At 42.7% G+C, this 72,089-nt stretch overlaps 3 protein-coding genes across 3 annotated transcripts in view; 2 read left to right on the top strand and 1 right to left on the bottom strand.

The window, feature by feature from the left end:
• Positions 1-23,427: 23,427 nt before the first annotated feature.
• On the top strand, positions 23,428-32,639 carry LOC311091250 (olfactory receptor 51I2-like; the record flags this gene model as incomplete). The annotated part of the gene is made up of 2 exons (XM_084127069.1): positions 23,428-23,516; positions 31,937-32,639. 2 exons carry the CDS (start codon positions 23,428-23,430, stop codon positions 32,637-32,639), a joined length of 792 nt encoding a protein of 263 aa, XP_083983195.1.
• Positions 32,640-49,230: 16,591 nt separating this feature from the next.
• On the top strand, positions 49,231-50,166 carry LOC311091249 (olfactory receptor 51I2-like; the record flags this gene model as incomplete). Its single annotated transcript, XM_084127068.1, has 1 exon — positions 49,231-50,166. One exon carries the CDS (start codon positions 49,231-49,233, stop codon positions 50,164-50,166), a length of 936 nt encoding a protein of 311 aa, XP_083983194.1.
• Positions 50,167-67,034: 16,868 nt separating this feature from the next.
• The window catches only part of LOC311091038 (uncharacterized protein), a 7,187-nt gene continuing 2,132 nt past the window's right edge, over positions 67,035-72,089 (bottom strand). The window contains exon 2 of the mRNA XM_084126769.1: positions 67,035-72,089. This exon is cut by the window's right edge and continues 1,738 nt beyond it. Within this exon, the coding sequence (XP_083982895.1) occupies positions 67,625-72,089 (4,465 nt within the window). The 3' untranslated portion in view covers positions 67,035-67,624.

Genomic DNA, 72,089 nt, shown 5'->3' with positions numbered 1-72,089 from the left:
ATTCATGGAGAGAAGCAACATAACGTGTGCTCATGAGCCTCGCGCACAGGTAGACTGAGACTATTACGGATCGCACGAGGGGAAACCCCAGTAGTGTTCCACAGTATCCAGAACATGGTGCAACAAAATGTTTCCCACTCACAGGGAAGGTGCGTACAGCAGGTTGATCAGGCCCACTGCAATCACCCGCAAAAGGTGCCTTAAACACCATTAATCTCAAATGAAACTTCATCTTGGATCTGGAACAACAAATGTGCATAAAACGCACTGACTCACGGAGAATTAACCTTACAACGAAAAAAAACAACAATATTGTAATACAATGCAATATTCTAATACAATAAATTCTCATTTCAATAAAGATCTTACAACCCCACCAACTGGATTCAGTGTTCTGATAGATTGAGTCATGTTCTCTATCAATCTGTTGACAGGTTTCACCATTCTACCCACTCTGGTTCGAACTCTCATTTCTCCTTGACCAGGGGGTGGCTCAACAACTCCAGCAGGTGAAACACAACGGTCATCATGGAGAACCGCCTCAGAAAGCGAACTGCGAGAACCACAACTCAGTCCTTCATCTGGAATGACTACATTGCTAATCTCTTTGGTACAATCATCTTTTGACACCAACTGCTCCTGACCCAATGACTCAGGGACTACATCCAGTGACGCAGCACTATCAGACCTGCAGGACAACCTTTGCTGAGGATCCTCAGAAATTGTGGTTCTTTCCACCCAACTAGCAACTCGATCAGACACAGAACACATCTCAGATGCAGAACCAACGTCATCCAAGGATGCACTCCTGCTTCCAAGGACAGATTCACCACCATCCCCAGGTGATTCAGGACCTCCCAACTCGAGCGGCAAGAAGTTAGCTTGCAATAGCAAATTACGATGAACAGTTTTCTCTTGGCCCGTTTTGGTGTTACGAATGCGAAAAATATGGCACTGGGGGTTCAACGCAACTACCCTATAGGGCGTGGACTCCCACCGGTCTGCTAATTTTCTCTTCCCACGTTCACCTTTGTTGGCCAGGAGAACTTGATCGCCCATGTCAATGCTACAGCCCTTCATCTTCCTGTTGTAAAACTCGGTCTGGCGTTGCTGACTTGCATCAATGTTCCTCTGAGCGACAGTCAGAGCCTCTTTCAGGTCATCTCTCAACCTTTTCACATACTTGTCGTAATCAACAACGTCACAATCTCTCTCAACATTACCAAACATCACATCCACGGGTAGCTTCGGGATTCTACCAAACATTAGGTAGAATGGAGCATAACCCGTGGACTCGTGTGCTGTACAATTGTACGCAAAAGTCAGTGTCTGAAGCAGCTGTGACCACTTTTCCTTAGACCTTGGCGGCAGTGCTCTGACCATGTTGCCCAAGGTTCTATTGAACCGTTCAACATGGCCATTACCCATGGGATGATAAGCAGTTGTTCTGGACTTTTTTACCCCGGCAACCTGCAGCAACTCTCGGATCAGTTGGCTCTCAAAGTTAGCCCCTTGATCCGAGTGGATCCTGTCAGGGAAGCCGTACACACAGAAATATCGGTCCCACAGCTGTCGGGCTACCTGCTTTGCTGACTGGTCACGACACGGAAAGGCATGTGCCATACGGGAAAAATGATCAGTTACGACTAACACATCCACATTACGGCCTTTGGAGCTTTCTGCAGTCCAAAAATCGATACATACTAGCTCCATTGGGCTTGACGTTTTAACGCTCTCTAGCGGGGCTCTACCTTCAGGTTCGAGCGTTTTACTGACAACACAGCGCTTGCAACACTTAACGTACCTACGAATGTTGCGTTCCAATCCGACCCAGAAGAACCTTTGCCTTGCCAGATGCATAGTTCTACCTTGGCCCTGGTGCCCTGCTTCATCATGGACGCCTGTCATCACCTGCGTGATCAAAGAAGATGGAACAACGAACTGTAACCGTTTCTTTCCCGCAAGGTTATCTTTGCTTATGCGATACAGTACACCATCAAGTATCTTCAACTTGTCCCATTGCTTTAAGACTCTGGGCACCTTATACATCTCACCAGCACGCTCACGACGTGAGGCTCTCTTGCCCCTATTGAAGTAAAACAGGACCCTGGACAGACAAGGATCGCACTGTTGCCTATCTCGGAGTTCATCTAAGGAGAAGACAGGTAACGGGCACTGCCCAGGAGGCAACAAATTCTGGGTGTCTTGGGCAATCCAGGAGACTGCTCTCGATTCAACTCCCGCTTCCCAGTCACTGTGACCTTCTAACACTGCAGACACCTCGGCACTGGAAAGCGGACCACGGGTTGGCGTTACATAAGGAGGACATTCAGCACTCTGGATACCAGCACTAAGCCTGAATGCATCCTGCACTGTGTCTTTCTCACACTGTTCTGCTTCCTCAAGCAATGCAGTGTAAGGCTCATTCAACAGCCTCTGACTAACCCGGTTATGGACAAAGGGTTGACGACTTAAAGCATCGGCCATGTTCTTACTGCCTGGAATGTACTTGATGCTGAAACGATAAGTCGCCAACTTGGAAACCCATCTCTGCTCACACGCGTCAAGTTTAGACTTTGTAAGGATGTAAGTTAAAGGATTGTTGTCCGTCCAAACAACAAATTCATGGCCTTTCAGCCAATGGCTGAATTTGTCGCAAACGGACCATTTCAAAGCCAAAAACTCTAAGCGGTGAGCAGGATACTTTGCCTGAGCGCGCGAAAGGGCTTTGCTAGCGAAAGCAATCGGCCGAGCTCTAGTCTCACCCTCTGCGATCTGCGATAACACAGCGCCCACCCCATCCATGGACGCATCAGTGGACAAAATAAATGGGCGACTAAAATCAGGATGTGTCAGAACCACGGAATTTATCAGAGCGGCTTTTAGCTGCTGGAAGGCCCTACTGTGCTCCTCTTTCCAGTCACTAGAACTCAACTTCCTGAACACAGCAGCACCCTTCTCAGGAGGCTTCTTGCCCCTCGGCGCGGCTGTCAAAAAAAACAGGGGTTTCGCGATGGTAGAGCAATTTTGGATGAACCTCTGGTAATACAACACCATTCCAAGGAATGATTTAATCTTCCTTTGGGATGGTGTTACCCCATCCTCCATCATCAAATCAGCCTCCGTCACTGCTCCTATAGCACTAACCTTGTCTGGGTTGGTCGCTACTCCTGAACCGTCAATAATGTGCCCCAAGAATCGCACACACTGCCGGAGGAAATGGCATTTTTTAGGGGCTAGCTTTAACCCGTGCTCTCTGAGCCTACCGAACACCATACCGAGTCTCTTGATTGCCTCGCCCTCATCTGGCGCGTATACAAGTAGGTCATCCAGATAGCAGAGTAGTGTCAAGAAATTTTGATCGCCAAAGATATTTGTCATCAGGCGCATGAAGCTAGCGGGGCTATTGCACAACCCTTGCGGTAAGCGATTAAACTCGTAAAGACCCATCGGTGTTGTGAAGGCTGTAAGATTTTTGTCTTCCTCCGCCATTGCGATATTATAAAAACCGGAAGTGAGATCCATCGTGCTAAAGATCACGTTTCCACCCAAGGCCGCCAAGCAGTCTGCTTGGTGTGGTAAGGGGTGAGCGTCCATGATGGTCCGGGCATTAAGCCAACGGTAATCGACACAAACACGAAGATCACCGCTTTTCTTCCATACCAGGACCAGCGGAGACGCCCACTCACTACATGACTTCCGGATAATCTCTTGCTCTTCCATCTCAGAGAGCACTTTTCTCAGTTCCTGATACTGAGCCGGAGGAACGCGCCGGTATGGAAGTCTGAACGGGCGGTTATCTGATAGTTGAATCCTATGGACAAACTCTTTGGCCTTACCACAATCTAGCTTGTGTTTAGAAAACACATCTTGATGTCCCTGCATCAACTGCAAAAGCTGCTCTTTCCAGTACGGAGTTACTTCGCAAGACTCGATATCAAGGTCACCAAGACCAAGCTTCCGCATCGCACTGTGAAAATCAAAGGGAGAACTACTCGTATCCGCACTATAGGAGACAGACTGGCTCTGAACACTCACAGTCTCTCCATTACCATACCCAGGTTGCACGTCCAGGTCTTCGACCGCTAAAACAGGAGATACATCGGCTATTTTAGCATTCCGCCTCAAAGTGACCGGCTTACTAGATGGGTTGATCACCTTAACCGGCACCCATCTGTCACCAGGTAATGTGGCTATAACACGCCCGACTAAAACACCTTTCTGATGAGTTTGTGCCTTAGACGGCTCAACTAACACAGTACTGCCCACAGAAATAGTGGAACTCGCCGGGAGTCTGCCCCACACAAGGTGTTCGTGCTGAGGCAAAAGTGTAACGGCCTGAGTGAGCTTAACAGTACCGACAACGTTTTGGATACTACCACCCTCCCATCTGTTATGCCCAGACAGCATACTCAAAAAACGCTGAATCTCTGGTTCCCCTGTAGAATTTGTCTGATTCATGACACGCCAATAACTTTGAGATCGCTTAAGTTGACTGAGAACGTACTTGATCACATTAGTACCAATAATGAACTGGTCTTTTTGCCCTGGTACGACCAAGGTAGGCACAATAACCGAATGACCATACACATGCAACTTTAGCTGATGGATGCACTTGGGCTTGACCCGAACACCACCACAACCGACAAGCAAAACATCAGTGGGAGGCTGAACAGGCTCAAGGGTCCCACATGCATCCAACAACCTGCGCTCAGTTTCCTCATTAATAGTGCATGCCATAGAACCAGTGTCTAACAGGCCTTGGCAAGTGACTGTATCATTCACCAACACATCGGTATAAAACAAACTGTCAGCTTTTTCCAGCTTTGCAATGTCTTGGAACAAAATTATACTGTCACTTGACTCAACCTGACAATGGCTGCTATAGATGACCATTGGGTCGTCTTCACTGATGAGAGGCTGACCTTCAACACTCACATTGCCCCCTCCCCAATGTGAGTGATCTAGTTTCCCTGATCGTCACCAGTCTGGGCCACAGCTCGGCCAGCAACCTTGCGACACTCCCTACGTTGATGCCCAATCTCTAGGCAAGCAAGACATCTTTTTTCTCTCATACAGTGGGAGCGAGTCGAGTGAGATCTGTCTCCACAGACTTCACATGAAAGGGATCGATACCACTGTGATGTTCGGGGACGTGGTTCTGAAGCAGGTAGGGTCGTGTGCTCCAGCACCCTTTCTAACATTTTCAGCACACGCTCTAAACTACCCAATTCTGCGGCTTCACTTGTTTTAGGGTGCGGGACTGCAGTACACGATGCAGAGGTTACGCCCATACTTTCGCTTCCTACTGCTATCTGAGTGCTGACAGGTTTTTCAGCAACAACAGCCTGATTCACAGCAACTTTAGGTGCAGACGGAACCAGCCTCCAAGATTTAAAGTCTCTCTCATGCTCGTCGATAGCCTCTTGGACCTCCTCAGTTGACCATTTGCTTATGGGCTTGCACCTAAAAACACTGGAAAGGTCAGGATTGGGACAGTTCCTGATAAACATCATTGCAATCTCTGAGCTCATATTTTCCATCTTTCCACCACATCTTTGCAGGTGAGCATCTGCTAGCTCGGCTGCCTCATTCAACCTGACCCAATAATCAACAGGGTGCTCGTTAGGCTTCGGCTGTGTCGCATAAAAATCGGCTAACGGCTGGCAAGAGCCAGGGCTTTCGCTAAAATAACGCCGTAGTACCTCATAGACAACCTCAGGACAGAGTACTGCAGCCGGGCTGCTTTTCAGCTTGACCTTAACAATGCTCTTTGCCGCAGAGATGATTCAATATCTCTTCCACACTGTCGGCTTTGTCGCAACCCTTTTTGGACAAATATACCTCCATCTGCTCAATCCACTCCAGGATGGTGAACTTATCACTACCATCCCCTCTGAACACTTGTGGTTCCTTAATGTCAGCTTTGACTATGAGATTTAATTTGGACAAACCAAGATTCGGGGACAGAGGCATTGTCCTAGAGGGCTGCTGCTCAGACGACGGAGCGGAACCAGGTAATGCTGAAGTCTGGTTTGTTAGCAACCGTGTGACAATGGAGTCACCTATCTGGCTTCCAAGCTCACCAATAAGGTCACGTAGTTGCTGCGTAACATTGTCACAACCAGTATTGGCAGGAGTGGAAGACTCTGGTTTACACGGCTTGTTATTGTGAAGCACAGTTGGAACAGTCACAGAATCATAGGCCAACACACGTGGTTTACCGACTTTAGGAACGCCTACCCCAAAAAATCCTCGACCCCTGCCAATATGTGGTGTTACCAGGTCTTCATTCTATCCCCCTTCGGCCATTTTAGAAATGGAAAATGACAACAATGAAGATCATAAACAAAAATCAACTTTACAGTTATTGTACGTTTTTCCAAGCGAAGAAGAAAACAAGGAAAAAATAAAAATAAAAATTTAAACACAACAGTCCAATGAGCGCGTGCGTGGTGTGTGAAGCGAGAGTTCAGTACTATCAATGTCCAGACACTACCACCAAAACGTCAACGATGAAGATTCTTTGGTCGTCGATTTCAGAAGCGTTGTGATCCCGCGTTGTCGAACCCCAGCGATCAGCTGCAGCAGATCTGGTGCATCCGGGTCACGGCACCAAATTATGTAGCCTGTCTGGAACGGACTCTCTAACACCAAAAGACCACACGACCACTCAACAATGAGATCCAATGTTTTTTTCTTTAATCTGTAAACAAATAGAGATCATCAGTGGATCAATGGGGCTTCAGCTTCTCTCTCTCTCTTGTGTACACACATAATATTCATGGAGAGAAGCAACATTACGTGTGCTCATGAGCCTCGCGCACAGGTAGACTGAGGCTATTACCAAACTTAAACAAAAATAAATAAATAAAACACATGTAAATAAAATAATAAATCTGATTACCATACATTTATAATCTTCCTTGTGATACATCACATTAATACTCTTATTAATACATAGTATAGTACATTAATTGTATACTAGATTGCAAAACCATATGCATTAATTCAGATATTTGTATGTATTAATTCAGATATTTATATGTTATAACATGCTATGATGAAACAAATAATCAATTATAATACCATTTGTACAATCCAAAGAAAACACTCAAAGCGCATTTAACAGCATACCATGTGCAGGCCGCACCACGTGCGTCACGCACGAATCTATGAATCTGATTCGTTCCCCTTATAACACTCTTAATACAGTACATATTTATTAACAGTCAACCAGATCTCTTTTCTTTCACTAAACAAAACTAATTAAAGAACATACCTGTAAACAAATAGAGATCATCAGTGGATCAACGGGGCTTCAGCTTCTCTCTCTCTCGTGTACACACTAAGCATAAAATACTAATCAGTTAGCATCATGATGAATTTCATAAAATCGTATTGCTACACACTTCATCACGACCAACATGCTCAAATGATGAAACACACTCCAATTACACTTATTGAGCGACAATTATGCCTTTAGACAATAAACATCATCATACCATAATATTCATGGAGAGAAGCAACATTACGTGTGCTCATGAGCCTCGCGCACAGGTAGACTGAGGCTATTACGGATCGCACGAGGGGAAACCCCAGTAGTGTTCCACCGATGACGCTCCCTCCCCAAACAAAACACCCAAAGAAAAGTTCTGCTATTTTAACACTATGTTCTCTTGTGAGGTTCATTAAGAAAAAACTTAGTATAAACAAATTAAAGAAAATAATACAATGTAAAAAAAACAAATCAAAGAATAATTCACACCAGTTACACGAGCATACACAAATCGCTTTCTGCTACGGAGCCGACCAGTTGTGTCCTCTGAGTGAATGAGCGTTCGGATAGTGTTTTCCTCAAGCTCAAAGAGTCTGCTGTTTCAAGACCTCTCTGTGTTGGTGTTACGGTGCTTCACACTAAGAGAGCGTTTCTGAAAGAGCAACACGAGTGAAGATCGCGTCCTTTTCAGGATGACGTTTCACCCATGTGTTTCTGGATGTGGTCAATATCTGCCACCGGTTGATGGTCACGATCGCTGCCTCTCGTGTTTGGGCCTTGCGCACGCTGAGGCAGTTCCCACTGCGGGAACATGACCATCGCGATGTTAAGATCGAGACTGAGAACCCTCAGACGAGGGGTAGTCCCTTTGGAGATTCCCCGATCTAGTTCTTCTTCTGGTTCAGTTCAGAAGAAGGCTACTTCGGCTAATCCCATTGGTGGTCTGAGGATTACAGTGATGAATGACCCGCCGGATAAAAGACCCCCACGGGCCCCCCACTCCTCTGCATCGCTGCCATCAGAGTCTTCGCAAGGGACAGCCGGGCCATCTCGTGTGGCTCCGGTTGTTTCCTTCGGATCAGATGTCGATCGCTGCATCAGAGGAAGAGCGGTCATCTTCTGGGGATGACGACTCGGTTGCGTTGCCCCCTTCGGGTGTGGTAGCGTTGTCCGAGCCGGACCCAGAAATGAAATTGGCTATGCTTGCCTGGGTGGCCGCGAGTGTCGGGCTCGTGTGGAATCCTCCACCGTGTCCCAAACCCTTGCGGCTCGACGATTGGTATCTCGGGGCGGGCCGTGCTGGTTCTCACGAGGTGACGAGATCGTGGACGGCCCCTCTGGCGGCCCGACACAGGTCAATTCCCTCCTCCTCCCTCACCACTCTTGATTGCGGGGCAGTGAAGGGATACGAGGGCATCCCCCCAGTGGAACGGTCGGTGGCGATGCAATTGTGTCCCAAGACCGCGTCCACCTGGCGGGGTAACCCCGGGCTCCCCTCCCACGCATGTAGGTTGTCTTCCTGTCTGACTGGAAAGGCTTACAGTGCGTGTGGAGAAGCTGCTTCTGCCCTGCATGCCATGGCGCTTCTCCAGGTCCACCAGTCCAAAGCGCTCAGTGACATGCAGGAGGGTGGTACCGACCCAGGGGTGCTGCAAGAGCTGCGTACGGCGACGGAAAGTCACTGCACGTTCCCTGGACCGGGCGATGTCCACACTCGTGGTCCAGGAGCGACACCTGTGGCCCCCACCCCCGCCCATGCTCAGCCTAAGCAGCAGCCTCCACCTAGGCAGCAGGGTGCCGGCCGCAAGAGAGCTGCCCAGCCCGCTCGGAGTTTGTCTAAACCCCCTGGCAAGAGGAGAGGGAAGCGACCCTGAGACGGGCGACCCAGAGGACGTGACTGCTGCTCTTCAGGAGTGCATGTCTGCACCACTCCTTCCCCCAGAGGAGGGTCGGGGGGAGAATCTTTGGTTTCGTTTTGTTTCTGTTCCGCTGCTGGCCACCCGGTCAGCGGTACCCAAAACTTCAATAAAAGAGCAGTTTCCACTTCCCCTGGGTCACACACGGCCGAGACTGGTAGTTCAGGATGACGCTCAATTGCCTCGCCGCTCCCAGTCTCCCCCGTCCAAGAGGGCCAGAATGACAGTCTGCGCCGCCACGTTGCCTCTCCGCTCTCATTCCCCTCTCCCCAGCGCTCAGATGGCAGTGACGCTGCCCCGGCCTCGTCACTCTCATCTCCCGCTTGGCAAGGAGGATCCCGGGCTCCGCTCCTCATTTTCCCTCCTTCCTTCGCCTCTGGACGAGGAGCAGCCGAATGCCTCTGGGCCTTCACTGCCGTCTGCCCCCTCGTGGAAGCAGGTTGGTGTTGCTCTGCACACCCAGACTCCACTTCCTGCCTTCCACCATGCTGCCCCACCCCGGGTACGCCGGTGGTCCGGGTGGGCTCACTGGTACGGTTCTTCGAAGCCTGGCTAGCGCTTCCCAGGCCGTCCCGGTGGCTCACCCGTACCATCCGGCTCGGCTATGCAATTCAATTTGCCCGCCGGCCTCCCAAGTTCCGCTTCACCCATGTGCGGAGCTGCGATGCCCCTGTCCTGAGGAAAGAGATCGGCGTCCTGCTGGCGAAGGACGCGATCGAGCCGGTCCCTCCAGCTGAGATGAGGTCAGGGTTTTACAGCCCTTACTTCATTGTACCCAAGAAAGGCAGTGGGTTACGACCAATCCTGGACCTGCGAGTTTTGAATTGGGCCCTGCACAAGCTCCCGTTCAAAATGTTAACGCAGAAACACATCTTCGAGTGCATCCTTCCCCGGGATTGGTTTGCAGCGATCGACCAGAAGGACGCGTACTTTCATGTCTTCATTCTTCCTCGACACAGACCGTTTCTTCATTTTGCGTTCGAGGGTCGAGCATATCAGTACAAGGTCCTACCCTTCGGGCTGGCCCTGTCGCCCCGTGTCTTCACGAAAGTCGCTGAGGCGGCCATTGTTCCCATGAGAGAACGTGGCGTTCGCATTCTCAACTATCTCGACGACTGGCTCATATTAGCTCACTCGCGGGATCTGTTGTGCGAACACAGGGACATGGTGCTTCGGCATCTCAGTCAGCTGTCCAGTACTTATGTAGACAGAACGCAGTGTTCAGGACCTCAGACTAGCTCTTTGTCTGTTATGGTGGGAAGCTGAAGGGAAAGGCTCTCTCCAAGCAAAGGTTGTCTCACTGGTTAGTGGACACCATTGCTTGGCTACCACCAGCATGGTATGGATGACGACGAAGAAGCCGCATCTGTGGAGGATGACAGCTGCTCTCAGAGCGCGGGGCTAGCTTTCTTTACGTTACAAGAAAGCTACCCCGCCCTTGCGCCCCGTTCGCGCGTCACTCACCGGCGAAAGGAGAAAAGAGAGTGTTTTAGTCCCGCCGAGGCCAGACCAACCTCCATTTCTCACACACATTTCTCAGTCCCCTCTTAAGTTCAGGCGACTGGAAATATCAATATTGCAGCAAACGAGCCTGTTATAATACATGCACGCCTGCAAACAAACGCTGACGCAAAACATGATGATGATGAGGATCAACCTGAGGATCTCTCTTCCCGCTCTCTCTCCCTTTGCTCGTGCCGCGCAAACTGTGCCGTTCACAAGGGATGTCAGAAGCGGACGGTCACTGGGCTAGCTTTCTTTAAGTTACAAGAAAGCTACCCTGCCCTCGCGCCCCGTTCGCGTACGTCACTCACCGGCGAAAGGAGGAAAGAGAGTGTTTTTAGTCCCGCAGAGGCCGGACCAACCTCCATTTCTCACACATTTCTCAGTCCCCTCTTAAGTTCAGGCGACTGGAAATATCAGTATTGCAGTAAACGAGCCTCATCGTGGGCTTGGTCTAGTGGGATTGCCTTACAAGATATCTGTATGGCGGCAGGCTGGGCCTCCCCGTCTACATTTATAAGGTTTTATAACCTAGAGGTTCCCGCATTGCAGGCTAAGCTGCTTTCGGTCTAATAAATCAGCTTTTCTGCCCCGAGGTTTTCGGCTCATAATACTGAAACTGCTTGAGCGCCACTCGCTGATCGATTAAATTATTCTATGAGCAATATGTAAGACTCATAATATTCATCAGTTCAGGCCGGGTTTTCGCCCTGACTGTGTGGAACACTTTTGATATAATATGCTCCTTATAGGACGCTTCTTAGTATGGGAATGATGCTGTTCCAGCCCCTCTTTCCCAGACTCTCTGCGAGTCCCTGGTGATTATGCACTATATGAACCCCGGGCACCTGCCCTTGGGACTTTGGTGTTGGATCTCAGCATGCACGGCGTTTTACACTGTGTTCCCCTAGCGTAAGATATTACGCAGTATGAGAGACCTCTCGTAAGAGAACGTACTCGGTTACTAACGTAACCTCGGTTCTCTCTAGAAGAGGGAACGAGTACTGCGTATCTTTGCCGTGCCTGCGACACGCTCTGGTTCGCTTCGGCGATGAAAAAACAGATTCTATCAGCCTGTCGAGCTGTATTTTTCGGCGGGACGTGACGCAGTGGGCGCAAAGCGCCCCCATTGGATCTGACGTCATTAGGGCCTCTCTCGATAGGCTGCTGCAGTTGCCGCAGGGCAGCCAATGGGCGCGCGAGCCGTCTCGCCTATGTCTGCATGCTGCTGCAACGTGTTTTGCATTAATTCAAAATTAAGGATAATTTTTGGCTTCAATATCTAAAAAAGTTTCCCCCTAGCGTAAGATATTACGCAGTACTCGTTCCCTCTTCTAGAGAGTACCGAGGTTACGTTAGTAACCGAGTACATTTTTATTCACAATTTGTACAGTGTCCCAACTTTTTTTGATTTGGGGTTGTATATAGAATATAAGCTTCAATTAAATCTTTTAAAATGATAGACTATTAGTGTCAACAATTCTTTATAATTATATTGTTTAAAAATAAGAAGAATAAAATAATTGTCTTTTTTAAACGTGTAAAAATTTTACATTTTTTTATTCTGCATGCAAAGCATTACATTGTCAGACTGAACCTGGGTTATTTTTATAAATAACGATTTAGGAATCAGTTTTGAGAGGTTCAAACAATAGCTGTCAACATACTTTATATTGAATAATTACAAATCATGGTATTTGGTGTAGTTAATCTATTGTCAATAGAAATAATAATAATAAAAGTGATTAAATGCTAGAATACTAACACTATTCTGTGTATAACCAGCTTGCAAAGATGAAACCACTGTAAAATGTATGTTCTGTTTCTCTTCAGTTTTAGTGTTTCTGTGTGCCTCAGTTCTTCAATTAATTTGTCTCCATAATCATTAAGTTAATCAAGTGTCTTGTTTTAAAGTTAATGATTCACACTGAGTGTGAAGAAAAAATAAAAATCTACTACAATATTGTTTTTGTGAAAGCATGGGGTCTAGAAACTATTGTCACATTCTGTTGGTGTTTAGTTTCATTTTCATGGGATTTTACTATGGACACTCATGCAATCAAAACAACTGTTCGTCATTTAGTTTATTATCAATGAATATTTAAGTTCCTCTTTAGGTCTCATTTTCTGTTGTGTATTGGTTGTGTGTTACACTGTCAAGTTGCCTTCTCATCAGTGGATTACCTGTGTTGTTTTTTTTTGTGTTTTTTTTTTTTTTTTTTTTTTTTTTTTTTACAAATATTTCAGATCTTTGCCTTCGTCAGTGTCTTTGACCAAGGAAAAGATCCCTTTGCATATTATTTATCTCCTATTTGTAACAAATAAAGTATTCTTAGAGTGCAGCCCTTTTTTGCATTTTTGTAGTGGTATTATAGGTCTCAGCACCTAATTAGCTAGTAGAGTTTTTTTTGTTTTGTTTTTTTTCCACAAATAATCTTAGGGTGCTTTCACACCTGCCTCATTTAGTTCGGTTGAATCGCACTAGAGTTCGTTTTCCCCATTGGTGCGGTTCGTTTGGGCAGGTGTGAATGCGGCAATCGCACCTGGGTGCGCACCAAAAGCGGACCAAACAAGCGTACCGAGACCTGCTCGAAGAGGTGGTCTCGGTACACTTTGAAACGAACTCTGGAGCGGTTCGTTTGTGGTGAGAACGTGATCCGACCTCGAACAGAACCAACTGCCAAAGAAATGCGCATTTTTGGACTAAACCAGTTGCCGTAGTCAACTGTGCTGTGATTATGGGATGAGGAGAAATGTTTGTTGACAGTTTGCACTCGCGGACAAACTTGGAGTTGTGAGGAGGTGCGGAGCCTGATAGAAATGATTAACAGCCGCATCCTCGCTTCATTCTCAAATATTATTGTTTGTCTAAAGTGGTGTAAACTATAATAACATATGACCAAGGATACAATCAGCCCACGCAGTCGTCTCTCCATAGTAAACAGTGGCGTGTTATGCACACGTCGCCTCCTCCTGAAGTGACTCGCAGCGTGCATTGTATAAAACATTTTTTTAAGCCGCATCCTCGCTTTGGACAAACTATATAATAAACTATGATAGGGATACAATCAGCCCACGCAGTCGTCTCTCCATAGTAAAAAGTGGCGTGTTGTCTGCCGGATTTTCCTCCTCTTTGTTTAATTCCGGGAGTTCTGTTGGAATTTTCCTGCACGTTAATTCTGACAATCGAAGTGCAGTTATGAAAATACGTTCCAGACCCATCTGGCCAACGAGTGATGTGGATGTTGTCACATGACTGCATTTTGGTTCGTTTCATAAACTGATCAGGACCAGAGCGATAAGTGTGGTGTGAAAAGAAACCAAAACGCCTGAAAAATGCTACAAAGTATAATTTTTCTCCCTTGGTCCGGACCAAATGAACCGAACTACAGATGTGAAAGCACCCTTATATAGTTCTGTTTTACTTGTTTCATCGTTCTGTAAAAGCAAGTGGCAAGTGTATGAATCAAATTTTATTTTTTGTTCTCACTCTCTGTGCTATACCTGACAGAGTATAAGAGTTATACTAAAATATGTGGATATATTTTTTATACTGTACATTTTTTATTAAGATCTTTCTTAAGATTTTGTATTAAGATAATTCCCAGTTCCCATTTGAAAGGAGTGTCTACACACGACAATCTCAATGGCCCATGACGTCATTGCAGATGCGACTGTGAGTATAAGATGGCACCTGTAGTACACGTCATCAACTTTTTTGTCTGAAGGAAACGTGGGTGTGCATACCTGAGGCATGGCAACGAGACACAGTGTATCGTTCTCCTTCTCAGGGAACGAAAAGGACAAGATCCCTTTCAAATGGGAACTCGCACTGCATCTGGAAGATGATATGTGGAACAAATGCTGAGGGGAATGACTGCCACATCAGCTGTTTTGAAGCACTACCACAATGAGCAGAAACTTAATGACTCAACTGCTGGAGTCAAACAACTCTCCTAACTAAGATGCACCGGATGACTGTAAGTGACAAAAATTCCAATACCCAATATCCATTGGCCAATACCCATTCATGGTTCCGGACTCTAGCAAGGGTGTAGAGTTACATTCAAGCTATTTTAAGGTATGAAGAATTTATTTTTACAGGAAAACAAAACATTTAAATATGCCATTTTGATGATCAAAGATTAGTTTTAAGGGATGAAATTGACTACAGGGGGACTTTAATATTTGATATTTATGGATGCTAGTTGCGGGTTGGCTGGACACCAGCATGGGAAGCGGGTGTGCTGGTGGACCAGTATAAAGTATATTTTGCATGCTGGGACCTGGGACCATCACACTACAAATAATGATTGACTATTATTGGTAACAAGCAGAATCAATGAAGATAAGAGGAACAACAAGAACAGAAAAAAGAGAAGAGACAAGCAGATAGCACAACAACTACAACTGACTCACAGCCACACAGACAATAAATCAGCAAATAAAATCAATAATATCTCACCAGAAAATGCTTAACTCCAAAAAAACATTGTTTACTTATTATGAACACGTTTTGCTTTATTTATTTCATATGGTACATTTACAAAAGTTGTTGAAGTCTGTTTGTCCTTCTTCCTCACAAAAAAAAGAAGGAAGGAATGAAAAAAAAGTTATTACTGTGTTATCAGTGCTGCTGACCTCTTTTTTATCTTCCACATCTCTTTCTTGCGCATTTCTCCTGCTTGCTCTTGCTCTTAGGAAAATAAATAAATAAATCAAAGCGAGGAAAAGCCTTTAGCTAGATTAGACAGATCCCATAGATTTTTGAGCATCTAAAATGTCCTTAAGTCCAGGACGAACGTAACGTTTGTACGACAGAAGACCATCTTCCCAGAGCTTTCAATGTATGAATCGTTGTGACAGAGGCTGCTAATGAGTTGTGTATTGCTCTGGTGAGAGGCCACAGGATTGGCAGACTAAACGGAGACGAGCAGCAAACCAGGATCTGGACATGGCTTTTTTCGCCTCAGTGACGAATAGAGGTTCATCAGGATGAGCATTAGGGCGAAAACTCAGATACCGGGACATGGAATAAAAAGGGCAAACATTTGTGTTAGTACGAGCAATGACAACTGGAATACCTTTAGATTCTTTGTCAGACTTTTAATGTTTAAGGAAGATGGAAAAAAAAAAAGTTTATCAAATGATATATCAGATAATGTGAGATTGTGAGAGGGATCATAAAAAAACCATAGAGAGAAAACCATAAAAAGCACAGAGAAAAACGGCTGCTGAAAGTGAATCCACATAAGGACTGTGCCCGTCTCAGTTTACAACCAGATTTTTTACAAGATAGAAAGTAAAGGCAGGCATACACATACACAATGTCTGTGCGATTTCAGCAAGATACCTACTCACACTGAGCGAATAGATCGCATGCGATGTAAAGCCAAATCTCAGGATTTATGTGCTCACACTATACGGTCCGAACGTCGAGCTGCGACTTCACTGCTCACACTATACGTGTGAAATATGCGCGAATCAGCGCGATAAACCTTCGTGACGGGTTGCGCCTATAGACGATATCATGTATCCAGAGATATTGTCAAAACAAGCATTTAGCTATCAATATCAAGATGATTTAGCATTTCCAATTTATGTATTCACTTATTAGTATTATTGTATTATTATTATTATTATTATTATTATTATTATTATTATTGTTAGGGAAGGCCTAGGCTACTTTTATTATTAAATTGATAGCTTTTACTATTATAATTACATTGCCACGCAATAATTTCATAGCGCATCACAGCATAACCAACGCGCTGTGAGGATAATAAAATATTACATAGAAGCTTACTCCTCCTCATTGAAAATTGTCTAAAACATTTAGGTCGATTACAGTAAATTATAGGCATATAATTAATTATTAACAGTCTATAATATGTCCGAACACTGCAATAATTCATCAATGAAAATTAAAAACAGCTTTATTTCAAAAACATTGTTTAACAAATTAATAAAAGAAGCAAAGTGTACATCGCAGGTGGCTTGGAAGACGTGGGTAATCCATTTTGCAACACAAACTGGAGGTAAGCAACAGTAATTTTTAGTTAGCTTGAACTACAGAACTTGACGATCTCCCTCTTTTCTCCCAAACTTCTGTTTTTGCGCAGACGCAGTGAGGGAAAAAACACTGAGTTTAGGGCAATCGGTTCGTAGCTCTGCTTCAACTGTGCGATATAGTCATGAGGAGCGACCAACATTTCTAACATGCCAGAAATTCATCCGACCATCCGATTGCCGGTCGGGAGAGGTTAATCGCCTCTTGTTTCCCCCTGCACACTGCACGAACACAGCACGACAAAGCTTAAAATCGGCCCGACCCGAAAAAGAGTCGCACGAGTCAGAATTTGGCTCAAAATCGCACAGTGTATGCCCGCCTTAAGGCATTTGTTAACCACAGATGCCAGAAACTCCGGTTTATAACACTAAATCATTTTTCGAGACAGCTGACTCACAAACATGTGTTGATACAGTCAGACAATGTATCCGTAGTATACAACATAAATCACCAGGGGCCTATACCATGAAGCCGGTTTAGGTGGCTAGCCAGCTATGTTTCAGTTTAGTTTCCGCCAACCCAGGGTTTTAGGTACTTTTGAAAGTAGCTTGGCTTTAATCATTGTTCGTTGCCATGGTATCTTACGCTGCAACGGCTAACCTGCTCCGGGGCAGGTTATGTTCTGGATTCGAGATCTCAGACTGAAGTTTGACCAATCAGCTGTGAGCAAAGAAACATATACTAATTCCCAGTGTCTGTTGCAATGGCTTCACCTTTTCTTCCAAATCCTGTGGACATCTCAGCACAAATTGTTAGACGAGCACTTCGTAGAGAAAGAGTTTTTAGGGACAGACAAAATCCCCTTGCCTTTCCTGATATTTTCTTTCAAAAAACAAATTTCACAAATGTACTATACAATATAATACATGTTAAGAATTATTGTAAATATTTTTTTTGTTATTATTCTGTTAATCTTATGGATAGGATTCCCAAGAGTCACTGGAGCAATAGTGTTCACATGTTCACAACACATGTTCCAATCTCCACTGCTCTAGAGTCTAGGGGAACATGAGGCAGATTATGTTAATAGGAAGTCTTTTCACAGCCTTAATGTTCAGGTAGGCATACATGTGAGATGATTATTTTCTGTGAGATGAATCTTTAAATTAATAATAACATTAACAGATATAACAATGATCTACTAAACATTTCATCTGCAGATGACTTGTGATCATCAACGTATGATCACAAGTTTGGATGCCAAATGGCCTGGCTCCAGTGCATGACTCACATTTTCTGTGAGTCTGTGTTGTGTCAGCACTTTGAGGAAAGCAAGTTAAATTTGGTACAGTACAAAACACTGTTAATTTGAATTGGGACGGCAAAACCTACACAATAACCCCCTATCATGACCCTCAGACAGGGCCACAGAACCGCTTCAATGTGGCCCTCAGTAAAACCAGAGTGAAGATAGAGATGACATTTGGCATCCTAAAGGCATGTTTCAACTGTCTTCGGCGCTTAAGAGTCACCAGACCGGGCATCAGAAATAGTGGCTGCATGTGCCATTCTGCACAATATAGCCACCATTAGAAAGGAGCGAGACCCACCACAAAACCAGCTTCTCCCTGATGAAACTGACCCGATCACACTTGACCACCCAGCTGGTGCAGCTGTAAATGCAATCACCATACAATATTACACTTAATAAAAGCACATTGAAACTGCAGATAGGTCTCAAACTGTTTTATTGGTTTTGTGGGATGGGAGGGAGAAAGAGAGCAAGAGAAAGTTGCATCAATAAATATTCTTACTAAAGTGTTGGTTAAATAAGTTCACATACTGAGATCAGTTTTATCCAGCTGTTTCATCTCAAATGTATTTTTTTATTTTTTTATTTGGAGCCTCCTCAGCTCACAGTCCAGCTCCTTTAGTGTGTAGTTCGAGACTCCTTTTGTAAAGGGCCCTGACTGAATCTGTTTCCACCTGAAACATAATTCCACCACAAACATGATCATTACAAGTTTTCTGGAGGCTAATCAAATCAGAAAAAGTTCCTTGACTTCCTACAAACACTAGCCTAGAAATCTAGACGCACCCTAGCGGCAGCAAAATTTATTTTGCAGCCAAGCTAGTCTAGCAACTCTCCGTTGACTTTCGGAGCTGTAAAAACTTAAATTGGGTCAGGCCAATCACATCGTGTATAGAGTAGGCGGGGCGGGCTTAACATAATGACGACAGAGTTGTGACAGTTCCCTGCTACTTGAAAAGTCTTTCGAATCGGCTTTGGCTGCGACTCTGGAGGACTTGGAGTTAAGTTTTTCTTTAAGAAAAGAGCAAAGAATTGCACTTAAGTCATTCTTAAAAAAGGAAGATGTGTTCGTAGTTTTGCCAGCCAGATTCAAAAGTTGAATCTATCAACTAACGTTAGCTCCGCTGTTGGGAAAATGCTCTGGTTGGTTGAAGCGCTGCAGAGTGAATTTGAAAGACAGCCGTTTATCCCGCCCCTCGGATTGAGCCGTGTCTATGGTGAGTTACCAGACCTAACATCTTGATGTAGGTCTGGCTTGCCAGGCTATACAAACACAGGACTTACTGTAATTTATGTCAAGGGTTTTAAATCCTTACCTTGTTCACATTTCTTCTGAAGCCCATTGAGGTAGAGGCCTCAGTTTATGGAGCAGGTTGTGAAAAATCCTACAATAAAAAAGATGTGTAAGGGCCAGTCCCTTTTTTATACCACACATTAAAATGTTTGCCATAATAAAAAGCCCAGTGCAATCACCTCAGCAACTGTCTCAGAACACACAGATGGAGTGTCTTCATCATTTCCTCCACCCTAATAAATAAAAGTAGGCCAATATAAAGCATAACTGTTGTAAAGCAGGTTATGTTTCTGGTGTTCTGTCTGCTGCATACTGACCTCTGTGTGGGAGACTGTGTACATGTGTGCTGGCTTCAACAGGGACACTGTATTTCCCTCTACTGCAGAACATACAGTCAGCCATATTTAAAACTTAAAAAAGTAGTAATGTATTGCACACGTACCCAGTGTTACTTGCTTAGTCGAGGAGCCAACACCAGGGTCAGATTGTACAGCACCTGTAATCCCATCCATAATTGGCCGTCCCTTATTGCTACTCAGACCCAACTCCTCCGCCAGTGTATTCTGGAGGAGTGTCCCTCCACCGGTTTTCTGAATTTCACTCTTTTTTTCTGTTTGCTGCAAACAAGTGTTTGTGATAAAATGTTCACAAAAATAATAAAAGGTTGTGGTAAATACTCACCACTTTGAATTATATTTTTATATTTTGTCATTATCTGCTGCCAAGAACGTTTAGAGTTGGGGTTGCATCTAAAAATCAATGAATATTAATCTTTCTTAGTATATACATGCACATTTTTTTATATATTATAAAAATATAGGCTAGATTATACACACACATACATATATACATAATTTTACATGAATATAGAACGTATTTGTTTAACTTACGCATTAACGCAATCAGCAATCTTTCTCCAACAGTCTTCTCTTTGGCAGCAGAGAACGTATTGCTTTGAGCTTGAAATACATGTTTAAATTCATCCTAATTCTGAATGATTATCTCTTGCTCCTCCACGGAAAAATATATCACTATCCATATCGAACGCGATTGGTTGTTTGGTGCCAACGTCATACCTTTGGTATGTGCACGTGCTCGTGGAGTAATCATAGCTTAAGGATCAAAGCCTGAGTTGACAGAGAAAGTTGATGAGCTGTGTCATGGTACCAATAAAGCCTGATTGCATCGGTTTGGTTTTGTCAACTCAAAACTAATCCTGTAACCCCGAGTTTGTTCAGCTACCTTCATGGTACAGGCCCCAGGGCGGCACAAGGTTATTGAAGCTCCTTCGGGCTGCGCACAAACTTTGGTTATGGACAAACACCCATCTATTGTCTCTAAGAGCAGTACACATACCGAGGCGCATGAATCAGGTGGCAGATGTGTTGTCTCGCAGTGTACCTCTTTCAGGAGAGTGACAACGCCATCCAGAGTTAACTCAATTGATTTGAAACACGTTTGGGGCAGCAGACATGGATCTAATCGCGAACAGTCAGTCAGCGCAATGTCCGAAATGGTTCTCGCAGAGCAAAGAAACGGCCTCACTGGGGCAGGATGCGATGGCCCACAGTTGGCCGAGTGGTCTCCTATATGTGTTCCCTACATTTCCCATGATTTGGTTAATTCTCAGTCATATTCGGGTAACGAACCAGCCGTTGTTATTAAAAGCCCCATGTTGGCCGAACAGACCATGGTTTCATCTCCTTCACCATCTTTTAACGTGTCCGCCAGCCCAGTTACCGATCAGACTAGATCTCCTGACACAATTGAACGGCAAACTCTGGCACGATCATCCTCAGAAATTGTGCTTCTGGTCATTGGGAGTGACACTAGCCTTTTGGTCTGTTCGCACGGGGTCAGGGACACAGGGTTCTAAATGCTCATGCTCCATCAACTAGGGCACTGTATGAGAACAGGTGGAAACTTTTTTTCAAATTGGTGTAACGACAGTCAAATAAATCCCCATATGTGCTCTATAAGGGATATTCTGGAATTTTTGGGCTGTTGTGGGCCAATTGTTCTCTACAATAAGGGTTTATTTGGCCGCGTTATAAGCTAACAGAGGTCTCATAGACGGTTGCTCTATTGGGAAGCATAATTTGGTGGCTGTTTTTTTTTTTTTTTTTTTAAAGGCGCTAACTGCTTAAATCCTCCTTGTAGAATCACGATTCCACAATGGGACCTTAATATTGTTCTTAACAATCTTTGCGTCTTTTCATTTGACCCATTGTCATCAGAAGATATTAAATGGCTTTCTTTGAAAACTGCTTTTTGATGGCCATTTCTTCTGCAAAACGCGTTAATGAATTACATCCGCTCTCTGGGGCCCCGCAATGTTTAAAGTAGGGTCCAGAAGATTCCAAAGTGATGTTGTGGCCAAACCTGGCTTTTTTCCACAAGGTATTGTCGATGATATTATCGGCCAATCACTCAGTAGACCTTGAGATGTGTCAGCAGCTTTGTCCTGTGAGATCTCTGCATCTTTATGTGGATAGGACACTTCCTGGAGAACTACTTACCAGTTATTTGTTTGTTTTGCAGACGGTAATAAGGGTAACAGACTTGCTCATTGGATCACAGAGTTTATCACGAGCTCTTATGTCTCCTGCCTAATCCAGTGAAATACCACTCTACGCGCTCAGTAGCAACATCATGGGTGGCATTACTGGAGTTCAACTCGCAGACATTTTCGCGGCGGCAACCTGGAGCTCACAGTCAAGCGTTTTCATGCTTCTGTAGACTTAATGTGGTTTCTGCCCCAAACAATTGCTCAACAGCAGTACTGGGAAAAGTGCACCTATAAAAGGAAATCATCAACTGAGACTGAGATTTTTGAATAAAAATTTAACAATCGTATTTGTTTCTATGTTGTTCTATTTACATTGCATGTTTGAGTTGTGTTGATTTTACTTACCTTTATTGGGAGATGCATGCTGATCAAACCCTTGTGACAAATTTGATATTCGTCTTCCACTCAGTTATGCCCTCGGGCGTTCTATAGCCAAGGAAATAGAATGTTGGTTACGTATGTAACCTTGGTTCTATGACTGGCTTAAGACCGCCAGAGACTCTGGTCACTCGTGTCAACGAGAAGACTCAGAGGAAGAGATGACATGTAAAGGAGGTATTTATAGATAAACACATCATTAAGGTCACAAGGTGACAGTTTTTATATTAGGTTCTCAACTAGGAAGAGGACATGAAGATATTCCACTCAGTTATGCCATAGAACCAGGGTTACATACGTAACCAATGTTTTTTTTTTTTTTTTTTTTTTTTTTTTTGCAGAAGCATATTCTTTCTTTTGATATATTGCATGTTCAGATATTCATACCAAAATAATTTGGGGCCCAAGAATGTTTTGTGATATAGATTTTTTTTTAAAAGCCTGATGAGGAAAGAGTTAATAATTATTATTTGCAGCGGAAAGTTTGGAAAGCACTAGAGGCATAATTATGCTAAATGTATATGCTCTATTTATTTATGTTTTACATACATGCTATTAATTTATGTTTCCAGTGAAATCAAACTTGAGAGGACTCGAAAGGCCACAACAGGCCTCCTGAGACGTGTTAGATACTATAAAAACACTAGCATGCACTGGTGACTCCACAGTCCAACTAAATCAGCGTTCATTTCATTCTAAATATAGTTCATTACCTGCAATTTAAATGAAGATGCAGTGATGGTCATTTCAGAGTATATAACATAAGGTATTTCTAATAATGTTTGTAAAGTTAAAAACAACAACAACATTTTTTCTTAGACTGTGTTGAATTATTACTGTGCTAACCATTAATTTCATTGAATGATATTATATTACTGATCACACTTTGCAGTTAGGGTCACCATACATGTATAAGACACTGTGGCTAAACATTCTGAGATGAATGTTTATTTATTTATTTATGGTGTAAAAATATATGAACTTTTTGCTCACTTCCTCAGGTCAATGCAAGTTTTCCTTGTGTAAGGAAAATGGAAAATGGAACATATTTTTACTTCATGTTGTTTGAAAATCTTGGGTGCATAAGATATGCTTTCTTCACTTTGGGGGTTATTTTTTACTGTGCTGTCATATACTTTAATGTTCTTATTGTTCTTGTAATAATTATGGAGAAGACATTGCACAAGCCCATGTACATTCTGATGTCATGCTTGTCCATCAACTCTGTATATGGTACAGCTGGCTTTTTCCCAAGGTTATTGACAGACCTGCTTTATGATGCACATATAATCTCCTTTGAAGCATGTCTCATACAGAGTTTTGTCATTTACTCATATGCATCTTTTGAACTTACAATACTGATGTTAATGGCATTTGATAGGTTTGTTGCAATCAGTAAACCTTTGCATTACAGCAACATAATTACCACACGGTTTCTAACTTTTCTAATAATTATAGCATGGGTTTATCCAGTAACTTTTGTTGGTACTGGTGCTCTTTTGACTGCAAGGTTGACAATCTGTGGTAACAAATTGCTAAAGGTGTACTGCCACAACTATGAAATTGTCAAACTCTCATGTGTGAACATTACTATAATTAATATTTATGGCCTGATTGTAACTATCACAACCATTTTTATCCCTTTGAGTTTTATACTGTATACCTATGTCAGAATTATTATAATTTGTCAAAGAAGCACACGAGAGTTCAGGAGCAAAGCATATAAAACTTGTATTCCACACATGATGATCCTTTTAAATTTCTCAGTTGCACTTTTTTGTGAGCTCACTTTGAGTCGATTTGTGAATGGAGAACTTCCTATAGTGCTGAGTGTTGTCATTTCACTTGAATTTATTGTTATACCACCCTTTGTAAACCCTATTGTTTATGGTCTAAACTTTCCTGATATCCGCAAAAAAATTAGGCATCTTATAAAAGCCTCCAAATAGCCTGCTTTGTTTCTGTTGTAATACTGTAACACAGAAAACCAAATTTGAAGAAATTTAAAGATAATTGTTCAATCAAGCAGTCACTCACCTTCTAGTTGTGAGTGATTGCTTTGACATCCTCAGTAAATACATTTTTGTGAAAAATTGTATAAGGGTTTTAGAAACACAATCAGAGAGTATCTTTCTTAATCTACTGAACAAAGGGGCTATCCATATCATATGAGCTCAGATTAATAACTTTATATATAGAATATAAGCTTCCATGAAATCTTTTAAAAATGATATTCAGTAATTCTTCATAATTGTGTTGTTCAAAAATAAAAATAATTGTCTTTTTTTAAACTGGTGTAAAATGTTTACACTTTGTTATTCTGCATGCAAAGCATTACATTATCAGACTGAACCTGGCTTATTTTTTATAAATAAAGATTTAGGAATCAGTTTTAAGAGGTTCAAACAATAGCTGTCAACATACTTTATATCGAATAATTACAAATCGTGATATTTGGTGTAGTTATATCTATTGTTAATAGAAATAATAATAATAATAAAAGTGCTTCAATGCCAGAATACTAACACTATTCTGTTTATAACCAGCTTGCAAAGATGAAACCAGTGTAACATGTATGTTCTGTTTCTATTCAGTTTTAGTGTTTCTGTGTGTCTCAAGTTCTTCAATTAATTTGTCTCCATAATCATTAAGTTAAGCAGGTGTCTTGTGTTAAGATAATGATCTCAGTGTGTGTAGAAAAAATTAAAATCTACTATCTCAAAACACCTGTTCGTCATTTAGTTCGTTATCAATGTATATTTAAGTTCCTTTTTAGTTCTAATTCTCTGTTGGGTATTGGTTTTGTGTTACATTCTGTCAAGTTGCCTTCTCATCAGTGGATTAGATGTTTTTTTTTATTTTGTTTTTTTTATATATATATATATATATATTAAACAAACATTTCAGATATTTGCTTTCGTCAGTGTCTTTGACGAAGGCAAAAAGCCCTTTGTATAATCTATTTGTTTATAACAAATAAGTATTCTTAGAGTGCAGACCTTTTTTGCATTTTTGTAGTGATATAGGTCTTAGCACGTAATTAGCTGGTATAGCGCGGTGAGTGTTTTGATTTCCACAAATAATCTTATATCAGAGGTCTTCAATCCTGCTCCTGGAGGGCCACTGTCCTGCAAAGTTTAGTTCCAACTCTAATCAAACACACCTGATCAAGCTCTTCAAACTCATCAAGCTCTTCAGAATCGCTTGAATATTCAAAGGCAGGTGTGCTGAAGCAGGTTGGAACTAAACTCTGCAGGACAGTGGCCCTCCAGGAGCAGGATTGAAGACCTCTGTCTTATATAGTTCCCATTTGAAAGGAATTGTCTCGGGTTACAAATATAACAATGGTTCCCTGAGAAGGGGAACGAGACACTGCGTCTGGAAGACGCTATCATCGTGCCCGACGTCTGAACCACGTGTCTAAACACAACAATCTCAATGGCCCGTGACGTCATTGCAGATGCGACTGTGAGTATAAGATGGCACCTGTAGTACACGTCATCAACTTTTTTGTCTGAAGGAGACGTGGGTGGGCATTACCTGAGGCATGGCAATGAGACACAGTGTATCGTTCTCCTTCTCAGGGAGCAAAAAGGACAAGATCCCTTTCAAATGGGAACTTGCACTGCATCTGGAAGATGCTATGTGGAACAAATGCTGAGGGGAATGACTGCCACATCAGCTGTTTTGAAGCACTACCACAATGAGCAGAAACTTAATGACTCAACTGCCGGAGTCAAACAACTCCCCTAACTAAGATGCTGTAAGTGACAAAAATTCCAATACCCAATATCCATTGGCCAATACCCATTCATGGTTCCGGACTCTAGCAAGGGTGTAGAGTTACATTCAAGCTATTTTAAGGTATGAAGTATTTATTTTTACAGGAAAACAAAACATTTAAATATGCCATTTTGATGATCAAAAAGATTAGTTTTAAGGGATGAAATTGACTACAGGGGGACTTTAATATTTGATATTTATGGATGCTGGTTGCTGGTTGGCTAGACACCAGCATGGGAAGCGGGAGTGCTGGTGGACCAGTATAAAGTATATTTTGCATGCTGGGACCTGGGACCATCACACTACAAGTAATGATTGACTATTATTGGTAACAAGCAGAATCAATGAAGATAAGAGGAACAACAATAACAGAAAAAAAGAGAAGAGACAAGCAGATAGCACAACAACTACAACTGACTCACAGCCACACAGACAGTAAATCAGCAAATAAAATCAATAATATCTCACCATGCTTAAACAACTCAAAAAAAAAAAAAAAAAAAAAAACATTATCATGTTTACTTATTATGAACATGTTTTGCTTTATTTATTTCATATGGTACATTTACAAAAGTTGTTGAAGTCTGTTTGAAGTCACCATTATGTTGTTTAGTGTTCCTTTAGTTGGGTACTTGGCCATGGACTTTGTTTAAATTAATTATCTTTCAGCAATTGTTAAAAGTGCATGCTATCACTATTGTCTACAATATCTGACTGTAATGACACACTTTTTACTATGTGAAGTTTTTGGAATCAGTGACTGACAGCTGGAGTTTGACAGTTCTCAAATGAGCATGAAAGTGTTTTAAAAAAAGGAACTTTCCATTTTGAACTTGCATTATCAAGTTATTATTAAAGGTAGGGTAGGCAAGGTAGGAGCTAGCAATAGCAAGATTCCACCATCCCTTCAGAGCATCTCCAAACCCAAAACACATGAACATGCACAGCCATAACAGAGTCACCATGAGATGGCATTAAATTAACTCATGTCTCAAAGCACATAACATATGATGTTTTATTAACAAAGTTCGTGAAGAGCATAATCAGATAATCTGCCTGTTTTGACACGGCCCTAGAGGCCAACCTTAACCTCTCTGTGCGCTTTGTTCCAGTTCTGCCTGATCTGCCCTGGTGGTCTTCAGCCCTGTCTTCAGTCCCATCAGCTCCGCCCTGATCACCTGTCCTGTCAGCTCTGCCCTAGCCACCTGCCCTGTTGGCTCTACCTGCCATGGCTCCTCGACCCACCTCAGTCTCTAGCCCTGTTTCCACTCCACGCACCTGGCCCTCTGTCCCTCTCCCTGTTCCGCCTCTGCTCCAACTCCCTCCTGGACTTATGGTTGTGTTTGGAGCATCTTGAAGCCGCTCCTTTGAGAGGGCCTATGATGTGATTACCCATCCAGGATATGATGTGATTACCAAGTTTCCAGGATATCCACCAGAGGGCACTCCTCCCCAGACCATTGCCATTCCACCATTAACTACATTTCCCAGAGTCATTTGCCCAGACTCATTATCCCTGATTAGTTTCAGCTGTTTCTCATTTACCCTTGTTAATTCTGTCTATATAAACCTGGTTAACTCATTTTGATATAATGTAAGTGTGAACTAGTGAATACAATAATAATGAACTTAAACAAATTAAATAGCTCTGACTTGTATCACCTGACTGCTGCAGATTCATTTCGCCATTAACTCATAATTCTGAGTCTGAGGATGTGAACAGTTGCAAGTTGCCATCTCTTAATTACAGTAATTATGACATGGTGTGAAATCATAAGCATAACTCATAAGCTCATTGTTTTGGTTCAGGAGGAACTGTTTGCGGTGCTCAGTGCCTCTACAACTCTGTATATCCTCATGCACTGATGATGTGTGATGTCTGCATGAGCAGGGTGCGCAGAGGTATGGAAATACATAGGAAATGCACCGTACACCCGATGTACTTTCATAAGAGGTATTTGCATAAGAATAATGTATATTAATAATGAGCATAATGAGCATAGCGCACTAACATTATCGAAACATTAGCTATCCTGATTCAACAGTGATGAACGTCAAAGTGCGGCTTGACATTAAGCTTGACGGCTTACAAAACTTGACGGCTTACAAAGCTTGACAAAACTACAAAGAGAGCTACAGTTAGTGGTGGACTGGATAAGGAGTAACAAACTGATTCTCAATGTATCTAAAACTACCTGTTTAGTGGTTGGAACTCCTTTTTCTTTACTTTCCAAACCGAAACTTGAACTCAGCATAGAGCAAAATTCTGTTGAGCAAAGAGAAGAGGCTAAACTTTTGGGAGTGATGATTGATAATAGGTTGTGTTGGGACAGACATGTTCAGAAATTGTTAACTAAAATGGGCAACACTTTGTCTGTTATTAAAAGGTGTGCAAAACATTTTACACCACAGACCGTTAAATAAGTACTTCATGCTTTGTTTTTTTCACACCTTGATTACTGCTCTGTGGTTTGGTCCAATACTTCATCAACTAATATAAAAAAAAAACTACAAGCAATTCAGAATAAAGCTGCACGTGTGGCTCTCTCATGTGGGTTTAGATCAAATGTTGACAAAATGCATGAAAGCCTCTCGTGGTTTAAAGTTAAAAATAGATTGGTGTATTCACTAATGGTATTTTTATATAATGTTACAACAAACAAAACACCTTTTACTTTATATACAAAACTATCCTTTAGTACTGATACACATCATTATCCAACGAGGCATGCAGTAGGAGGTAGTTTTATTTTACCTATAGTGAAAACCAAATCAATTCAACGTTTAGTCAGGTACAGAGCGATGTGTGAATGGAACTCTCTCCCAAATACTATCAAACAACAAAACACTCTGTATGGTTTCAAAACATCACTTAAGAAATATTACCTTCAAAGAAATTTAAATAGTTAATATTAATTTAATTTAAGGAGATACTGTTATAGGGTTCTTAGTTATCTTATTTTTTGATATAGATCTATTCGGAGTAGCGACATTTTATTTTTATTTATGTTTTATTATTTATTTATTATTTTTGTGATCAATGTCGTTAACTGTACAATATGTATTTTCAAATGTTGTGTAATGTCTTGTGTGTATGGCAGGGTGGGAATTATACCGCGGCCATGGCCGCCGTTGCCCTACACTTTGGCCTTCATGCCCCGTGAAAAAAAAATCATCGTACGGCCACAGTGGCCTGTGTGCCCTGGCCCTGTCCAAGTTCCACCCAAGTAGTCTCTGAACTTCAATTAGTTTGTGGATTCGCGCAGGTGCAGTGTCATAATCACATCGATGATCTCACGCATCAAAACAGCAGTGCAAGAAGCATGTAACGTCAGCACCAACAGAAGAACGACACTCTGTTGTCTACACTGGTGCATAGATATATACACTAGATTTCGCCTTGGCTACGGCATTCGTTCATGAACTGCCGTAGCCAAGGCGAAATCTATATGTCTATCTATGCACCAGTCTGCGCACACGTCACACAGCAGGAAGCGCGGGCGCCCTCAGATCACTTGGACGTCGCTGTGTTATAAGAGGTAAAAACGATATAAATACTGTTCGTTTTCTCACACAAACCGCTCGTTTCGTGTCTTAGGCCATCAATGTGTACTTACGATGGGGAATTGTTTTAATTTGGACTCTGTGGATGGCTGCTCTTTGAGACCGTGACCATAGGACCTGCATTATATGACTGACAGACAAGAACGGTTTGACCTAAAAATATCAAAATCTATTTGCTAGTAACTTAGATAAGTGCCCTTTTCAGAAAAGGGCCCTATGCAAGGTTCCAGAGGTAACGGCGTTTTTTTAATAGTTCAAAGTTACTATAAGATTTAATGTTATTACCTTGACAAACTATAACTTACATCATTAAAAAGATATAAGACTCACGTTTCAGTATTTGACCACTATTGTATTCTGAGAAATTTATATTGACAGTTATGTCTTAATTTGTGTCAGGAGTTATGAAATGCAAAAATGAGTCGATACCTTTAATATGAATTATGAGCGTCAGACGCTCCCATTCATAAAAAACTCCTGTGCTGTCGTCATGAAAGCGATTCACAAAACAACGTCCCTCACGGCTCTTAGCTCAAAAGTGTGCAGATTTGGAGAAATATTGATATATTCTCAGTTTACATCAGATTTCTATTGACAGGAATAATATTTTATTGAATTTATAGCCAAATGCGTCGATGTAATCATTATGAGCGCTGTATACTGATGTGCTGTGTTTTCAATTCATACCAGCAGCCTGAGGGCGCTCTACTGAACATTATAGTCCATATTTGAAACGCATGAAGAAGAGCGTTCGACAATGCAGGAAATTATTAATTTATTGGCATTTGTGTTGTTTCTGAATGCTTTTATTGGCATTTGTGTTGTTTCTGAATGCTTTTATTGGCATTTGTGGTGTTTCTGAATGCTTTTATTGGCATTTATGTTGTTTCTATTGTTGTGTGAGGGTGTATACCTTCTGGATGTAATGGCGCTCTCTCTCTCTCATTAAAAAATGTTTTTTTTTTTTATTAAAAAAGTCATAATCCATGTCTTATTCCAAATTAGGATGTTATGGTATCAATCTGAATGGGAAAACCATCGAATTGTACGATGGCCTTTGTGCCCTGTCATATGGCCTTGGTGCCCCTAAAAAAAAAAAAAAAGGTGGAGGCCAAATGGCCTTGCCCCTAAAATTACATAATTCCCACCCTGGTGTATGGTGTGTAATGTGATGTCATAAATTGTATTGTCACATGGTAGATTGTAGGACCCCAGGAAGAATAGCTTTTAGCTTATGCTGAAGCTAATGGGGATCCAAATAAAACAAACAAAAACCTTTTGTCATTTAAAAGACAAACACAACTAAGAACATGGTGTATGAATTCTAGTTCTATAGTACCATATTCCCACTGACACTTTACATGTAAAAGTTTAATTTCAACTATAATACCTTTCCAAAGACTCACAACCTCATTATTCTGTCTGTGTTATCAGTACATTTTGATTTACAAGATTTTTACCCACTGTGCGTTTTTAATGTTTTTAGTTAAGGAAAACTTCTGGTGTGCTGTTTATGCAAGTCAAACCACAGCAGTGAGGTCTTCAGAGACTTGTTTTATGCTATATAAAAAAGCATGTATGGTGATTCTTAGGTCTTCTTAACAGAGCACACATAGGCTAGACCTAATTCTCTGCACATTTACACATTCTCTGAAGATAAAGTGATGGTAATGTTAGATCGTATCACAGAAGGTATTTCTGGTAATGCAATTTCATGTACATGTATATTGTTAAACGGACTAAATAATTCATATTCACATGATGTATTAAACATTGTGGCTAAAATTATACAAAGCTGATAAGCATGAAAACAGTTGGTTACACTTTAAGGTTAAATTTGAAGGTGTCCTTGTTATAATGCAGTGGTGCAGAGTAATATTAATAAACTAAATGTACTTACTGTAGGGTTAGAGTTAGGATTAGGGTTAGTTGCGTGTACTTAGGCGTAATTTATAGTTATTACTATATTAACTACATGTAGCATATGTAACAAGGACACCGTAAAATAAAATGTTACCAAACAATCTTTTTAAAGGTAAAAATCATGTGAACTGTGTCTTCTTTCATCCTCAGGTCAATGAATCCATCCTTTGCTTAACAGAAAATGGAAAATGGAACATATTTTTACTTGATGTTGTTTGAAAATATTGGGTACATAAGATATGCTTTCTTCAGTTTGGGAATTGTTCTATACTGTGCTATTATATTCTTTAATGCCTTTATAATTATTGCAATTTGTCTGGAAATGACTTTACACCTGCCCATGTACATTCTGATTTCATGTTTGTCCATCAACTCTGTGTTTGGAACAGCTGCTTTTTTCCCAAGGTTACTGACAGACTTGCTCTCTGATACACACTTGGTGTCCCGTGAAGCATGCCTCTTACAGGCTTTTGTCATTTATTCATATGCATCAAATGAAAATACAATATTAATGTTAATGGCATTTGACAGATATGTAGCAATCTGTAAACCTTTACAATACAACAGCATAATGACTCCCAGGATTTTATCTGTTTTAATAGCTATAAGCTGGATTTATCCAATGCTTTGTATTGGTATTGCTGGTATTTTAAATGCCAGACTGATTATGTGTGGTAACAAACTGTGGAAAGTGTATTGTCACAACTGGGAAATTGTCAAGCTGTCTTGTGCAAACACTGTTATTAATAATGTTTTTGGCTTTTTCATAGTGACCACAACTCTTATCATGCCTTTAAGTTTTATATTATATTCCTATGTTAAAATTCTTATCATTTGTACAAAAAGTTCACCAGAGTTCAGGAGAAAAGCATATCAAACTTGTATTCCACACATAGTGATCCTTTTAAATTTCTCTATTGCTATTTTTTGTGAGGTCACATTGAGTCGGGTCGCAACTTTGGATCTCCCCCTAGGCCTGTCAATTATTCTTTCACTGCAGTTTCTTATTGTACCACCCATCCTGAACCCTCTTGTTTATGGTTTAAATTTTCCTGAAATTCGCAAAAAAATTATATGTATTATAAAAGCAGGATTGGATTTCTCATAAGCATCGTGAGCTAAGTTTATCGTGGTGACCATTGGTAGCAATGGTTCTACGGTCTACTTAGGCTTATGATGCTTTTGGGAAACACAACCCAGAATGTTTATGATATACAGCCATAAAAATCATTGTTTAATCAAACGTTGTTTTATCTCTTCTCATGCTTATAATGAATGATAGATATTACATGTTATGAGTTTTAGCCTTTACATTTAAGACAGCCAGTGCCAAGAAATCTTTGCCACAACTATACAGTATCTTTATTACAGGCCTACACATATAATGTATTATTTAGTCTGGTTAAATGAACAAATACTGTTACTGCATTCCTGACATGGGTCAGGCAGACTCTTAGTCACCTCTCAGATAACGAATGACATTGCCTGTAACATTAAAGGTCCCGTTGCATGCGATTCCATGTTTCAAAGTTTAGTTAGTGTGTAATGTTGTTGTTAGAGTATAAATAATATCTGTAAAATTATAACGCTCAAAGTTCAATGCCAAGCGAGATATTTTATTTAACAGAAGTTGACTACAAAAAACGGCTCGATTGGACTACACCCCTCTACTTCCTTCATTAGTGACATCACCAGAACCGTGTTTAGACTAACCTCCGCCCACAGGAACACAGGCGTATTGATGGCAAAATGTCAACAGACGGTTGATGTTTATCTATAATCGGATACCGCAAAAGTTTAATTCGAAGTTGTTAGTTTGCTCTGTCCATTTCAGACTGTTTTTCTAACCTGGGATAATATCAAGCAGGCTTCTCTCAGCGTTTCATACTGACGAAGGGCGCAATTTCAACTATATTCCAGCAAGCGGTAAGTAGTGATTTAATATGGAAGTAGCGATCAACTCCACATCGTTTCTCTTAGTAGGATGAAAATAATCTTACTTAAACTGTGATTAATATACAGAAAGCGATCAAAGAACAATCCCTTTCCAATCGCCCAAGCTGTCAATCACACAGCGCGAGTTTATCTGGACTCTTGCCAAAACTCGTTATGAAATAAATGACGCTGTTACACTGCACAACGAAGCTCTTACTGTATTTATATACCTCATGTTTGCATTGGTGAAATCATTAGTGAGTGCAGAAACTGCGTTGCAATGATAAGATCTTTTTTCACGCGATCAACAGACTGCCCAATGCTCACTGCAATTTTTTATGTGATTGAAATAGATCTAAATACTTAAAAAACTTCTCACGATTCGTTAATCCCGATAGTTGTAATAGTAAAAACGTATAATAGCTGTAATAGTAAAAGTTTTCCAGATAGTTCCACATGTAATGCCAGATATTTCATATGCAAGCATTTCAGCCAATCACAGCAGTGGGCGTTTACACTGAAGTCTCACAGCAGACACGCCCCTTCAAACAGAGTGTTCAAACCAGGGAATGAAATCAGGCTAGGAAAAATGCCTTTTATTTCTAAATTATAACAATTTTTGATCTAAAAAACATACTAACATTATAAGGGCACCCCTGGAAACATGATAAAATAATAAAAATAATCCATGGAATGGGACCTTTAATACCAGAATAAATGCACTTAATTTAAGAAAATAATATGATTCCCTAGTTATGATAAAAGAGGAGGGAATTGTAAAATCCACCCCTTCATATTTACTCTTTCCCCGCTACTGACAGAATTTTCTGTAATTTATGATACAACGCTTCCCCACCATTGACTGAATTTTACATAAATTATAATATTCTGTGATTTTAAATCAGTACCAGATTTACTAAACAGGGCAAATTAGAGTAAGAGCGCAATTCCAAAACAGCGCCGATGGGAGTGGAAAGTTCAGCGCGTGACCTACTGACGACGCACTAATTAAAGAACAGACGCAGCCGGATCATTTCCATAATGACTAATGCAATCTACCAAGAGCAGTTAGCATCTGGTTTAATTTATGATTTTTTGGGGGGCAATAAATAATGACGCAAATACCAGTAAATAGACTTGCTGTAACATTTTGGTTCATGTCAGTCATGTTTCATGTCCTTGTCATGTGATTCCCTGTTAGTCATGTGATCCCGCCATGTGTTCCCTTTCAGTCGAGAACGTCGGACGTAGTCGACGTCGACTGAATGGGATCTCGCTAGGGAGCCAATCTACTTCGAGCATGTGAGCACGAGCAAATGAAATTTGGCGTGCGTGATTTGCATCACACACTCCGCCCGCGCAGAGCGGGTATAAATACGGAAGTGGATGCACGCACTAGTTGCTTTTTGCTTCGGAGCTGTTCGAATGGTATCTCTGAAGAGTGTTGTTGAGTTTGTAAGGACCACCCATTGGCCCAACGACAGAATCCAACGGTGGGCGAAGGAATAATGCATGTATGTCTTTTCAGCGCTCCAGTGAAGTTCACTTAATTTATTGGAATTTAGTTTCAATATTACTTTAGCTCCACACTTAATCTGACTCCAATTTCAAATGATAATCAAATTTAGATCGTGTTTCTGATTAGAAAATAATCATAAATATTGATTATGAATTTAGATCTTTGATTATTCTGAGCATCTCATAATTTCAAATATTCGTTCATTAAGGACCCAGTGTCACTTTGAGACGTCACATCGCGAATGTGCGCTCACGATCACAAACTAGCCAGTCCTGAAATAGTCAGAGGATGCAGTGCAACTATTTTACCCTAAGCAGTCGCTCACTGCTGACTCATAACAAAGGTGTAATTATTTTTAATAGTTGTGAGCTTGTGAGTCAGTGATAGTCAGAAATCGGTCTCCCTATGATGTGCCCCATGCTCCATTCATAGTGCCTTCGGTTTGATCTATCCTGGACAGAGATTTGCGGAAACACCAGACTGCACTTTAATCTACTGGAAATAATGATTTCTGAAAAATGCAGAATGAATCAAGATGTAACATTTATTTGTCAGGTAAAAATGTATCATGCCAATTACACAAGTAAATGATTAAAAGCCAATTCAGAAATAATAAATACATGACATCATTTACTCAAAGATGACTCTAAAAGTAAGTAATGCATTCCTGACAGAGACACACAGTGGTGTGTCAGTGCTTTCCAACAGGAAAACACTGAAACAGCACTGTATGGGGGTGATCCTGGTAAAGGGTTCCAAAGACTGCTCTGTCACCTACCCTTAAATACCCAGACCAGAACAAATGGGTTATACAAATATTGTTTAGAGTTGTTTTGGGTCAATTCCTGTACCCCAGGGGGTAACACCTGGTTTCGGGAGATATCTTGAAGAGACATCACCCAGAGAGGAGAACAGGATTCTCCTAAGTTCTCAGTCTTTCTCATTAAACCAATGACTACAGTGAAATTAATACCATTTTACCAATCGCACTGAGACACTTAAAATGATGCCAAACATGAAAAGGAAAAACAATAGATTCAGGATACATCATATGTGATATAGACATTCTTAGCGAACTTTTGGTGACTTGACTCGCAAGAAGAGGAAGGGAGGAGGGAGAGGGGGATGCAGAGATAAGGAAGAAGAAAAGTTTGGACAGGCTAAGTCACGCTCAATAATGCAGGTCTGTCCTGTGCTCTGTCTTTGCTATCTTTTGTCCAGGTTGCATTTTATGGCTTTATTGCAGGGTGAGTTTGGTCTTAGCAGGAAAATCAGTCCTTACAAGTTTCAACGAGCGAGTGTGTCGGTGCTTCTTCTAGGAAGACTCTCCCAGGTGATCGCAAGCTTTGAGCTCTCAACTGCTGTTTTAACAGCAACCAAATTTCTCTTTGTGTTTGTTTGTCTGACGGCTGGTTAGAGGGCGGAAAAGTGAGTGCTTCACTGTTTCAGTTCACTGTTCAGTGTTGCCGCGGTCATGCCCCTGTGTGCTCCAGCACTGGTGAGAGTTTTTCACTTCCTGAAAGAGCAACATGGGTGTGTTTGCGTCTTTTTCAAGATGCCTTTTCACCCGTGTGTTTCTGGATGCGATCGTTCCCTGTCCCCCCATATGGACGGTCACAATGGTTGTTTCACGTGTTTGTATTATATATGTGTATATAATGTATGTGTATATATGCAGCACGTTGAAGCAGCATTTTGTGGATAGTTTCTATTCTCATTGCGAGGATATGACTATCGCTATGTTGAGATCGAGACTCGCCTTCATGCGTGAAGTTGGAGTCCCCATTACCACGCCCCGCTACGGCGCCGTGTGGGATGGGTGATCAGAGGATCATAGTGAGGCTTCCCCGCCCGGTTACCAATCCCTGTGGGCCCCTCACTCCTCTATCACATCACAGCCGGTGGAGCCCCGTTGAGCGTGCTGGTCCCTCTGTAATGGACCGACCAGCCATTTCATTCGGGCTTCTCCAGGGGACAGGATGCCGATTGCAGCATTAGAGGGTGAGAAAAAAATCATAAATTAATTTAATTTACTCTTCTTTGAAGTGTGGGAGCAGGCGGTACCCATACTTCAAAGAAGAGTAAATTCCTCTGTTCCTGGGCCCCAAGAGGGCAAGTCTGACGGTGTGCGACCCTGTAAAGCCTTGCACTCCTCAGCCCCCTCTTGTTCGCCAGCTGGCAGCTGGGTGTGTTTGAGGAACCAGTAATCTGCCTTCTCACTCATCCCCTGCCACCCAGTGGAGTCAGGTAAGTGTTGCACCGCACACTCAGATCCCACTTCGGGCCTCTCGAGCCGGATCCCTGTTCTCCACCTCGCTGCCCCACCTCGGGTACGTTTGTGGTCCCTGGCCCCTGGTCCGGTTTTGTTGAAGTCTAGAAATATGCTTCCAACCGATGCCCAACTTGGCCCCATTCATTAGCTTCAGACCTGGCTTGCGATTCATTTCGCTTGGCTTCCGCCCAGGCTCAGTGATATTCATCATACCTAGGTGTTGAGCAGAAATGCTCCTAAAATAATTTTTTAGTGAGATCCTTCACACCTAGGTGTTGAGCAGAGCTCCTGTCCTGTGTGTGTGCACCGCAGTCCTACTGGCGAAGGACGCGTGCTAGCCATTCCCTCAGCCGGTATGGAGTTTGGCTTCGAGCCTGCACTTCATTGTACTCTTATCATGTGGTGGGTCACAACAATCTTGGGTCTGCGCCAACTGATACGGGCCCTTTTTCGAAAGCCTCCGTTCACTTGTTTACACAGAGTTGCATTTTCAATGCCCCCAATGTTTCAATGTTCCCAAGCTTGGTCTGCAGCATTCGACCTGAAAGACGTGTACTTAGATCTCTATCCTTCCGCTTCACAGGCTTACTGTGCTCTTGCGTTTGAAGACACAAAGTATCAGTACATAATCCTACCCTTCGAGTGCTCCATAGCCAGTTGGGTCTTCAGGTCCAACTGTTTATAAGCTGGTTAAAAACTTGGTTAAAAACTTGGACTCTTCAGTATAAGCACTCATCAGTTGACTAGAAGACCCATGTTCAATCCCAGCCTCGGTATGTACCAAGACTGAACCATGTTAGTGGACCCAGTGGAAGATGCCACACCTACCTCTAATGTTAATTGTATCCTAGCTGTGCTGCCTGGCCAAGCTTCCACCATTCACAGACATGAGCAGATCCTATCTGAGATCCTACAACGCTTAAGTGAGCAGACTGCGTCTCAAGTCTCTCCAGTTTTAACCACCCAAACTTTGCCAGATTACAGACCCACACCTCCATTGACTGGCCTTCTACCTGAGCCAAGACTGCCTGCACCAGAGAGGTATGACAGGAGGCTTTATCACTCAGTGTACTCTGGCATTCGGATTACAACCTAACAGCTTTCCCACAGAGAACAGCAAAGTGGAATACCTCATCACTCTCCTCTTTGGAAAGGGCGCTGGACTGGGCTACGGCCTTGTGGGAACAACATTCCCCACTTACTGACAGTTGTGATCTGTTTGTTGCAGAAATGGGGAGGGTCTTCCATCACCCTACCAGTGGGGGAGAGGTTGACCACAGGCTGCTTCAGATATCCCAAGGAGTGTGGCAGAGTTTTCAGTTGAGTCCCGCAAATTAACCTCAGAGAGCGGTTGGGACCAAGAAGCCCTGGATGCAACGTTTCACTGTGCCCCATTCCCTGAACTGAAAGATGAACTGGTCTTCAGAGACCCGGCTCCTGATTGTGAATCCCTTATTGACATTGCCATCAGGGTGGACAAACGCATTCGAGAGTGCAGACGGGAATGCCGTGGGGAGATCAGGCTGCCTGAGCCCCAAGTTTCTAGCAGTGCCATTGAATCCCCTCCACTTCCCATGAATTTCGAGGAACTCTTGCAGTTGGGAAGGACCAGACTGTCACAAGCCACGAGGTAAACGACACATGAAGGAGAAATGCTGCTTGTACTGTGGAAAGCCAGACCACTTCAGATCCAACTGTCCCGAGTTGATGGGAAAAGACAACTCTCGTCCAAGAAGAGGGGGGCTGGGGCAAGAGTAATCACCTTCCCCCAACCAGCAGCTTCTGGGGTTTACTCGACATTTCACTGCATTGGGGTAAACAACATCACAAGCTTCTGGCCTTTTTGATTCGTGGGCTGCTGGAAATTTTATGGACTTTACTTTGGCCAGACACCTGAGAGTTCAGCCCATCTCTCTTCAAGAACCCTTAACCATAATTGTATTGGATGGTAGACCCCTGGGCTCTGGTCAGGTTAGCCAGTGCACTACACTCCTCCATCTCCAAATTGGTTGTTATAATGAGAAGATACAGTTTTTCTTGATCCATTCACCAGAGTTCCCTTTAATTCTTGGCTTCCAATGGTTATCCCTTCACAATCCACATATAGATTGGACCGCTAGGGTAGTGACTGCTTGGGGCACTAATTGTGATATTTCAGGTCTCTCTCTCTGTTATTTTTCCGAGTTGCTGAAGACACCTACTGATTCATGACCAACCACCTCCAAGCTTGCTGCCCACTCCTCTAAAGCCACCAGCCCAATCCACTGTGGCCTCCAGAGTCCTGGTGCTTCCTCCTGAGCTGTCTCAAGTCCCCTTATAATATACAGACCTCTGTGAAGTCTTCAGCAAGACCCGCGCAGCCTCTCTGCCACCCCATATGCCATATGACTGTGCAATTAATCTGCTCCTGGGAACCTGCCCTCCTCGAGGGAGACTTTTTTCCATCTCTGCCCCAGAAAGAGCTGCCATGGAGGAATATATCAATGATGCTCTTAACAGTGGATTAATCCATCCATCTACGTCGCCAGCTCCTGCTGGCTTCTTTTTCGTGGGGAAGAAGGATGGCGTCTTCGGCCTTGCATTGATTACTGGGGACTAGGGGTGTGCAAAGCAGCCGGTATTTGTATCTGTATTTGTATTTGTTGAGAGGGGAAAAGTATTTGTATTTGTATTTGTATTCGAGTAAAATTCAAAATAGGTGTAAAAATCCAGTTTTTTTGCGTTACACTTCTAATTTACGTTATAGTGTAAGTATTCTTTAATTATATCCATTATAATAATTATGGATATGCAATATTGGTTGATGTTTTTCTATAAATCCAGCAATGAACATGTAACAAGGAACGTCATTAAAAAGAAAATAACATAACAGCCATTAGCTACGTTAACGTTACTCTGTCAACAGCCTATTGTCTAAATTACCGAGCTAACAGAGCTACTAGTGTTGTCACGGTGCCAAAATTTCAGTATTCGTTACCAATACCAGTGAAAATCCACAGTTCTCGGTACCAATTTCGGTACCAAAGCTTAATTTAGATTAAATTTACATATATTAAAGTGTATATCACGGTTACAAAGATGGAAACTGTAGTATTAAAAACACTTTACAATAAGATTCCATTTGTTAGATAACATAAGATAAAATGACCTAACAATAAACAATAGTTATATACTGTCGCAATTATTCTCCTTGGGGTTAATTTAAAAATACATTTTTAACATTACTTACATTATTATTTATGTTAACATTATTTAATGCACAATGAATGAAGTGAACAAACATGACCAATCAAGTGTTTGTATTAAATAACATTCACAAACATTAATTAATGTTGTAAAAATATATTGTTCACTCAATGTGTTTATGTTAGATAACACATTAAGTAATGTTAATGAATAGTATCTTATTGTAGTGTTACCAAACTATACAGGAGATAAAACGTGTTTTATTTGACTTGACTGTACTTTTATTTAATCCAAAACTGCATTCATATTTAATTTTAAAAGGGCTTTTTAAACCTGCTAAGAGTTATCCAGCCAAGAATAAGCCTAGAACTGCTTTTCTGATGGACTGATATTAATGACATAATGACGGCTTTTTATTTCATTTCTCATCTCCATAAATATATCTAAAGCTAATGCAAGGGCTAGAAAACAATTAATTATTTGCTGATACTTCCTCGTCATCATGGAGAGCGCAGTTCGCACCGCTTTCTCCTTTCCACAAGCGCTTGCTCTCCCGTACGTCTGTCGTTGCTATGTAACCATGGACATAGGCGCGCCGCTCGCTTCTATTATGAGCGCGCTTGCCGCGCGCCTACATTTGAAATCTGAACGCGCAAAAAACGCGCTATGTGAACGACGTATGTGTCTTTTTCCTCCTTTCTTATCAACAAGTGGATTTACAGCCACCACATCAGCAGCGCCGCCGGTCGCCATGTATTATTAGGAAACGCAGCTTTTTGATATAAAGTTTTTCTTGTTCCCGAATACAAATATTTTTAAAGTATTTGTTCGAAATAAGTATTCGTAAAAAACACATTATTTGTGCCTTTCCGAATACCGTATTCGGGTTCAGCTCCACCCCTACTGGGGACTTAATCGTATTATGGAAAAGAACCGCTACCCACTGCCACTAATGACCACGGCCTTTGAACTCCTACAAGGGGCAACCATTTTCACAAAATTAGACCTTCGAAATGCCTACCACCTTGTTAAGATAAGAGAAGGAGATGAGTGGAAGACTGCTTTTAACACTCCAAATGGCCACTATGAGTATCAGGCAATGCCCTTTGGGCTAGTCAATACTCCAGCCATTTTCAGGCACTTATTAATGATGTGTTACGAGATATGCTAAACAAGTTTGTATTTGTTTATCTTGATGACATTCTCATCTTCTCTCGTTGTTATCAAGAGCATTTCCCACTCATCCTATCTCAACTGCTGAGGAATGGATTATTTGTCAAACTAGAGAAGAGTGAAATTCATGTACCCACTGCCTTTTTTCTTGGATTCATTGTCTCTAGTGGCAACGTCCAGATGGATCCTGGCAAGATTCAGGCGGTTCTGAACTGACAAAGAGGTCCAACGTTTTCTGGGATTTGCAAATTTTTATAGGAGGTTCATTAGGAACTTCAGAACTATTGCAGAACTCCTGACCACTCTTACCAAGAAGGTATCAAGCCCATTTAAGTGGACTGGAAGGGCTTATCACACATTTGACCAACTCAAGCAGCTCTTCACTTCCATCTCAAGCAGCCATTCTGACTTTTCCAGATCCCGAGTTGCCCTTTGTAGTGGAGGTGGATGCTTCGGACGTCGGGGTAGGAACGATCTTGTCGCAGAGAGCAAGGAATGATCACAAACTTCATCACTCACATGGACTTTCCCCAGCTGAGAGGAATTACGACATTGGTAACCGAGAGCTGTTGGCGGTGAAGTTGGCACTTGAAGAGTGGAGACAGTGGCTGGAGGGTGCCAAACACCCATTCCTTATATGGACGGATCACAGGAACCTCACCTACATCCGGTGGTTCACTTCCTGGAGGCTCCTGGGCTCCTGTAAGGCCGCAGCTTGTAATGACTCTCCCAGCCTCTAGTTGGCGCTGACCTGTAATGATTCTCCCAGCCACTAGGTGGCCACAGCTTCTGTAGAATTCATTGTGTTGCTACTCATTAGTATTTGATTTCTCCCAGCTGTGGGGCTCATTAGCTTCTTTGTGTTGGCCTATATAAGCATGCCTCTTTCTTTCAGTTGTGTTTAGTCTTGAGCCTACTATGCTTGTATTTTTCTTGCCAAGAAAGCTAAGTCTGTTGTATATTTGGATTTACCTTTTGCTCATCTTTTCCCTTTTGTTGTACTTTTAAACTTGGACTCTTCAGTAAAAGCACATTTTGTTCAGTCATCTAAGCCTGCAAGTTATTCTTCTGCTCTTGGGTTCATCTGCTGTTTGTCACCCAAAAGAGATAGAAGCATTGCTAAATCACATTGCAAATAAGGTGAACATCAAACATTAAACAGTATATAAATCAAAATTGCCTAACGTTACCAAATGAAATGTTGACCTAGGAAGAGTTATATGACTGTGAAGCTTTAGGGGTGTTTATGGACTCGATCTACTCCATCTATGTTTTGATAATCATTCTGAATCCAATATGTCATGAAGCTTCATCCCTTTTTTTTTTTTTAGCAGAAGCTCTGTTCTTTCTTTTGATATATTGCAGGTTCAGACATTCATACCACAAAATACTCTGGGGGCCATGAATGTTTTGTGATAATGATAAAAAAAAAAAAAAAATAAATGCTAGTGAGGAAAGAGTTAATAATAATTATTTGCAGTGGAAAGTTTGGAAAGCAGAATTATGCTAAATGTATATGCTCTATTTATGTTTTACATATATGCTTTTAATTTATGTTTTTAGTGAAATCAAACTTCAGAGGACTTGAGAGGCCACAACAGGCCCCTGAGATGTGTTAGATACTATAAAAACAGTAGCATACACTGGTGACTCCACAGTCCAACTAAATCAGAACACAAATAGAGTTCATTACCTGCAATTTTAATGAAGATGCAGTGATGGTCATTTCAGAGTATATAACATAAGGTATTCTAATAATGTTTGTAAAGTTAAAAACAACAACAACAGTTTTTCTTAGACTGTGTTTAATTATTACTGTGCTAACCATTAATTTAATTGAATGATTATTATATTACTGAACACACTTAAGAATTTACAGTTAGGGTTGCATTACATGTATAAGACACTGTGGCTAAACATTCTGAGATGAATGTTTATTTGTTTATTTATGGTCTAAAAACATATGAACTTTGTTTGTTCTCTTCCTCAGGTCAATGAAAGTTCCCTTTCGAAAGGGAACTCTACACTACGTCAGAATGACGCTATGGGGGGGAACGCCTCAGGCGTGACAGGTGTCTGAAATAAATATCAACTCACGTCAATTATGTTGACCGGCGACAGCCCGTGAATCATCAGCTTGATTGATTAACGCGCAACCTGGATGTATAAAGGGAAGCCTTGCATACATGACAACACCCTTTTCGTCTTCAGGGACTGTTTGTCTGTATTGAGAATATCGCTGAAGCGCGCGGGAGGCTCTCGAGAGAGCCTCTTGTGCAAACTGTGAGCGTTTTTTATTTAAAAATGCTCCGCTTTCGCGGACCCTTTTCTCGAGGGAGGAGGGTTCAGCATCTGAGCTGTGGTGCGTGCGATCTGTGAAACAATACTGTTTGGGTACGAGGCGTTCACAGTCAGTTCCTGAGGGTGCTGGCAGTGTTCATTAAGAAATATCTCGGCGCGCGTGAGAAAGAAAAAATCCGTGCGCTGTCGGATGTTTCAACCTCGCAACTGTTGACTTTCTTCTCGAGGGATGAAAGCCAAATATTTTTTAACGGCTCTTTTCTCGCGCTTGCCGAGGCAGTGTGTAGATTACGAGAACGTATAAATGTTAAAACAGTATTGTCTGGTGAGTATGGCTGCATTTAATTCTATGAATTAAAATGATGGAATATTATCTGACTTTTAAGAAGTTAGATATTTAGTAATTCAGCCTATCATCCAGATCGCGTTACCCAGTGTTTTTGGCTGCATTTTAATTGAAAAATGAGCAGTGAACAAAAAGAGCAGGTGTAATTCTGGTCTTTTTGTAAAATGTGAAATTAACATATTTCTTTTTCTTTTCAGACCACATCTCCTGTTTTAGAGTCTGGGGCAAAATGTTATGGGAGTAAATCTAAAGATTTTTTCGATGGTCAGGTAGTAGGTCTTAACAGGCCTCCTTGACCAGACAGTCCCCATTTTGCAACCGGACAGTGCTTGGGCCTCCCTGAGGTGAGCTCCCAGGAATTGACTGTCAAGGAGTAATGTGGTTATCAGGTTATAGGCCTCACTAGGCCTTCCTGAATATGAGCTTCCACATACTATGGTTAAATGAGCTCCCACATATTATGGTTATCAGGTCATAGGCCTCACTAGGCCTTCCTGAATATGAGCTCCCACATACTGTGGTTATCAAGTTATAGGCCGCTCCAGGCCTTCTTGAATATAGCTCCCATATAATGTGGTTATCAGGTCATAGGCCTCACTAGGCCTTCCTGAAAATGAGCTCCCACATACTGTGGTTGAATATGAGCTCCCACATTCTGTGGTTATCAAGTTATAGGCCTCACCAGGCCTTCTTGAATATGAGCTCCCACATACTGTGATATGAGCTCCCACATTCTGTGGTTATCAAGTTATAGGCTTCACCAAGCCTTCTTGAATATGAGCTCCCACATACTGTGGTTATCAGGTCATAGGCCTCACCAGGCCTTCCTGAGTTTGAGCTCCCACATACTGTGGTTATCAGGTCAGATGCCTCACCAGGCCTTCTTGAAAATGAGCTCCCACATACTGTAGTTGCCAGGTTATAGGCCTCACCAGGCCTTCCTGGTTATGAGCTTCCACATGTCAGATTACAGGCCTCACCGGCCTTCCTGAATGTGAGCTCCCACATACTGTGGTAATCAGGTTACAGGCCTCATCAGGCCTTCCTGGTTATGAGCTCCCACATACTGTGGTCGCCAGGTTACAGGCCTCATCCGGCCTTCCTGGTTATGAGCTCCCACATACTGGGATATCAGGTTACAGGCCTTTCTAGGCCTTCCTGAATATGAGCTCCCATACACGGTGGTCGCCACGTTACAGGCCTCGCCAGGCCTTCCTGGTTATGAGCTCCCACATACTGTGGCGCCAGGTTACAGGCCTCACCGGCCTTCCTGGTGATGGGCTTCTACATGTCAGGTTGCAGGCCTCACCCGGCCTTCCTGAATGTGAGCTCCCACATACTGTGGTCATCAGGTTACAGGCCTCATCCGGCCTTCCTGGTTATGAGCTCCCACATACTGTAGTCGCCAGGTTATAGGCCTCACCAGGCCTTCTTGGTTAGGAGTTTTTCACATGTCAGGTTTCGGGCCTCGCCGGCCTTCCTGAATGTGAGCTCCCTCATACTGTGGTTGTACATGAGCTCCCACATACTGTAGTCGCCAGGTTATAGGCCTCACCAGGCCTTCTTGGTTAGGAGTTTTCACATGTCAGGTTTCGGGCCTCACCGGCCTTCCTGAATGTGAGCTCCTACATACTGTGAGCTTCCACTTACTGTGGTTATCAAGTTATAGGCCTTACCAGGCCTTCTTGATTATGAGCTCCCACATACTGTGGTTGAATATGAGCTCCCACATTCTGTGGTTATCAAGTTTTAGGCCTCACCAGGCCTTCTTGAATATGAGCTCCCACATACTGTGGTTATCAGGTCATAGGCCTCACTAGGCCTTCCTGAGTATAGCTCTCACATACTGTGGTTGAATATGAGCTCCCACATTCTGTGGTTATCAAGTTTTAGGCCTCACCAGGCCTTCTTGAATATGAGCCCCCACATTCTGTGGTTATCAGGTCAGAGGCCTCACCAGGCCTTCCTGAATGAGAGCTTCCACATATTTTGGTTGAATATGAGCTCCCACATGCTGTGGTTGTCAGGTCACAGGCCTCACTAGGCCTTCCTGAGTATGAGCTCCCACATACTGTGGTTGAATATGAGCTCCCACATACTGTAGTTGCCAGGTTATTGGCCTCACCAGGCCTTCCTGGTTACGAGCCTCCACATGTTAGGTTACAGGCCTCACTGGCCTTCCTGAATGTGAGCTCCCACATACTGTGGTGAATATGAGCTCCCATGTTATATGGTTATCAGGTCAGAGGCCTCACTAGGCCTTCCTGATTTGAGCTCCCACATGCTGTGGTCGCCAGGTTAGAGGCCTCACCGGCCTTCCTGAGTATGAGTTCCCCCCATGCTGTGGTTGTATATGAGCTCCCACATACTATAGTCGCCAGGCTATAGGCCTTACCAGGCCTTCTTGGTTAAGAGCCTCCACATGTCAGGTTACAGGCCTCACCGGCCTTCCTGAATGTGAGCTCCTACATACTGTGGTCATCAGGTTACAGGCCTCATCTGGCCTTCCTGGTTATGAGCTCCCACATTCTGTGGTTATCAGGTCAGAGGCCTCACCAGGCCTTTCTGAGTATGAGCTCCCACATACTGTGGTTGTATATGAGCTCCCACATACTGTAGTCGCCAGGTTATAGGCCTCACCAGGCCTTCTTGGTTAGGAGTCTTCACATGTCAGGTTACAGGCCTCGCCGGCCTTCCTGAATGTGAGCTCCTACATGCTGTGAGCTTCCACTTGCTGTGATTATCAAGTTATAGGCCTCACCAGGCCTTCTTGAATTTGAGCTCCCACGTGCGGTGGTCGCCTTCCTGAGTTTTAACCTTCCACAATTAGTGGTCACCAGGCTTTAGGCCTCTGCGGCCTTCCTGGTTATGAGTTCTTTCATGTCAGGTGGCAGGCCTCACCAGGCCTTACTGAATGAGAACTCCCACGTATTGTGTCTATCAGGTTGCAGGCTTCTTCTGGCTTTCCTGATTATAGGTTCCCACGTAAGGTGGTTCCCTGGTTACAGGCCTCACCAGGCCTTCCTGGTTTTGAGCTTTTACATGTCAGGTTACAGGCCTCATCCGGCCTTCCCGAATGTGGGCTCACACATACTGTGTTTTTAGAGTGATGAAGTACGAGCAAACCTTTACTTCATTCCTTTTTGGTACATACGTTCCGTACCTTTTTTAAACCATGCTTATGGTAAGTCACACGACTTATGTCTTGTGTATTTTCTAAAATCCATTTTCTATGGTAAGGGTCATGCGCGTATCGCTTCTGTCCCTTCCTATGTGGCTCAGACCCTGGTCTTTCTCTTCGGGTCCCATTCTAGATACTTCCTGTCGTCACTTTATTACGACAGATGTTTTTCTCTAGTTAACTTCCACATTCTGATGAGCTCCCACACACTGTGGTCACCGTGTTACAGGCCTCACCGGCCTTCCCGAGTATGAGCTCCCACATGCTGTGGTCGCCAGGTTAGAGGCCTCATCAGGCCTTCTTGGGTTCAGAATGGCTAAGTACATGCACTTTCTTTCATGTACTTTCTATTTCCATTTTTTATGGTAAGGGTTGTGCGCTGTACGCTTTATTCCCTTTCTGAAAGTGAGCTCCCACATCCTGTGGTCGCCAGGTTAGAGGCCTCACCGGCCTTCCTGATAGGAGCTCCCACATGCTGTGGTCACCAGGTTAGAGGCCTCACCGGCCTTCCTGATATGAGCTCCCACATGTTGTGGTCGCCAGGTTAGAGGCCTCACCGGCCTTCCTGATAGGAGCTCCCACATGCTGTGGTCACCAGGTTAGAGGCCTCACCGGCTTTCCTAATATGAGCTCCCACATGTTGTGGTTGCCAGGTCAGAGGCCTCACCGGCCTTCCTGAAGGTAAGCTCCCACATATTGTGGTTGAATACAAGCTCCCCCATGTTGTGGTCGCCAGGTTAGAGGTCCTACCAGGCCTTCCTGGAGGTAGCTCCCTTTAGGCCCTCACAGGCCTCCTCAGTGTTTTGAAACACAAACACTGGGTAGATCCATGGATCGAGTAGAGAGACTCCCCTCGCTGGCAAGGGTTGTAAAGCACTATGCTGAGTCATACTCTCCAGGGTTTCCCGTCTCTGAGATCCGGGCTGAGTGGTTCACTGCCTGTTTTGCAGTCCCTTGGGTTGGATGCCTTCTTAAGGCAAGTGTCCAGAGGCTCTGTCTTCAGACAGACAGGAAGTGGCCAGACTCTAGTGTCTTATGTAGTGACACCAGGTCAGGCCTGCCTGGTGGTATTTCAGGTGGCACGCTCCCCTGAATAGTGACTGGCTGGGAGTCCCTTGGGCCCCCTAGCCACACTCCCTAGAAGGGACCCCTTCTTTTGGAAGCTGTGGTCCTAAGCCTTTGAGCTGGCCCAGATATACCCCCCATTAACTATGTTCTGGCGGTTTCTTGGTTCATTAGCTTGGGTGATGACCGGTAGGGAGTGCTGTCACTGACAGCCCGATGTGACCTAAGGGTGAGTGGTTCGGACAGTTGTCACTGCCTTTGGGCATGCACTCCCCTCAGCATGGTGGCGTTGGTATATCGTTCCCCATAGCGTCATTCTGACGTAGTGTAGAGTTCCCTTTCGAAAGGGAACGTCTCAGGTTACGACTGTAACCTATGTTCCCTGAGAACAGGGAACGAGACACTACGTCTTCCTGCCATGCCTCGGGGCCTGCCTCCAACAGTCCCTTCAGACGATAGGATGTTGTCATGTATGCAAGGCTTCCCTTTATACATCCAGGTTGCGCGTTAATCAATCAAGCTGATGATTCACGGGCTGTCGCCGGTCAACATAATTGACGTGAGTTGATATTTATTTCAGACACCTGTCACGCCTGAGGCGTTCCCCCCCATAGCGTCATTCTGACGTAGTGTCTCGTTCCCTGTTCTCAGGGAACATAGGTTACAGTCGTAACCTGAGACGTTTTCCTTGTGTAAGGAAAATGGAACATATTTTTACTTCATGTTATTTGAAAATCTTGGGTGCATAAGATATGCTTTCTTCACTTTGGGGTTTATTTTTTACTGTGCTGTCATATACTTTAATGTTCTTATTGTTCTTGTAATAATTCTGGAGAAGACATTGCACAAGCCCATGTACATTTTGATGTCATGCTTGTCCATCAACTCTGTATATGGTACAGCTGGCTTTTTTCCAAGGTTATTGACAGACCTGCTCTATGATGCACATATAATCTCCTTTGAAGCATGTCTCATACAGAGTTGTGTCATTTACTCATATGCAGCTTTTGAACTTACAATATTGATGTTAATGGCATTTGATAGGTTTGTTGCAATCAGTAAACCTTTGCATTACAACAACATAATTACCACACGGTTTCTAACTTTTCTAATAGTTATAGCATGGGTTTATCCAATTACTTTTGTTGGTATTAGTGCTCTTTTGACTGCAAGGTTGACAATCTGTGGTAACAAATTGCTAAAGGTGTACTGCCACAACTATGAAATTGTCAAACTCTCATGTGTGAACATTACTATTAATAATATTTATGGCCTGATTGTAACTATCACAACAATGTTTATCCCTTTGAGTTTTATACTGTATACCTATGTCAGAATTATTATAATTTGTCAAAGAAGCACACGAGAGTTCAGGAGCAAAGCATATAAAACTTGTATTCCACACATGGTGATCCTTTTAAATTTCTCAGTTGCTATTTTTTGTGAGCTCACTTTGAGTCGATTTATGATTGGGGAACTTCCTATAGCTCTGAGTGTTGTCATTTCACTTGAATTTATTGTTATACCATCCTTTGTAAACCCTATTGTTTATGGTCTAAACTTTCCTGATATCCGCAAAAAAATTAAGCCTCCAAATAGCCTGCTTTGTTTCTGTTGTAATACTGTAACACAGAAAACCAAGTTTGAAGAAATTTAAAGATAATTGTTTAATCAAGTAGTCACTCACCTTCTAGTTGTGAATGATTGCTAAATGTGATATTTTCACCTTTCTGAATTCTATACAGATTTCATTTGACCTCCTCAGTAAATACATTTTTGTGAAACATTGTATAAGGGTTTTAGAAACACAATCAGAGATTATCTTTCTTAATTGACTGAATAAAGGGGCCATCCATATCATATGAGCTCAGATTAATAACTTTATATATAGAATATAAGCTTCCATGAAATCTTGTAAAAATGATAGACTATTAGTGTCAGTAATGCTTTATAATTGTATTGTTTAAAAATAATAAGAATAAAATAAAAGTATTTTTTAAACTGGTGTAAAATTTTTACATTAGCATTACATTGTCAGACTGAACCTGGCTTATTTTTTATAAATAACGATTTAGGAATTAGTTTTGAGAGGTTCAAACAATAGCTGTCAACATACTTTATATCGAATAATTACAAATCGTGATATTTGGTGTAGTTATATCTGTTGTTAATAGAAATAATAACTAAGAAATAATAAGAAATAGCTGTGATGCGGTCAGCCCCGTCGCCGATCACGAGCCCATGCAGTGTGGACTGGTCTTGACCGGTGGCAATCGGCCTTAACCTTGGTGCGCGCCCCCACCTGGAGCAGAGTCTCACGGGCTCTGGTCCATGTGCGGTGGCACCTCTGGACGAAGGCGTGAGCAGAGGGGACCGCGACTTCGGATTCCAGGCTAGAAAAAATTGGTGGCTGGTACCCTAAGCTACACTCAAACGGAGATAAGCCCGTAGATGACACTGGTAATGAGTTATGTGCGTACTCAACCATTGAGAGCTGCTGACTCCAGGAGGAAGGATTCTTAGACACCAAACATCGCAACATTCTCTCCAAATCTTGGTTGGCTCTCTCGGTTTGACCATTGCTTTGGGGATGGTAACCCGAAGACAAACTTACAGTCGCTCCCAGTAATTTACAAAACTCCTGCCAGAATTTGGACACAAATTGGGACCCCCTGTCAGAGACCATGTCCGTCGGGAGGCCATGTAAGCGAAAGACCTGATCTATGACAGTCACCTCTGTTCCTTGGCAGAGGGTAATTTAGGCAGGGGAATGAAATGAGCCGTCTTCGAAAACCAGTCCACTACGGTCAAAACGACCATCTTGCCTTGGGAGGGCGGGAATCTAGCGCTATGTGGGACCAGGGTCTCGAAGGGACATACAGCGGTTGGAGTAACCCATCTGGGGGTCAATTGGAAGTCTTACCAGTGGCGCAAATCGAGCAAACCAAAACAAAATCTCGAATGTCGCGAGCCATCAATGGCCACCAGAATCGTTGCTTGACCAAAAAGCTGGTACGGTTTACTCCTGGGTGACAGGCCACGTTGGAACAATGACCCCATCGAATAACGTCGGACCGTAATTCCTCCGGCACAAACAACCGTTTCGGTGGACAACCGGGCGGAGGCGTTACCCCTTCTAAGGCCGTCTTGACCTTTGATTCGACCTCCCATGTGAGTGTGGAGATGAATAGAGTCTCGGGTAAAATGCACTTGGGAGTAGACGGGCATTCGGATCGATCAAAAATACGAGACAAAGAATCGGGTTTGATGTTTTTGGAACCCGGGCGGTACGAGAGGGAAAAATTAAAACGACCGAAAAAAAGTGCCCACCGAGCCTGCCTGGAGTTGAGTCTTTTAGCAGATTGAATGTATTCCAGGTTCTTGTGGTCGGTCCAGACAATAAAAGGTACCCCTGACCCTTCTAACCAATGTCGCCATTCCTCCAACGCTAACTTGACCACCAACAACTCTCTGTTACCAATGGTCATAGTTACGTTCGGTAGGCGATAATCGATGAGAAAAAAACGCGCAAGGATGCATCTTGTCGTCTGTGGAAGAGCGTTAGGAGAGCACTGCACCTACCCCCTCCTCTGATGCGTCGACCTCCACCACGAACTGACATGATGGATCTGGGGCTATCAGAATGGGAGCTGAAACGAAGCGGCTCTTCAGGTTAGCGACCCCCAGAAACCTTTGTAGGGCCTTACAGGAATCTGGGCTTGGCCAATCCACCACAGCTTTAACCTTGTCAGGATCCATACGCACTCCCTCAGACGAGACAATGTACCCTAGAAAAGGAACAGACTGTGCATGAAAAGCCCATTCTCTAGCAACCTCTGAAGCACTCGTCGGACGTGCTGAACGTGTTCCTGGAGAGACGAAGAAAATATCAATATGTCATCCAGGTAAACATATATGAACTGATCTACCATGTACCATGTCATTGACGAGTGCCTGGACAACCGCTGGGGAGTTGGACAAACCGAACGGCATGACCAAATATTCAAAGTGCCCCCAGGGGGTGTTAAACACGGTTTTCCATTCATCCCCCCTCCTGATGCGGACCAAATGATAAGCATTACGTAAATCCAATTTTGTGAAGACTGAGGCTCCCTGCAACCGCTCGAAGGCTGAAGACATCAACGGCAAAGGATAGGTATTCTTTACCGTGATGTTGTTCAACCCTCGGTAATCAATACACGGTCGCAGGGAGCCGTCCTTCTTCCCCACAAAAAAGAACCCCGCCCCCACTGGAGAAGAGGAAGGACGGATGAACCCGGATGCCAGAGAATCAGAAATGTATTTCTCCATGGCCTCCCTCTCAGGAACAGAAAGAGAGTATAACTTGCCCTTAGGCGGAGACATACCTGGCAGAAGATCTATGGCACAGTCATAGGGACGATGCGGAGGAAGAGAAGCAGCTCTGGACTTACTGACCACTTCCTTCAGGTCGAGGTACTCCGCGGGCACGTTTGACAAATTCACTGGCTCCTCCTGCAAAACAGAACTGGACAACGACGAACCAGCAGACATTAAACAAGACGCATAACATTGAGTGCTCCAGGCAGAAACAGAATTATGTCCCCAGTCAACCCTGGGGTTATGCTGTACAAGCCAGCGATGACCGAGGACAATGGGGATGTGAGGGGAGTCCAGTAGAAGAAATGAAAGTTCCTCGGAATGATTGCCTGATGTGATGAGTGTTAACTGAATGGTGGTGAATGATATGGTAGGTAGCTCTTGACCATTGAGTGCGTTGACAGAAATCTTGTTGGTGAGAGGTATGGTAGGTATCTGAAGTTTGCGTGCCAGAGTCCAGTCCATAAAATTACCTTCCGCTCCAGAGTCGAGAAGAGCTTGACAATGATGGGACCGAGTTGCCCATTGCAATCTCACCGGGAGGAGGGTGGAAGAGGGTTTCTGTGTGGAGACCCCGCCCGACAGAATCCTCTTCTCTACTGCCGGGCCCGTTCTTTTACGGGGCAGTTGTTGAGAAAGTGGCCCGCCCCTCCGCAGTAGAGGCACAATCCCCGGGACCTCCTTTTCTCCCTCTCCTCCCGGGAGAGCCGAGCTCGACCCACCTGCATGGGCTCGTGATCGTCGACGGGGCTGACCGCATCACAGCCACTGGCCTGGGGGAGTCCGAAGGTCCTAGGAATCGGAGTCGTACGGGTGTGTTGCTTCAAGCGATGCAAACGAGCGTCCACTTGCAGGGCCAGCTCAATAAGTCCGTTTAGGTCCGTTGGCAGGTCCAGGGTATAGATTTCCCGCTGGATGTGGTCAGCCAGCCCATGCAGGAACCTGTCCCACTGCGTCTCCTCGTTCCAGCGGCACTCAGTTGCGAGGGTGCGGAATTCGATAGAATAATCGGCAACTGGTCTATCTCCTTGGTAGAGGTCTGCGAGCTGTCGTGCTGCCTCTCTACCTGCGACCGCCCGATTGAAAACCCTCTTCATCTCCTGAGAGAGTGCCGCAAACGAGGAACAGCACAGGTGTTGGTGCTGCCTCCATGATGGTCAGATCGTTCTGTCACGGCAAAGAGAACAGAAGAGGCAATAGCAAGTAAAACTGGTTTATTGAAACAATATCAGTAACCAGACTCAATGGATGAAACACTTGTAACAGTCAGATTGGTAGCGCAGGTTTGCAATAAAGCAACTCGGTCGTCAGAAGAGTGAAGTAAATCCCGGAGTGATGAAGCTGACGTGAAGACTGGAACTCAGATGAACAACAGGAACCCACGACGGTGAAACCTCACACGAAGAACAGACTTGAAGCACGGAGACACGAGGAGGAACAGACACTGCACTGGGAAACATCCAACAAAACGATCTGACAAACACAAGACGCAAGAGGTGAGAATAAATAGGCGCTGGTGATTAGAATCAGCTCCTGGAGGATCATCAGCGACCACGCCCACAAACACACACCCATGCACACACATAAACACAGTGCAAGGAAGAGTCAGTGAATTCATCAACCGTGACACATAATCATAAAGTTAATCAGGTGTCTTGTGTTAAGTTAATGATCTCAGTGTGTGTAGAAAAAAATAAAAATCTCATCATTCGTTATCAATGTATATTTAAGTTCCTCTATAGTTCTCATTCTCTGTCGGGTATTGGTCTTGTATTAAATTCTGTCAAGCTGCCTTCTCATCAGTGGATTAGCCGTTTTTTTTTTTAAACAAACATTTCAGATCTTTGCCTTCATCAGTGTCTTTGATGAAGGCAAAGAGCCCTTTGTATTTTCTTTATCTCCTGTTTATAACAAATAAGTATTCTTAGAGTGCAGACCTTTTTTTGCATTTTTGTAGTGATATAGGTCTCAGCACGTAATTAGCTGGTAGAGCGCGGTGAGTGTTTTGATTTCCACAAATAATCTTATATAGTTCTGTTTTATTTGTTTCATTGTTCCATAAAAGCAAGTGGCATGCAATAATTTGGTCATGTATGAATCAAATAAAAAATTTAGTTCTCACTCTCTGTGCTATACGTGACAGAATATAAGAGTTATACTAAAATATGTGGATATATTTATTTTACTGTAAAATATTTATTAAGATCTTTATATTGAGATAATTCCCAAGTTCCCATTTGAAAGGAATTTTCTCGGGTTACAAATATAACCATGGTTCCCTGAAAGGGAACGAGACACTACGTCTGGAAGACGCTATCATCGTGCCCGACGTCTGAACCACGTGTATAAACACGACAATCTCAATGTCCCATGACGTCATTGCAGATGCGACTGGGATTAAAAGATGGCACCTGTAGTACACATCATCAACTTTTTTGTCTGAAAGAGACGTGGGTGGACATTTAAAAAATTCAAGGAGTCAGCCCAATTTTCACCAGCGTATAGGCTGTCCCCATTGCCAAATCATACACAACCACATCACAGGCTAGATCGATGGGGCTATAGCTCCTTGGCAGCAACCATACAGCATGCACATACACTGCCACACACACACACACACACTCTCTCTCTCTCTCTCTATTTATGTTGTTTACGTTGAACAAATCATTTGCACACACATTTCTGTCATTTTTCTATCTGAAGCTATAGTTGCTTGCAACACTGAAAGCTCCGGTGTCTGTGTTTAGCGCGAAAGCTCACGTGATTGCCGCCGGCTCGGGATAAAAATTTGTGCAGGACAGTCGTGCCGTGTACCAGCTGCTTTGACACGATTGGGGTGCTGGTTACTGGTTTGCCGGACACCAGCATGGGAAGCGGGTGTGCTGGTGGACCAGTATAAAGTATATTTAGCATGCTGGGACCTGGGACCATCACACTACAAGTAATGATTGACTATTAGTGATGAAACCTGCAGTTAACAAGCAGAATCAAAGAAGATAAGAGGAACAACAAGAACAGAAAAAAGAGAAGAAACAAGCAGATAGCACAACAACTACAACTGACTCACAGCCACACAGACAATAAATCAGCAAATAAAATCAATAATATCTCACCAGAGAATGCTTAAACAACTCCAAAAAAACATTATCATGTTTACTTATTATGACCATACTTAAGTCGCCATTATGGTGATCAGAGTTCCTTTCGTTGGGCACTTGGCCATGGACTTTGGTTAAATTAATTATCTGTCAGCAATTGTTAAAAGTGCATGCCATCACTGTTGTCTACAACATTTCATGTACTGACTGTAATGACACACATTTTATGTAGTTTTTGGAATTAGTGACTGACAGCTGGAGTTTGACACATGTGAGTTTTCAAATGAGCATGAAAGTGTTTTAAAAAAAGCAACTTTCCATTCTGAACTTGCATTATCAAGTTATTATTAAAGGTAGGGTAGGCATAGGCAAAGGTAGGGGCTAGCAATAACAAGATTCCACCATCCCTTCAGAACCCTCATCTCCAAACCCAAAACACATGAACGTGCACAGCTATAACAGAGTCTGAAAAGCGTCACCATGAGATGGCGTTAAATTAACTCATGTCTCAAAGCACATAACATATTATGTTTTATTAACAAAGTTCGGGAAGAGCATGTTCAGATAATTTGCCTGCTTTGACACGGCCCAAGAGGCCAACCTTAACTTCTCTGTGCTCTTTGTTCCAGTTCCGCCTGATCTGCCCTGGTGGTTTTCAGCCCTGTCTTCAGTCCCATCAGCTCTGCCCTGATCACCTGCCCTGTCAGCTCTGCCCTGATCACCTGCCCTGTTGGCTCTAGCTGCTCCGCCATGGCTCCTCGACCCACCTCAGTCTCTAGCCCTGTTTCCACTCCACGGACCTGGCCCTCTCCCTGTTCCGCCTCTGCTCCAACTCCCTCCTGGACTTATGGTTGTGTTTGGAGCATCTCGAAGCCGCTCCTTTGAGAGGGCCTATGATGTGATTACCCACTGAAGTTTCCAGGATATCCACCAGAGGGCACTCCTCCCCAGACCATTGTCATTCCACCATGAACTACATTTCCCAGAGTCATTTGCCCAGACTCATTATCCCTGATTGGTTTCAGCTGTTTCTCATTTACCCTTGTTAATTCTGTCTATATAAACCTGGTTAACTCATTTTGATATAATGTAAGTGCGAACTAGTGAATACAATAATAATGAACTTAAACAAATTAAATAGCTCTGACTTGTACCACCTGACTGCTGCAGATTCATTTCACCATTAATAATGTTGCCATAAAAACTCATAATTCCGAGTCTGAGGATGTGAACAGTTGCAAGTAGAATGTTACAGGTTGCCATCTCTTAATTACAGTAATTATGACATGGTGTAAAATCATAATCATAACTCATAATCTCAATGTTTTGGTTCAGGAGGAACTGTTTGCGGTGCTCAGTGCCTCTACAACTCTGTATATCCTCATGCACTGATGACGTGTGATGTCTGCATGAGCAGGGTGCGCAGAGGTATGGAAATACATAGGAAATACATACCGTACACCTGATGTTCTTTCATAAGAGGTATTTTCATAATAATAATGTATATTAATAATGAGCATAATGAGCATAGCGCACTAACATTATCGAAACATTAGCTATCCTGATTCAACAGTGATGAATGTCAAAGTGCGGCTTGACATTTATACAGAGTTCACACGATTTTCAAACTCATCAGATCACTGTTCTTTTCACACTGCATGACTATCTGTGGTAGCATTCAGTCGCTGCTGATTGCATATCGCACGATGGATCGGTGACAGGGGGTTTCACATTGCATGGCTTTACAATAGGAAGAATCACAGACAACTCTGTCTGGTCCGCAAACTACATTGATTTCACATCCAAAAAAAAACAAAAAAAAAAAAACATTTCACATCCAAACACATGCGAGAAGTGATAAGAAAATAACGCAAGATCATGTGTGCGTGAGACCGGAGTTCTCGCGGGAGACCGGAATTGTTATTAGGGACTGTTCGTTTTTTTATTTAAGGGGCTACCGGAGGAGTTTTGAGATTTATAGTCAAAATATACTTGACCCTCACTTCACCAGCAATACATTTTTCTATGACCCTCCAAAATGATTGTGAAAAAAGGCATGACCCTCCCTGATAATTTATTGATTACTTCTGTACTGGTTTGCGCTTGGCAAAGATGTTCAGATATATCTATGCCTAGTAGACCTACACCAAACGTTCATTAAAAAGGGTCCTGTACAGGGCTGTACAGTGCGACATGTACAAAAAGATTGGTCTGTGCAATGAATAAATGTACCACTGTAGCACGCGTGCGATACAGTTTTGTAAACTCCATTACTTGTGTTTGTTTTCAGACATGATAACAGTCGTTTTATACTTGTGCTTATGCGATGTCACGATTTTTGATCGTGGATGATTCCATGATCTGCTTTTGAAGAAACATGAATCGTGCTACAGCGCACATTTCTCTGAGCCTGCAGTTCTGCAGTTCTGGAGCCTTAAAGGGACACTCCACCTCTGGAAAGATGAATGTGTATTTAAATTGGGTCATTTATGTAGAAGAAATGTGAAATTATTTTTGAATTTGGAGCTTTCTAGACTGAGAAAAGCCAGAAAATGTATTTTTGGCTCATGTGGATGAAAGACAACAACTCCCAGAATGCACTTGCTTCGCTGCTCTACGAGGCCACTCCCAAGTCATGCCTACCAGTTAGAGAGCAGTTGTAAACAATAAAGCTAAGCTAAGTTACTAGTAGTCTCCGTGAGTCTGCCCAGGTTTTTGAGATCGCATATCGCACAAAATGTCCGGGGTTCGGCTTTTGTGTTCTACAGTCGCCATTCATTGTGTTTACTGTGGCGAGCAGGACGAGACTAGGGCCACGGGAGAACGACGCGAGGCCGGTGGCGTGATTACTGATGACCGACACCTGTGAGGCACTGGTCTCGTATCTATCACGGAGGAGCGGGTATTTTCTTAGCAATGGTAAAACGCACATCAATCGATCACGCCACCGGCCTCGCGTCTTTCTACCGCGGCCCTAGCCTCGTCCTGCTCGCCACAGTAAACATGATGAATGGCGACTGTAGAACGCAAAAGCGTTGACGTGATTACTGATGAGCGGCGCCTGTGAGATGCACCGGTCTCGTGGGCTATCTCTCATTGAGGAGCGGGTATTTTCTTAGCAATGGTAAAACGCACATCAACCGATCACTTGTTTAGCGTTCATGTAAACACTACATTCAGATTCACCAATCGGAATGAATTCAGTTAAAATGAAACAAAAGGTGTGCATGTAAACAATGAATGGCGACCGTAGAAAGCAAAGCCGAATCCCGGACATTTTGGACGATCTCGACGGCCGGACATGCAGGTTTCTGCCGGTGAAATCAAACGCACTGGCACTGATCTGTGATAGGTCTGTTAGCGCATTAGGTCCAACCCCCTATGGGCGGGTTTGAAAGGGTGGGAACTAGTGCTTGTAGTCTTAACAGAAATCCCCCCCTCTTACACTTCCTCCTACAATGACGCAAAATTACGATTTTTGCGTCATTGTAGGAGGAAGTGTAAAGAGGTAAATACAGATTTCTCTCGTCTCAGGGGAAAATGAGAAAATGTTGCACGACCATTCAATAGTATGACTGGGTTTCTAACATTGCAAAGCTTAATGCAAATGGGTGGAGTGTTCCTTTAAGCTTGGTTTATACTCGCCGCGTCCGCACAAGCGCGATGGTGCGCAAGGGCCCATTTCGTTTGGCGGTGTGCACGGCAGATTTTGTAACTGCGCGCGCGGCTCCACATCCGAAGATGCACGACTTTGAGCCGAATCTGGCCGAGCATATAGGTCATCACACCGGCACCCAGTTTGTGCATATAGTAGTTGCTAGTGATGTATGTCTCGAGACCGGTCTTGGTCTCGAGACCGGTCTCGAGACCACTTTTACGTGGTCTCGGTCTTGTCACGGCCTTGACGGTCTTTGGTCTTGGTCTTGTCTTGGTCTCGGACCTCTCGGTCTTGTCTAGGTCTCGCTGTCTCAGACTGACATAGTGGTCGGGGGATTTAGCCAGAGGCGGACAGAGTACACAGCTACATTACTTGAGTAAAAGTACAAAAAGTACTTGAGTAAGTTGAGTAAAACAGATACCCCTTGCTAAATTTTACTCAAGTACAAGTTGAGGTTTTAACTTCATTTAGGAGTCATTCATTTTGGGTAACTGCACAACTACACAACTGACAGATGACTTTGAGCGCACCGCCAACGGTGTGTGTGTGTGTGTGTGTATTGTGTGTGTGTGTAACCATAGCGACAAAACGACCAACTTTCGGATCCCGCACTTAAGCCTATAATTTCGTTTTTAAAAATGTAATTAAGTATTTAAAAGTTGCAGAATGGGTTCATTTGGAGTCTCAGACTCCGAAATCGGCAGAGATAGGCAGGCATTTGCTTAGATGAATTTGTGTCTTTGATATCTGTGTGTGTGTGCGTATGTTGTGTTGTTGGTGTTAGACTAAATAAATGGTCTTTTAAATATCATCTGCATATCTCCGTTGTGTTGACTAAACATTAGGCCTAATCCAAGTTTATAATTGTGTATCTTTAATTTGATGTTATACGTTTTCATCTACACATTAATTATAATTTCAATTGGTTACATATTTCTCATTCTTTAGACAGTTGTTGGAGGAGCAAGATGGTGTTGGAGGTGTTTGATGTTTTGTCAGATGAACCAGTCAGTACCAGTCATGTCAGTCCTCAACAGTACACAAAAGTTAAGGGAGTCTCAATCCTCTAGTGCAGTAACAGCCGTCATGCAATTGCTACACATAGTTGATCTCACCCAATCTGCAAAAACATTTACAGTGAGCTCACAGTCACACACATGACATGGTCTGTCTCTGTATTGTTCTGCCTGTGTAGTTGAAGTAATACCATCTAATATGCATTGAATGTAAACTGCGGCTGAACCCTATGCTGCTGTTCTTGAATTCATACAAGTTATTGCTTAGCTTCAACACTAGTCTGTTTTTTTTCCCCTCCGGTCTCGACTTGGTCTCGGTCTTGGTCTCGACTTGGTCTTGGTCTCGACTTGGTCTTGGTCTTGACTTGGTCTGTCTTGGTCTCGGTCTTGGTCTTGTCTTGGTCTCGATACCCTCTGGTCTTGGTAGTGTCTTGGTCTCGGTTTAGGCGGTCTTACTAGTCTAGTAGTTGCTTAAATTTACAAAATGAGCCTAGCTTACTATAGCAGAAATAAGCCCTTTTAATTATTGTCCATGTTTTATAAAAAATGTTCTCGAAACTAAATGAAAATTTTTAGTGAAATTAGAAAATATGCAAGTTATAGTTAATTTAGTTGTATAGGCTATGTTCTCAAATTCATTTATTTTGTTCTAATGTAACAAGTAATAATCTCAAGGTTTACTGCTTTACACAATTCTTTTGTAGTGTGGTTTTGGTGAAGTGTACTAAAATAAACATTCACCTGTGTACCTTACTACTTCTCACCGCTGATTCCTGGTGGTTTAGAGGGCAATTACTCTGAGTTGCCTTCTGTCGATTCAAACTGTGCGTTCACACCACCGCCGGCGAGAGCGGCAAAATTCGCCAAAAAAAAAAAAAATCTAGAAAGAATAGTACAACGGCGAGCGCGTCAAGTATAAACGCCTCGTCCGTTTGGGGAGGTGCGCGGGCAGGCAGCGGAGGCTCGCGCTGCGGGAGCCAGGCGAAAGTATAAACAAGGCTTAAGTCCCAATACTGTAAAACTCAACGTACATTCACATCACATGTTAATGCAGCGGTAGAGTTACACTCACAGATTATTGAACAGATTAATCAATTCTTCTGGAACCACTGAAACAGATGGAGATTCAATAGTATGTTAATGAATGAGTATAACCCCCAATTTCCACCAGATGCGGAACGGCTGCGGAACGGCTCCGCTGCGTGACAGCTCCGTGTTCCGTCGTCCGTCAATACCCACCAGGTCCGGATTTGTTGCGGAACGGCTGCGGTCATGACTGACAGCTGACTTCACGAGGCCCCATGTAATCTCGCGAATTCTGGTGTGATCGCGCGATATGTAATAAATTAATGTCTAAAATCCTTATTCTATTTATAACTTTACTCAAATTTAATATTTCATTAACGTTACAAAACATAATATCTGTAAATAAAGTTCTTCATGCTAATCAAACAATCCTGCAATGGCTACTGAATTAAAAATTTTAATGTGTTTTTAACCTGTATAGCTATATAACTCCTCATTACGAGTACATAACTAGCTATTTGCTTTCTATCTTTATTTCTTGGACAAAAATAGTGACTTACCATCCACACCAATCACTTCTGCTATAGTTTTCCACGCCGCATCCTTTTTAATGTTGTCCTTATAAAAAGGATGTGAGGGGTCATAGATGATGGGTTGATTCTGTACCTCAATAATCAGCATTTCTTCATCCATCGTGTCAACGGGGTTAAAACTTCAACAAGCCTGTCTCCACCCATTATGACGTTTTCAAGGTGTAGTGTAGGGAAATATGAGTGCGGTGTATTTTATTTTGAAAATTAAACGGATCTTTTATTTTGTTTCTGGCTGTTCTGTTTTGTCACTCGACTTCCTGTCCTGCGTACTCTGCCCTGTAGTGCTGCGGAGCGCTCCGGCATCCGGCAAAAATAGAAGCTCTGCGTATCTGCTCCGGAGGGCTGCGGATCGGCGGAGTCGGAACGCAGCTGTACCGCATTCAGTGGAAATACACTCATTGACTTTAATGGAAACCTATTGACTCCGCCGCCGTGCCGGAGCCGTAACGCAGCCGTTGGAAATTGGGGGTAAAATGCTGATGAAAAATCACTGACTGTATTAGATGTAATCGCACGAGAGTAATAAGTAATACGTTTTTCCGGGAGACCACATAAGAGGGTAATATTAAAAACAATAGGCTTATGGTCAGAAAAATGATGATCTACGATCTGTACATTACACACAGGGCCGTTTGAAGGAATTTGGCCATAACATTGAGTGCTCCAGGACAGCACAATATTATGGTGAAATTAGATCTCGTGTTTGAGTTAAAACTGAATTATTGTTAAGCATAGCAAGAATCATAGCAAAAAGGCTAACAAATAAGAGTTATACCCACCAATTAATATTGCCTCTTCATTCATGACATGGATACCGTAATCATACAGAGAAAACATAGTTGCATACCTTTATCTTTCGCTCGTTTCTAAATTGGGCACCTGATGGCTTTGACCTTTCTTGTCCATCTCTTATTTGGCACTCGACATCGACAATCAACAGATTTCCCCTGATCCCCCCCATACCAACTGTCACTCACAACGAGTCACGACCAGAAGTCAAGACTAAACCAATTCACCTTGGTGGTGGAGACCAAGTAATCGTTTTGTATTACCTATTTTTATTAGCAATTCAGACAATTCAGAAAAACAAAAATGTGCAGGAAATATAAAGGCCTGTATTTATAATATTATGAATGAAATGTGCGTTATTTGGAAGAAAGTCGAGGTGTGACTGACTTAGATAACTATATGATAAGATAAGCTATGAAAAAATCATGTTCCTCTGCCTCTTTCTGGTTAAATAATGTTTATAGATGGGTTACAAAGTATTTATTAAGTAAAAAGACTGTTTGCTAACAGTTAAATGACAACTAGAAAAATGCATTTCCGGAGGAACTGCAAAGTGTGCTTGCTCGGGTGCGGTTCACTAACGTTAGCAGGTAGTGGGATAAGGGTGCGTTGAAGTTTGCTTGATCTGAGAATGTCAACAATAGTATTTTTTTCAAGATTGTGCAAAAAGGTGAAATGTTATGTGCATTAAGAGACATGTCTGCAATGTAGACTAGTGCCAATGGCATTGTTTATGTGGCTTGGTTGTTGGTTTTGAAATATTTGGTTATACAGCAGAGAGTGGGAGTGTTTTAGGTGAGGAAATTTGAAAAGAAGTTGACAGTCTTCATTTACTGTATCCAATAAGCCAATACAAAACTCACCCAGCTGTTCTGTGGTTGAGTGTTCCCTTTGATAAGGAACAAATTTACCATCTCAAATTAAGGTCTACCGTAATTAGCAATGCTTTGATTGCTGCTGTCAAGATGGTTGTCATCACCTACAGAGAAACGCTGATTTTTATAGCCTACCGTCAGTCCTCATATTGTAATTAAATGAAAAACGCTATCAGTTTCACTATTAGTTTACTCTAGCGATGCAATCGCAACAACATGGATAACGCTGTTTGGCCTTGCCTAACTTTATATGACATATGCGCCATATGCTAGAGTTACACATCCCGCTGCCATTTCAGGGCTTGAATTTCGGTGCGGGAATGTGGGGATTGCGCATAATTTAAACCATTCCCGCAAGGTTAGCTTTTATAGTGCCAGAAATTCCCGCACAAATATATTCGCTTCATCTCAGAACAAATGATTAAAAAATAAATTCACAGATGCGAGAAAAAAGATGTCAAACTGTCTTTTATTTTCGAATTTAATTCCTCAATCAGTGCTAAACCGGCATTTTCTGTCTTCCGCTGAGCCCTGGCCGTAGACAGATCATATGTTTCACGCTGTCAATGCAGTGGTCTGCGTTGCGCTGATCTTATTCACACTATCGAGTGTAGGTGCAGCATTCTAACATTGAGTCATAATGAGCTGTTTGTGAAGAAATTATCCGCTTCCAAATTATGTCATTTTAATCACGAAATTGAAACATTAAAAAACAATTTGCTCTTTATGGTGTGCCAGTGATAGAGCGCGGCAGCAACGAATTATATATTTATATTTACACTTTTTTACAACTACCTAAAATAAAATCACTTTACTTCACAAACTAGCTAATCTGGCTGCATTCACTGAGGTAAATTATAATCATCAAAAATAGTATATGTAATATTCACAACAATAACCGTTAAAAATACTGTCATTTGTATAACAATGGCAAAATGTATGAATACTTACACACATACGTAAACTCCTCCATCATTAGTTATGACCGTTCTGACTGGTGATGACGTGGTGCGCGAAATGACAGTTGGGAGATCATCGCTCTCCACTTCCTGTGAACAATAAACCATTTCGTTTGGCTGTGACGGGCAAACGCTTCCGAAAATCAAAAATCCTTCTAGTAACTTTTGTGAGGCTTGGTCCAAGGATCATGTACGTCCAGTTTCGTGAAGTTCGGACCAAATTTGTGACCTGTGAAACTTTAGTTTCGCTTTCTGTTCAATCCACTATGGCGGACGAACGACATGGACTCGTGATGTCATCTTCGTGAGCAACTTACACCGGTACTGACCGTACGTTTTAAAGTTGGAACGGTGTCTCTGTCTCAAAGGCCCTAGGCGCAGGAGCTGGCCAAAATTTCTCTCCCGGGAATAATAATAATAACTAGAAAAATGCATTTCCGGAGGAACTGCAAAGTGTGCTTGCTCGGGTGCAGTGCACTAACGTTAGCAAGTAGTGGATAGATGCGAGATGCGAGAAAAAATATGTCAAACTGTCTTTTATTTTCGAATTAAATTCCTCAATCAGCGCTGGACCGGCATTTTCTGTCTTCCGCTGAGCCCTGGCCGTAGACAGATCATATGTTTCACGCTGTCAATGCAGTGGTCTGCGTTGCGCTGATCTTTTTCACACTATCGAGTGTAGGTGCAGCATTCTAACATTGAGTCATAATGAGCTGTTTGTGAAGAAATTATCCGCTTCCAAATTATGTCATTTTAATCACGAAATTGAAACATTAAAAAACAATTTGCTCTTTATGGTGTGCGAGTGATAGAGCGCGGCAGCAACGAACCATCAGCTTGCAGTGTAACAACATTGAATGCTCGGCCGAACAGCTGATCATAGCTGTACAGGGCGCCTTATTATTTTTCATCTCCATAAATATATCTAGTAGTAAAGCTAATGCAAGGGCTAGAAATCTATTAATCTTTTGCTGATACTTCCTTAGCTGTGTCTGAAACCGCTCACTCGTTCACTCATTCACTAATCCCTACATAGTGAATGGCAGTTGAATGCACTACATCAGCAAAGAATTCGGACGCTGACATAATTATCACGCGCCAGAGAGCTCGGACAATTTGTCATAAACATTACCTACCCATCTTTAATATTTCCTTTTTTTGGCTGTATTTTTCACGTTTATTGCGTTATTTGATTAAAAAAAAAGATAATAAAAACACTTGCTTGTCATATTTATTTACTTTTTACATTTATATGTGAAAATAAAAGAGAACAAAACACTACACAACACATTTGTTTATTCAAATATAGATATAACGGTATATATAAATAAATAACCAGGCGTCTGGTCTTATAAATGATTGTTTTCTAACTCGCGTGCACCTTTGCCATGGTGACATTTTTGTTTATTTTTCATTCGCGCTCTATCGCCTTATCGTGTTGGATTGTGGGAAATAGTGTCTCAACAAGTGTACATCGTATGTACACTCGAATTCAGAGAGGATTGTGGGTAAAAGTAGTGAAGAATGTAGGGAATGATGTCATTCACTCAGAATTCGGACACCACTACAAAATGGCCGACACCCTAAATAGAGCACTATATAGTGGATAGGGAGCGATTTCAGACACAGCTCTTGTCATCATGGAGAGCGCAGTTCATGGTTGCATAGCAACGACAGACGCCACAGGAGAACAAGCGCTTGTGGAAAGGAGACAGCGGCGCGCTCGTGCTTTCCACTTGTTTTTACACATCTAATGTGCGTTCCATTCGACAGGGTCCATATCACTGCTCCCCTACTCCCTGAGCACGGTATATCAGTTGAAGTGGACTTCACTGACAATACCTGCTCATTTGAAACGCCCTGCAAACGTCATCAAAGAAATTCAACGACGGGGTCGTGCAGATTATGATATAACATAAATATATATAGGACTACATTCATATTTTAATTTTTATTATTATATTATATATTTACAATTATATTGCACTATTTTACAACTACCTAAAATAAAATCACTTTACTTCACAAACTAGCTAAGCTGGCTGCATTCACTGAGGTAAATTATAATCATCAAAAATATATGTAATATTCACAACAATAACCGTTAAAAATACTGTCTGTAGCATCCAGTCAATATTGAGAAGGCCAGAACTGATGGTTAAAATGACTTTTATTGCCGTCCGTGTCATCAACCAACGTAAGAGCTGAGTATAAACAAATAAACCATACATTACCATCACATTTCGAACGTTACACAGCTCATTACATTAGTTTCAATCCGATAGCATTACCAAATTATACATTTTACGATAAACATTTCAAGTAACTCAAATATATTTCTCATTAACTCTACCAACCTTGTTCCCCAATTGACCGAAGCTAAACTTTGTAGTTTTAACTGTTTCTCCGTGGCCTTTTACTGTTTTTAACCGTGAACCTTTTCAGACCTTCCTTTCGTCCTTTGCGCCGTTCGCCAGTTTCGTTTCCGTCACCATACTTCCGGTTTCTTTGGTTATCAAAATAAAAGCCCGATACCGTAATAATAAAACATTATAGCGTAGCTATAATCAAAATAGTGCTTAACTACTCTGTTGGTCTTTACACTCCCACCAAATTATTTGCTGTTACACACATAAAAACACAAATAATTTCTCCAAGTTACTTAACCAGAATACAGAAATAACCTTGTAAACATGTTACAACTGTAACTTCAACATTTCAATACACTTAAGCATTGTAAATTTACCTTTCACTATCTTCTAGTAGCAGAACTAACTTATGTACTGGACGTTCTACTACAGACATTTTGTTCACACGTTGACCCCTTTTGGTAAGATTTCTGTCTGCAAAGCCTATTTTGACCTTTCTGACAAGTCCATCGGTATCTTTTACAGTGTCCAAGATTCGTCCAAGTTTCCACTGTGATCGTGGTTGCATTTCATCCTTGTCCATTACTATGTCGCCTATTTGCATGTTTCTTTTAGGCTTGTGCCATCTTTGTCTGACCATTATGTTCTGCAAGTACTCCCCTTTCCATCTGCTCCAAAATTGTTCGAGCAAGTACTGTACTTGACGCCATCGTTTTTGTGCATATAAGTCCTTCTTAACGAACTGTCCTGGGGGAGGCAGAGGAGTTGACGTTTTCAATGTGACAAGATGATTTGGAGTTAGCGGCTCCAAACTGTTTGGATCGTTGAGACTGTCTGTTGTAAGGGGGCGGCTGTTTACTATAGCAGCTGCTTCATACAAGAAGGTTCTGAGTGAAGAGTCGGTGAGTCGACCTGGTGTGAGAGCCAATGTTGCATTAAGAACGTTCCTTACAGTACGTATCTGTCGTTCCCATACTCCACCTGCGTGACTAGCATGAGGTGTGTTTAGGACAAAATCACATTGTTTTTCTGCAAGGAAGGTCGTCAGTTTGTCAGTGTCAATTTCACCTTGTGCTGCACTCAGTTCGTTTTTGGCACCTACAAAGTTAGTACCCTGATCGCATTTTATTTGTCTGACAGAGCCTCTTAGAGCGATAAAGCATCTGAGTCCATTTATAAAAGTGTCCGTTGATAGGTCTTCTAACATTTCGACATGAATTGCACGTGAATAAAAGCATGTGAAAAGGAGGCCATACCTTTTATATTCTTTCCTTGCTTGTTTGGTCAGGAACGGTCCAAAAACGTCCATACCACAGTATGTGAAAGGCGGAGAGTGTTCAATTCTTTCTGTGGGTAAGTCTCTCATTTTTTGTCCTTCCACAGGTCTCCTTTGTTTCCGACAAAACACACACTGGCGAATGTAGGATGCAACCGTTTGACTCAACTTTGGAATCCAATAGCCATTGGCTCGTATCTCATTCATCGTGAAGCCCTTTCCCTGATGATTGACCCTTTCGTGGCAGTGAGCAATTATCAGTTTTGTGACGTGATGTTCTTTGGGAATGATTGTTGGATGTTTAAATGAGCTGGGAAGAGATGAGTGATGGAGCCTTCCTCCCACCTTAAGCACATTGTCCTTGTCCAAGAGAACATCCAAGTTGTACATTTTGTTGCTCTTTGGAAGTTGTTTGCCTTTGTTTAATGTCTCTATTTCATTTTGATATGCTTGTCTTTGTAAATCTTTGATGATCACAGTTTCTGTGTTTTGTCTTTCAGTTACAGTTGTGAGTGTCTTTGATTTGTCTTTGAGCACGTATCGTCTGAGACGTGCGACTGCGCTGACTGCACGGGACCAGGATGAGAACTTTGTGAGCCGGTCACAAAGGCTTGTATGTTCAACCGTTTCTGTGCTTAGTGTCTGTACCTTTCTCACCTCTGGGTCTCCTACTGTAAGTACAATGGTCTCTTTTGTTGGAAGCTGTATTTTCTTTTCCCACAGGAAGTGAGGGCCTGTGAACCAATTAGATGAGAGCAGTTCATTTACAGATGTGCCCCTGGATGCCATATCTGCTGGGTTTTTGCTGGTGGGCACATAAAACCATTGTTGCAGTGAGGTACTGTTGCGGATTTTCTGCACTCTATTAGCAACAAACGTGTGAAACCGCCTTGCATCGTTGTTTATGTATCCTAGAGTGACCTTTGAGTCTGTCCAGAAGAACTCCTCAACATTGTCATAAAGCAGTTCCTCTCTTAGCGTGTTACTTACAGCGACTGATACTGCGGCTGCGGTAAGCTCTAACCTTGGGATCGTGGTGACCTTTGTTGGAGAGACGCGTGCTTTGCCCATGATGAAGGTACAGTGGACATCTTCCCTTTTGTTTATGAGTCTGAGATAAGAACACTGTCCATATCCTGTGGTGCTTGCATCAGAAAAGTGGTGTATTTCTCTTTTTACCACTTCTCCAAAATCTGCAGGAACATAACATCTGCTGATTTGCACATTTTTTAGATTGTGTAGATCTCCTTTCCAGCACTCCCACCGTGGCTTAAGATGCTCAGGTAGCGGGTCGTCCCAGTCTGTTCCTTGACGACACATTTCTTGGAGAATCCCCTTTCCCTTGAGCACATAGGGAGCAATGAAGCCAAGGGGGTCGTATATTGCTGCGACTGTGGACAAGATGCCACGCCTGGTTGGTGGTTGGTCTTTTAGTGTGATGTTGAATGTAAAGCAATCCTTCTCCACATTCCAATAAATGCCAAGTGCTCTTTCTGTCTGTGTTTCATTAAACGTCAAGTCCTTTGTTCTTGTATCTGTCGCATGCTCTGAAGCTGGAATGCTTTTTAAAACTTCAGAGTTGTTGGACACGAATTTGTGTAACCTTAGTCCACCTTTTGCACATAGTTCGCGTGCTTCCTTTGCCAGTCGTATAGCATCCTTTACTGTCTCTGCGCTGGTGACTCCGTCGTCTACATAGAAGTCTCTTGCTACGAACTGTGAGCCAACTGGATATGCAGAACTGTTCTCTTTGGCTAAATGTTTGAGTCCATAGTTCGCACAACCGGGTGAAGAAACGGCGCCAAAGAGGTGTACTGTCATCCTGTACGCTTGTGGTTGGCTATTCATATCTCCGTCTTTCCACCATACGAAGCGCAAGTAGTTGCGATCATTTTCTTTGACTTGGAACTGGTGAAACATCTTTTCAATGTCGCACATTAGAGCTACTTGGTGCTGTCTGAAGCGCACAAGCACACCAGTTAGGTTGTTGATCATGTCAGGACCGTTCAGTAAATGCTCGTTAAGACAGGTACCTTTGTGCTTCGCAGAGCAGTCGAAGACCACACGCAACTTCTCAGGTTTCTTTGGATGATAGATGCCGTGGTGCGGTATGTACCATGTCTCTCCGGGCAGTCCATTATCATCAGTCTCTTCGGCATCCCCTCTTTTGATGATGTCGCTCATGTATTTCATGTAGTCCCTTTTGTATTTTTCATCTTTCATGAATTTGCGTTTGAGCTGGTTTAGCCTGGTTTCAGCGAGTTGTCTGTTATCTGGCATTTGTGGTCTTTCTTTAAATGGTAATGGCATTTCAAAATGTCCATTTTCAGTCTGTGTTATGCCATGCTCGAGTTTCTGAAGGAATACTAAGTCCTCTTGCGACACAGTCTTTTCATTCCCGTCAGTCTCTTTGAAATCTCTCTCCAAAGCACGTATTGCATCTGCTGGAGTGGAGGGAGGGATTTCTTTAACAGTGATTCGGTGACAGAGACTGCTCGCCAAATCTGTTTCGTTGCATGGTGTCGAGTTGCCAACTATGCTCCATCCCAAATCAGTATGAATGGCATAGGGCTCATTTTCTTTGCCTAAGATTACTTGTTTGGGTGCGAGAGCTCTAGGACAAGTATAACCTATGAGGAGACTTACTTCACAACTGAGGAGTGGAGGGACCTCGTCTACAATCGGTAGCAAGTGACTCCACTGTTTGGCTGTTTCACATGTAGGTATGTGTTCTCTGTTAGCAGGTATGTAATCCTTTGTGTATGCAGTGGGGAGCTTTATGACTGTGGCTGAGTTATAACCTCTCACTAAGAGATCAGACACCTTTCCACTGCTTACAACTGCATTTCTACCCATCATAGTAGTTAGTTTCAGCTTTACTGGACAAACATCTGCCTGCAGCTCATGTGTGACATCCTGATCAATGAATACAGTGTCGCTCTGTGTGTCTAATAACGCATAGACCAGTTTTTCCTTGAGTGGGTTAGTGGTAGTTGACAGCCACACTGGAACTATCATTGAGGTGCTGACTGACTGTTCAGATCTGGCGACATTAAGTGACATGGCTGTTGCTGTTTCAGGTGAGTTACCTTGAACCGCGTTGTTTGTGCTCACACGTGTTTCTCTTTGCAGACCGTTCCTGTATTTCTCATCATGAAGACATGTTGGGTGTCGCTTTGTACAAGTTTCACAAGTGAGGCGGCGTTTGCAGTCCTTAGCACTGTGTCCTTGTTTTAGACAGCCATAACAGAGTCTGTTGTCTCTCACATGTTTCTTTCTGTTTTCTAGAGACATTTTCAAGAGGTCAGGGCACTTGTGAAGTTGATGGGTGCCTTGGCACATTGTGCATGGATAGCTGGTAGGTGTTTTTGTTATTGTCCTTTTATCACTTTGTTCAGTTGTGTTTGTGTTAAATACACTTGCCTTGTTTCTTTTGATTTCCTTTGTGTTCCTTCTGTCGCTGTTTGTTTCAGTGCCGCGAAGTGCATGAATGGAGGTGACTGGGTTGCAGGCGACTTCAGCTTCTAATGAGAGGAAGGAGGCAAAGGCAATAAAACTTGGA

The sequence above is a fragment of the Abramis brama genome, assembly GCF_963993115.1.
Source record: "Abramis brama genome assembly, chromosome: 10".
Taxonomy (NCBI): Eukaryota; Metazoa; Chordata; class Actinopteri; order Cypriniformes; family Leuciscidae; genus Abramis; species Abramis brama.
The sequence above is the reverse complement of the archived record's forward strand: the minus strand, read 5'-3'. Positions and strand labels throughout refer to the sequence as shown.